The sequence below is a fragment of the Felis catus genome, chromosome C2 (assembly GCF_018350175.1).
Source record: "Felis catus isolate Fca126 chromosome C2, F.catus_Fca126_mat1.0, whole genome shotgun sequence".
Classification (NCBI taxonomy): domain Eukaryota; kingdom Metazoa; phylum Chordata; class Mammalia; order Carnivora; family Felidae; genus Felis; species Felis catus.
In genome coordinates, this window is record NC_058376.1 from 64,049,233 (window position 1) to 64,121,321 (window position 72,089).

Consider the following 72,089-nt stretch of genomic DNA (forward strand, 5'->3'; position numbering starts at 1 on the left):
CTCCAGTCGTGGTCTCCTTCCCTTGGCAGGGGAAAGCTAACCGAACGACATGATGCTTTGCCTTCCCACAGCTTCCCCTCATCCTCTCCCCCGCTTCAGCCACCACACTCTATTCTTGGGAGAATGCATAGCAGCTGAGCTGTGGCTTTCACCTTGGCTGGACATCTATAGAGATAAGGGAAAGAATATCAACTGTCTGCTAAGTGAACGCATCACTCTTTATTCCTGGAGACAAAGTAGGTGAGAGTCACCACCCACTGGTGGCCAGAGATGATCGTCTGGCCTCCTTTGGATTCATGAATCCCTACAACTTTCCTTCGACTCATAAGGTTATCACTTCACACAGACAGTGGAGAATGAGTCCTCAAGGGTCTGACTCAAAGTCCTCTCTCAAGAGCTCAGTCATTCTATGTTTAGGCTAGAAAGAAGCCTAGTGCAAGAATAGCAATGTTGAAGGTGATTATTTTTCCTCTGACAAACAAATTTATATTCCCTAGTGACTGGGAAAGAATGTGGTTGTATAATTTTCCTAGCAGTAACGTAAAACAAATACTCTATTCTTTGTCTCCCCAGTGAAAAACACCTGCAGAGATGGAGTTGAAATGGCTTGCTCAAGGTCATGGAAATGTGCCAAATGTTTACATAAATAACAACAAAACAAAATAGTTTCCAGATGCCCAGTGTGGCACTGGATCACTTGGCAACCCTGACCTCAAACACAGTGTCCTCTATCAAAGCCTTGGTAGGAAGCAAGTATCTAAGATAGAGTTGGTACAGTGGTAGACCTGAAGTCCCGGCATTATGAACTCAGAGCTCTCAGAGTCTCCATCTGCCCCTGATTTAATGCGGACGGCAGTATCTCTCCCACTGACAGGAACAGCATTTCTTGTCGCTTTGTGTACTAAGCTATTTCTGCCATGACATATATCAGCGGGATCGGGATCCTGAGAATTTATTGGGAGTGTTAATAACTGCATGTGAGTAAGGTCCCGTCTCCTCATCCGCAGCCAGGGGAGCCCTGCTAAATGGGGCCGGTGTATATTCTCCTTTGGACAGGGAGCTCATATTTAACGAACCGCTTTGTCTTCTCTGACTGCCCTCTGAAAAATTATGTTTTTAGTAAATAAATATTTAACAGATTTTTTAGTGTCTGCATTTTCTATTAGTTTGGTTGGATTCAATAACCAGTACTTTGAAAACGACATGTAAAAATTCTTTTGTAAAAAATAACATTTTTTAAAAAAAGGTCCTTTCTTCATTTTACATCCCAGTATTGTTTTATACTTATATTCACATCCCAGTGTTATTTTCAATGTATAGATACCCACATTTTCTTGTTTAAAAACATTTTAAACAGGTATGAAAAGATAGAAAGCACACAAATATTGTCTGTCAATATTAGGAAAGAATCCTAAGATCGCCAGAATTCTTCATGTCCACTTAGTATTCTCATCTTTTGCTTCTCTCTTTCCCCAAAGCTAGTTTTCCAAAGTGTTAAGAAGACACAGCAAAATTGGATTTGCTCCATCTTATCCAAAATAAAATTGACTACAACTAAATCTATTATGTATTAATTAAATATAAGTTGAGAGCATCCATCCACTTGGTCCCCAAACCATCAAATATATCAGATTTAAGTGCCTCTGGGTTTTGTTATAAGCATTTTCAGAAGAAGCCAACTGTGGTTAAAATTCACAACCTGTAGATACTCTTTACATCAGATATTGCAATTGCCTGGAGATATTATTTTTATGGGCATTCATTTATTTCCAATTTCCACAACATTCTGGGAAACTTCTCTATGAAAGGCAAAATGCAAAAATAAAAAACACAGTGCCAGGATATATTCTGATGTGTATAAATAGATCTCCATCGGTGACATTTATTTCCTGGCCCTTAACGTTTATAAATGATGTGTTCTCCTTTGTCCTCTCACTTTTTGTGGGTGTTTAATTACATTATTCCTGCAACACAGGTATATTTCTTCTTTTTGGTATACTCTGTTTATATGATTTCCTATTAACTAGGTGCAGCTAAGAAAAGTGAATCTATACCAAACATTACTAAACTGTCCTATTGTGGCTGAAAGGAAATGAGATAGGGAAAAAAAGAAAACATGAGTTAAAGAGAAGCAAAATACCAACACAATTATATTTAAAAAAAAAAAAAAACAGGTAGCAGGGGCGCCTGGGTGGCTTAGTCAGTTGAGTGTCCGACTTCAGCTCAGGTCATGATCTCGCAGTTAGTGAGTTTGAGCCCCATGATGGGCTCTGTGGAGACAGCTCAGAGCCTGGAGCCTGCTTCAGATTCTGTGTCTCCTCCCTCTCTCTGCCCCTTCCCAACTCACGCTCTTTCTCTGTCTCTTTCTCGAAAATAAACATTAAAAAAGTCAAAAAATAAATATAAAATAAAAATAAATAAAAACCAGGGAGCCTCATGTTAGCGTAGACTCAGAAGGGACTAATCTACAGATTTCCTTTTGCACGAGGAAATTGAGGGTTTGCCTCAGGACTCAGAAGGAGATGCACACCTGTACCTCAAACCAACAGGACAGTGTCATGTTCCTGCTGCCGACTCAGAGCACCCGCACCAGGAAGCAGCCACTGTTTTCAGAGAAGGTTCTTATAAGTTCTGATTGCATGCTCTTGTGTTACATTTAAAATCTAAATTCATCTTCTATTTTCTCCTCTTCCTATGCCTAAAAGGTACCTAGTGGACTTCCCAAGACCCTGTCCCCCTCCTCCTTCTACCCTTTCCGCCACCTTGTATCTTCTTGTCTAACATATATATGGCAAACATGAGTATGAGGTGACAATTTCTAGAGAACAGATAGCTCATGCCTAATACAGTAGGCAATCAAATAGGTTGTGAATTTTGAATAAATGTGAAAATTAAAAATTCAAGGGGACATGAGTCTAAAAATATAAAATTATTTATATCTTATCCAAACACAGTTTACTTAGACATAGAATCCAGAAGTCTCTGCTTCACAGACTAGGAGGACAATTAGAGATTCAGAGAACAGAAAACTGTCCACAGCACGCCAATCTCCCCTTGTCCAACACGTTTGTCTTATACTCTAAACACAATGTAGAAGCATAAAAAGGAGTGAATTTATATAAACCATTAGAAAGCAGTTTGAAACAGACCACACAGAGATCACAAAGCCATCATCTGCTGGTGTTGGAATGTCTGGGTGTGTGTGATGAATGAATTTGCAAATATTGCTGTGAAGTAATTTCCTTCCATTTCTGGAGTAGTCCAGATAAATTAGATTTCCCTCTAATCACATCTGCTGTCTGTGTAGGAGAAAAGATAGTTTGTCTGCATAAGACACATAATATGTACTTGGAGGGTAGAGGGCAAAGAGGCTTAGTGGAGAGTTACCACATATAATCATAATGGGGCAGAGTACAAACAAATAAAAAGTCATAGGACATTTCTCAAGCAGCTCCTATGCAAAATGACATCCTAAATTTTGCTGTGAGAATATTACAGGGTGTGTGCACAATTCACCTGTTGGATGTAAAGGAGACCTTCCTCAAATGCGGCACCATGTTGAAAACTGGCTAACTTAGGTTGAATACTTTAAAGGAACAAATCTGATTTACCATGGTATTAACCCAATATATCCACACTGAAACCAGAAAACAAATGAAGCATTAAGAAAGAAGAAAATTTAAACTGAAATGGGATTAATAAAGTAAGCACACATAGCCATAGCCTAAGAAACAGAGCTTGTCCGGACAGTTTAAAAAACTATCTAATCATAGAGAATGATAGAATTTAAAAAAGAGGTATTAAATACAATGGCCCCTCACGGAGTCAAAAGTTCCTTAATGCAATGTGCTGATAGCAGGTGCTGTTAGTGAACTGCCCAAATCCACTTTGACGTGTACCATTTCGGAAAATGTCCACCATGTCCTACTGCAAGCTTTTGTGACTTTCTAAGGGCTTTATGTGGCAGGCTAGAGTTACTGGGGAGTTAACATCAGGGAACAGCTCCCAGCTAATGACAGAACTTAGTTGGAAAACAAATACTCTCCTTGACTTTAGGGGGAATGACTCTGAGACTTGTTCCTCACAATGCCCCAACATTCCCAGTGGGGCTTAGCTACAATGACACATCAACACCCTTTATTGGCTTCCCTCCACCCTGGTCATATTTCCATACTCCATTACCCCTTTTTCCTGAAATGATCTACCAAACAAATTACCTGAACTCTAATCTTAAGTCTGCTTCAAGAGAAACCTAACTAAAAGCAGGACCTGTTCAGAACTCTGCCAAAAATAGATGATTAAACTACAGAAAGGTCTAAGAGTATCCAAAACAATGGTTATAAATCCCAAGCACCAAAGTTCATGCATTTAATTTACAATGAGAATGGCGAGAAATACTAGGGAAACTGAGGAAAATGACAGAAAAACTACCAAAATAGATATGATAATGTATGAGGCATTTAGAACAGAGAAGATCAGGCTTCAGGAACCTAGTAAGATCTGAAGGCATCAGCATAGCATCTCAGAGTACAGTTCCTATCTGTAATGATAGCCTAAGTCCCTGATCATTAAAAAGGTGAACAGCAATTTATGTGCTTGAATACACAGTACAGTTTCTAAAAACATACCTTAAAAATTATTAAAAATGAATAGGTTTATTTAAAAATCAAATTTCAATTGGAGCGCCTGAGTGGCTCAGTCGGTTAAGCATCTGACTTCAGCTCAGGTAACGACCTTGAGGTTCATGAAATCGAGCCCCATGTCAGGCTCTGTGCTGACAGCTTGGGAGTCTGGGGCCTGCTTTGGATTCTGTGTCTCCCTCTCTGCCCCTCCCTGCTTGTGTGCATGCTCTCTCTCTAAAATAAACATTTAAATAAAAATTTTAATTAAATTTCAATTACCTGCAAAACATATTAATGCAGAATACCACTTTCCTATGACCGGAAAAAAAACTAGACTACATTTAATACAAGTGTGGTATAACTTAGTTAACAGAGTTCAACTCATGCCAACGCTCCACCTATAGAGTTTTCACAGAGCTGGAAAGCTGAGGCATAAAATAAAAATGGGAAGCATATTCATCTAATGTTTGAATTCAGTACATATCGAACTTATTTTTCATATTTAAAGAATGATACCATCCACTTCAGCATAAATCTGTGCTTACATTTTTGTTATTGTTGTTTTGGGTTATTTTTAAGAAAAAAAATTTATTTGATTATAATTGACATACAATATTAGTTTCAGATGTACAACAGTGATTCAATATCCTGTATACATTACAAAATAATCACCTCAATAGGTCTAGTTACCATCTGTCACTATACAAAAGTTATTACAATATTATTGACTATATTCCCTATGTTGTACATCACAACCCATGACTTATTTAAAACAGGAAGTTTATACCTCTTAATCCCCTTCACCTATTTCTCTCGTCTCCCCTCATCTCTCCTCCTGGTAACCACCAGTTTATTCTATGGGTCTGTTTCAGTTTTGTTTTCTTTGGTTTTTTAGATTCCACATGTAAGTCAAATTATACAGTTCTGTTTTTCTCTGACTTATTTCACTTAGCATCATAGCCATTAGGTCCATCCATGTTGTCAGAAATGACAAGGTTTCTTTTTTAGGACTTAGTAATATTCCATTGTATCTGTATACTACATCACCTTTATCCATCCATCAATTGATGGATAGTTCAGTTGCTTCCATATCTTGAATACTGTAAATAATGCTGCAATGAATGTATATATCTTTAAAAATTAGTATTTTTGTTTTCCTTGAATTAAAAATTCAGAAATAGAATTGCTGGATCATATGGTAATTCTACTTTTAATTTTTTGAGGACCCTTCATACTGTTTTCCATAGTGCCTGCACCAATTTACATTCCTACCAATAGCGCATGATGGTTCCATTTTCTCCACATCCTTGCCAACACTTATTTCTTGTTTTTTTGATGTTAGTCATTCTGATAGATGTAAGATGATATTTCATTGTGGTTTTTATTTGCGTTTCCTAGATGATTAGTGATGTTCAACATCTTTTCATGTGCCTGTTGAGTATCTATCTGTTTCAACTGGAGAAAGGTCTACTCAGATACCCACATTTTTAATATGATTTTTTTTTGTTATTGAGTTGTAGAAATTCTTCATATATTTTGGCTATCAACCCCTGACTGGATCTACCATTTGAAAGTACCTTCTCCCATTCAGAAGGTTGCCTTTTCATTTTGTTGGTTTCCTTCACTGTCCAAAAGCTTCTTAGTTTGATGTAATCCATTTGTTTATTTTTGCTTTTGTTGCTATTTCCTGAAGAGATTGGTCCAAAGCAAACAAAGCAAACAAACAATAAACATTGCTAAGACCAATGTCAATGTGGTTACTGGCCAGGTTTTCTTCTAGGAGTTTCATGGTTTCAGATCCTACATTGAAACCTATAATCCATTTTGAGTTTATTTTTGTATGTGGTGTAATAAAGTGGTTCAGTTTCATTCTTTTGTGTGTATCTAGTTTTCCCAACACTGTTGAATAAAGAGACTGTCTTTTCCCCAATGAATGTTTTGCTTCCTTAATCAGATTAATTGAATTTGTAAGTGTATGTTTATTTCTGGAGTCTCTAGTCTGTTCCACTGATCTATGTATCTGTTTTTGTACAAATACCACACTGTTTTGATTACTACAGCTTTGCAGTATAGTTTGAAATTAGGGCATTTGCTACCTCCAGGTTTGTTCTTTCTCAAGATTTTGTTGGCTATTCAGGGTCTTTTTTGGTTGTATACAACTTAGAATTATTTGTTCTGGTTATGCTTGTACCTTTTGTTTTATGTATTATGTACAACTGAACTGTATTCATATGTTAGCAGAATAACCATAAGAGTTGAGTATTCTGAAAGGGCCCAAGATATCTCCACACTGATCAATAGTTGACACATTAACTTCTGCCACTAGCAGCCTAGATCTCCATTTTAATCACTGTTGCATTTCATCTTGCCAGATGAAAATACACCTAAGAGGAGTATCACTTCCGGAAACTTATGCCTTAATGTAAAACAAATAATACTGAATCCTTTGTTTAGTGTCAAAAGGAACCCAATTACAGAAATTAGGGCTCTAACAAAATGGTGATATGGTAATGGGAATTTTCATTAAAAAATTCTTGAAATTGGTTTCCTTATTAAACACAGCCTAAGATCATACTAGTGTATACAATTCTGGCTAAAAATCCGAAGTATAGATGCAGAGAAACTTTTCATTAAAATAAAACACCAGATACTTAACCATAGAGGCTGAAAGTGTCTAACAAAGTGTTATCTATTTCGATAACAAATGCTAGGATTCCTTTTTGATCTATGTATAGCTGTGTATCTTCATCTCCAATTCGCTCAACGTCTTTGCCCCATTTGCCACTCCTAGTACCTATATTCTAGAAAATATTCTACACTGATTGACTTCCCCCAGTTCCTCAGAGCTTGTCCTACAACAGTTGACCTTATTCATTCTGTGACTATGACACAGGGAAAATCTCTGATGCCACAATACATGACTGGCCTACTCAGACAGATGGCCTGGAATTTTACCAATAACCAAGCACAGGAGAAAGCAAGAAAAAAAGAAAAAGACCAAAAGGGAAACCAGTCCATTAAAATCAAACGGTATATAGCAGTACTGAAATCAAGACGGAAAGTAAATCTCAGGTGTCCATCTTATTTGCATTTTTGCAGTGTTAACTTAGGCATTCCTGATGTAATTTACATTTTTCTGGATTAAAAAAAATCCACGCACTTCAATCATTTTGAAGTATTTATCTGTAACAAACCCTATGTCAGGCAAAAAGGATAGAGTGATAAACAGGTCACAATCTCCACTTCTAAAATGCAGAGGATCTCCTCATATAATATTGTAGAACCAGAAGCAAGTGTCCTGTCCCCCATGCTGAGAGAGGCAGTGTCACCTGAGTAATGGCAGCTCCTTTAGAGTTCACCCTGTGGCTTTCTCACTGCCATAGTAGTGATCCGAACTGCCAGTCAGTCAGAGTGTTTTCTGACTTGTTTCCACAAACTCTGACCTAAAAGACTAGAAATCCTGCCAATAACTCACTAAGCAGGAAAAAAAAAAATGTAAGACCTGTCTGTGCTCCTTTTAATTAGCTTGGAAATCTGGCAACCAGAAACTCTGTGTTTGACACAGAAAAACAAAGTCTTACTTAAAATACTGTGGGATGCTATGAAACACTGACCAGTCCCTGGTTGGGATGAGGGAGAAAGCTGGGACAAACTATAGCAAAAAGAGGATGAGCCTGTGGGTCCTCTTTAAATTCCTGTGTGCATCTTCCATCAACCTGCACTGATTTGCATGGAGGCCAAAGGCCCAAGAATGGGCAGGCTGACAGGCGTCTGAACCACTAGTGCATCTTCTGGGAATCTCAGCAGTCCTTTCTTCTTCAGGTGTGACAAACATCACTCCTCAGAGGCTCTGATGGGCTTCTAGGTTATGTTCTGCATGTGTGTCAAAGAGAATGACACAAATTACAATAACACACCGTGTCAGCACACTTTCAGGACACTGGTTTCTATTTAATTTTTATTAATCCACATTTCTCTCACTTGTCAAAGAAATGAATGGGTTAAATATTGCATAATGTCCCCTCTACAGGTTCAAACTCTTTATTCCCCTTTTCAATCTATTGACCCACCACCAGCCCTAAGACTGAAAGCCTTCATTAAAATCTCACACATGGTTGCAGAAAGGGGGCTTTTTCTCATACCCAGAATTCAAAGACTCAGGAGGAAAGAGTATCAGGATTTCTTTCCTAACCTTCAAACCTAGCCTTAAAATTATACATGACCAGCTACTGTGCTAGATGTGAATGAGAATATAAATAAATACATAATACCTCAGAGACAATGTTTTAAGTAGCAAGACAAAATAGAAATATTTACAAGAATAGTGATGCAAGATTCCAATACCAACTTACATAGGTGCTACACACACACAGGGTATCAATAGTGTGGTTGTTCATTCATGGGGACAGTAAAGTAATTGAAGTTTTTAGGGCACTGACCTTTGTTTTCAGGAAGAGATACGCATAAATAGAGCAGTAATGAGGCAAAGGGCATTTTAGTTGGCTGATTTTACTGAAGAAAATCCAAACAGGTTAGAATCCATTCGCAAAATTAGCTAGTATTTTCAATCTGTGTGTTGTGTTGTTTTTTGTTTGTTTGTTTGTTTGTTTGTTTAATTTCTTAAAATCTCACCACTCTTCCCTAGAAGTTAGACTGATTACATAGTCCTCTCCACCAGAGCATCCAGGCAGAGCTGTCATGGATGCCTCCCTCCCACTCCACCTCCTCCACTTTGGAAAGAACTGCCTGTGTGTTCCCTGGGTGACAGAAAGGATGGCTGAGATGTCACCCATGACAGGCCTAAGTGGATAGTTTCGGACATCAGTCGCTAATACTGATTTCAGCGTCCCACAATTTGATTGCCTGGATGATTAATGGGATTCTCATGACAGTTTGTAGCACATTTCTTCTTTTTTTCTTTCACTTTAATAAAAATGGGATTACCCATTGTTAGCATGCTGGGTCTGAAGAGGTAGTCAAGTTGACGACCAAAAAAAAAAAAAAAAAAAAAAAACCCACAGGTGAAACATTTTGAAAACGGGGAAGGCAGAAAAGCCTGAATCAGCTTCATTTTTTTAAGGTGCCAAAGTATAGGGTTCTTCCACTGCTTTGTCTAAGGCCTTTAATTACCTGTCTGCATATGGATTCTGAATGGCTCTGTGCATCAGCCTTCTTTTCTATGAAATGAGGCTAATAATACAGATGTAGCCCAGAGCAAAGCTGTAAGGATTAATTAATAAACCATGATTGTTAAGCCCACTGCAAACACAAAGCATGGTATGAAGATACTTGGTTAGGAAGTAACAAAGTGAGGGCTCCGAAGTACTGGGCAGGGATGCTGCAAGCTTAGAGTCCTAACCACTTCTCCTTTAGAGCACTCAGGTCAATGCAGCCTTCTTTGTTCCTTCACCATGGGAATCTCTCCCTAAGCCCAGGCCAGGAGTGCCTCCCCTCAGAGGCTCAATATGCTCACACGCTTCTCTATTCTTCCACCTGCACCTGCTGTTTCTCTGTATTTTGGTTCATCTCAGTTGCTAGCTTTTATTCCACCTTTCTTATATTGATATTCCTCTCCCAACGGTTTCAGAAGAGAAAATCTGCTTTCTACAGTAGGAAGAATTCTCCAATCATGCTCCTCACCTAGTCAGGTGACAGGACTTGAGGGGGTTTCTCTCCTACCTCCCTTGTGGCCTGTGTATGTATGTGTGGTCTCTCGTTCACTCTCTCTCTCTCTCACACACACACACACACACACACGAGCCTGTGGTGAGATTACAAAGATTAACGGGGTAATCTGAGAGACGAGAGAATACCTTCCCTGGGAAGTCATTAATTTGACTCAATCACAAATTCAATCCAATTAAAACAAGTATTTATCATGCAGGTTTTTCCAAAAAGCAGCCACAGTGCAGTACAAGGCAATAAGCCAAGTCCCTTGTCCTCAAGAGAGATACGTACATAGTAACCCTAACAAAAACAGAGCCACGGTGCTTTAAACAAGATATAACCAAAAAGAATGAAAGATTTCAGGTTGATAAAAAGAAGGATGGGTAGATGGAAAGAACCGACAGGAGTGAAAAACATTAGGTCTATAGAGAAACTGGTCTGTTACCATCAGGATACTAAATGCTTCCATATTAAGTTATCCATTTTAAAATTTCTCCATGGGGTAATATTTTTCCAGGTGCTAAAACTGGCAATCAGGCAGGTAACTTTCCCAAGTTGTCACCGTCAGTGGTACAGCATGAAGTGAAGACCATAGTCACAATATAAAATCTGGGAGTTCTAAACACACTACTCCTTGCAATTATGTAAGAAATGCCACATTACATAAATAGCCATATACAGTATAAATCTTTGAGTGGATTGAGGTGAATACCTTTAGATTAAGTACATTAACTTCATATATGTAGTTGTGTGGTCACAATGGTTACTTGGAAACATGTTGTAAGAATAGTGCGACATGAATCAGAGTCATAATACGTATCAGAACAAGTAGTTTAGTATGGCAGCATCCACGAACCAACAATAAAGTCAAGTGGCAAAGTCTCAGTGAAAAACCTTGACCTGTCACTGAAAGCCATTGTCAACATCTAAATGTCAGAACACAACTTTTAAAAGGATTTGAAACTAGAATGCATTAGGAGAATCAGTACAACATAGACAATTTATAAGGTAGGACTCAAAGGTAAAGACAACCTGTTATAAGATATAAGGTCAAGATGTTTGTCTGTTTTTAAAGTATTGTTTAGTTAGCTTAATTTTCCATTAAATGTCAAATCAGCAGCCTACTATCTATTTTATAGCAGACAGGGCATCTGAGGTTCTTACCAGCTGTGATTTTCCCTAAGGGTTTAATGGGTTTGTATATTTGTACAAAGTAATATTATCATTATCATAAATGTTTTCTAATTATTTCTTGGTATTAATGAAAGCATGTTGTATTATTGATGGATTAAGTACAATATTTATAAAACAGTGATAGGATTAGAGGGAAATAAATATGTATATCTTTCTGCATGTGTAAACAATAAATATTAATTCCCATCATCAATTTTGTGCAAAGTGACTTAGTCCATACTAATAACTTACTAAATACTTTGGTTAACTATTGTGTATTTGGGGTATAGCTATAGTGTTTGCTTATCTGTAAGGCGAAGGACTAGGGTCAATCAGGTAGGGCCTGAGGCCTGCAGGAAGGACAAGGATCCAGAAAATGGGCCCAAGAACGCTGAATTTTCAGGAAATAAGCAAGATGTACCTAATAAGCTTTAAGATGAAAGGAACATAAACTTTTATCAAGAGCAAAAATAAAGACGGGTGCCTGGGTGACTCAGATGGTAAAGCGTCTGACTCAATCTTAGCTCTTGATCTCGGGTCATGAGTTCAAGCCACACACTGGGCTCCTCACTGGGCATGAAGCCTACTTTAAACAACAACAACAACAACAACAAACTTCTATCAAAAATAAAAGAAAAAAAAGACAAAAAGAAGCCTCATGGGGTGTCATAAATCCACACAGTAAACACTTGTGCACACACATATACGTAATTTATATTGCAGTGGCTCTCTAGCAACATTCTTTTGATTTGTGATGGGTGTAGGTTTTTTTCTCTGTCCCATTTGTTGTGTAAGCTCCCTGAAGACAGCAATAGAGCATCCACGTGACAAAGTGTAAAACAACCACGTTTTGAAGATAGAAGAATGTGGCTTGGAATTTGGACTCTCCAACTCTCTGCTGAGAGGTATTGGGAGACAGTAATGGTGTGTGTCATTAGCTCATTCTCTTGCCATCATTTTCAATAACTAGGTCAATCTTTTACTGCAACCCAGGACTTGGTTTTGATATAAATGCAAAGCAATTTCTCCTCCCAAACTGAAAAGTATAATACATTTTAAGGCTATGATATGAACCATTCAAGAAACATGTGTCTGCTGATGAGATTTTAAAGAAATTACATCAGTCAACTGATGGAAGTCACTTAAGCAAATAGATTCATAAGACACAACTGAAGTGATGATACAGTTTTAAATCGCAATACTATTTTCAGTCGGCATAGAAAGTTTTTTCTTTGGATTAATGTATTTTAAGTTAAGGGATAACAAGTTGTGAATTGAGAAAATAGGAAAGCTCTCATCTTTCCATTCTAGTCTATGAATAAATAGGAGTGTGAGTAGCATAAACTTCTGAATTTCTCATTTGATTAACTTCATCAATTTGATTTCTATTTTAAATAAGGCTGTTTCTAACATACTATCCCCTTTTCCTAAGGGCAAAATTATTGTCAATAACACTCATGGTTCATTATCCTAGTCCTAATAGATTTGTCAAGAACAGAATAACATCAGATAAGGAAAAATAATTTACAGAATTAAATTGGGGAAGTCTTAGCCTCAGTATCAAGGTTGATTTTTTACCAGAAAGTAATCCAAATAGTGTGGACTTTTCAGAAGTTTGCCAGGGTGACAGGTGGCTGTGTAATGAAATGCACAGATGTTATGAGTACAGGAGGCATCTCTGGGTCACCCCCACAAGTCTGAGCCTTCACCTCAGGCCTCCCTAATGTGCAAGCAGCCTTTTCAAACCATCACATATCCCAGAGGATCCAGAATGCCCGTGATCTCAAGTTTGCTAAAGCATCTGTTGTTACTATATTGCACCAGAGCTAGCTTAATGAAAACTGATATGTTGCCAGAACAACATGACAATAAATACTGTTTCTTAACGTAAATGATTTGTTAAAGCCTGTCCGAGCAAGAAATGACCACACAGTGTATTTTTGTAACCACTTATGCTTTTTGCTGTTTCTAGGAAATATAGTTCAGGTTAGTGTCCTATTTCTCTTAAGTAATTTTAGGCCCTGTACATGTTTCCAATCTAATTCAGTCCACAGAACTTATTTCTAATCAGCTTATTTGTGTTCCATAGTGCCTTTATTCTCCATTTGAGTGAGTAAGCACACAGAATTCCTGCTTAACAGGTACCCAGGCAACAGGAGTGATGAAAACAGGCACAAATCAAAGTCAAGAGGCAGAAAATAGAGCAATCTGGGCTGCAGAAGATAGTCAGATAACCTGTGTGCAAGTTGCTTTTGAAAACTTTACTCAACACCAGACTCAACCTATAAATTTAATCATGATTGGTCAAATTTAGAGAAAAATAGTTATACTTTACCATCTAGAGGCTGGGTCCTTTATTCCCCAAATTTAATGAAATCTTAGCCACCTGAGAGTCCATGTTAGCTTCACAGAGATCAATATTAGGAAAGGAATAGGATCATAAAAATAAATTACTATAAAGATCTCTAAATAGATCTGCAAATATATTATTGTATTAAAACAACACACTGAAAAAAATGCCCATACAGCTGCTGTAGAACAGTGGTTCTCTGAGTGTAGTCCTCTAACTGGTACCATCAGCATCACCTGGAACTTGTTAGAAGTGAAAATTCTTGGACTCCACCTCATGCTTATTTAATCTAAAGCACAAGGGATGGAGCCCAGAAAACCATGCTTGAGTGAGGAGCATCACAGAGGAAATCATGTCTCTAAATTCTATTCAGAGGCACATTTATCCCAGACTATTTTCACATAGTAATCAATCAAACCTAAGGTTAACTGGAAAATTAAACTATAATGTTCTCGTCCTTGATCATATTTGATAAAAATAATACAGTTATTTTCTCCACTACAATATTTAAACATTTTATTGACATTAATATTTAGAAAAGCAAAGATTTGGAGTCAGTGGTTTAATTGTGATTACAACGGTAGAAAAATATTTTTCTGAAGTTTATTTATCTATTTCGAGAGACAGAGAGAGAAAGAGAGCGTGAGCAAGCAAGCAGGAGCAAGGGAGGAGCAGAGAGGGAGGAAGCAGGCTCTGCACTGTCAGCACAGAGACAGATACAGGGCTCGAGCTCACAAACTGTGAGATCACGACCTGAGCTGAAATCAAAAGTTGGTCGTTTAACCAACTGAGCCACCCAGGCACACTGGTAGCAAAATATTTTAAATAGCAAGCATATAAGGCAGGAGCTTTAATGTTTCTATGTAGCTAAGCCAAAACCACCATATCTTTGTTTTTACATATATATCCAGTTTTATATCAAAGAACAGAACAAAAATTACAATGTCAAGATTTTGCAATAACAGATGAACTATCCAGGAATATTGAGGGTCTGGTGTGACTTGATAATAAAATAGGGTGTCATTGTTTTTATAAGTCTCCAGTGGAGTTGAGGTGGAAAGCTACAAGGCAGAATAATATTCTCACTTCTCTTGGGTGTTTTAATTCTTCAGAGCTGCTGAAAACTAGCGTAGAGGCCTCCTGACACTTGCACATTCCCTCCCATCTTTCTCTTCTAATTGCCCTTGGCCAAATGAATAACCACTGGGGCATAAAAAGGAGTCCCACCCTCTCCAAGAATGAATGATTTCCAAATCATAGATAACTGTATTCTGAATTTCACAGTGCTGGAGCAGAAAATTGCAGAAGGTGGAAAGTGCAGGATGAAAAGGGTTCATTCAGAAGCTGACAGCTGGTAAAGAGCAGAGATGAGACAATCAGGAACAAGCTAGTCAGATTTGGGAGTAAAGGATGTAGAGAAATAGGCAAGCAATATCAAGGTAGTCAGGGTTGGTGAGGTCAGGAGCCAAGGGAAATGAAAACTGGGAAGGACAAGCACTGATAAAGGAGGGAGAAACTAATGCCACTTCCTTTAAATTCCACTCTAAGTTTACTCTCAAGATTCTAAGTTTAGGTCACTTATAAGATTCCGGTAAGTTAATGAATTTATACTGTAATTCATGTATTAACCTTTATGATTCATGGTACTACCTGGTATGAAGCATTTGGCTACTTTATACCTTTTAGAACACTGGTGTTTACCTGGAACTCATTTTGGCTAGATCACTTGTCTTCCTCCTCCTATCCAGGATGCAAATGAAAGAGGTCAGCTCATAACTTTGGGCCTGAAGGGAAAGCCACACTGGTTTGCTGTGGACAAGATTATGAGTTGCCATACCGAAGAAGCTTAATGGTATGGTCTCTTCTTCCTTCCCCTACACATCCTGGATAACCTGGAAGGAGTCCAGTATAGTCTTGTGATAAGCAATAGATCAGCTATCCAATGGGCAATCTCATCTAGTTATCTTGATGACCAAAACAAGGACGCATTTAGTTCTTTTAGTTACTAAGATCACAAAGTCAGATTACTCATTCTAGAAGTGATAGATGGATTCCGTGATTCCCTAAATCAACTTAATAACAAATATGGGGGAAAGGACAACACAAAACTTACCATTTTAACTATTTTTAAGTTTAACATTCAATCAAATATGGTGTGTGTGTGTGTGTGTGTGTGTGTGTGTGTGTATCAGGGTATATATTATATGATATATTATATATATTAAGTGTATTTTAAGTGTATTATATATACATATATATTTTAAGTATACAACTCAATTAAATATGATGAGTGTGTGTATATACATATATATATATACACACACATATATACACATATATAAAAATATATGCATACCATATGTATTTTTATATATATGTATACCACATGTATTTTTTTATACACATAACGAAACCAAATATTTGCAGCAATGTAACCCTAATCCAGCCCTAGAATACAATCAGATTGAAGGCAGCCTCAGATATGACCCTTTGCAGGACCAGATCCAGAAAGAAAACGCCAGAGATGATAAACACTTTGCCCAAAGGTCTCACAAACACTAGACCCAAGACTCCTCAATCTCAGGCCAATCCTCCTTCATTTTTAACCAACCTGAGTCAGGATAACACAAAATGAAGCTATATGGCAATTATCTGATTAATTTGATGGATGTGTGAGAACAAACAGGGATAATTATGGCCAGAAAATCCAATTTAGGTCCTCAATTACCTAGACTGTCTACATTGACCAAATAAACTGGATAATGGCCAAAAATGCACTCTACATTGTGTTGTACACCCGGAGCCTAAGAAGCATTTCATTGTGCTTTTGTGATTAATAGGAAGACCCACACCACTGAGAGAACTATAAAGTACAAATCTAAATGGATGCCTCTTACATCAATGAAACATATTTGAAAGTTATCCCAAATCTTTTATTTATTGGTAAGTGGAGTGAAAATGCTATAGGAACTAAACATATACACATTATAGAATTTCTCTGAGGTAATCACACTGTCTCTGTCCAGGTCCTTTGTTTCATCAAACATATTATTCCTCCAAATGAGTCAACTATAATTAGGCCAAAGTTGTAAAATGAAAAGAGGACAAAGCCCTCATACTAAAAGCCTCATTCTTGACTTCATTCTAAAAATTATGTAGGTCTCAGTCGTAAACTTAAGATAAACATCAGACTTAGGATGTTTGGTAATGAATGGAAAGCATTAAAGGAAAGGGGCTTTCAGGCAATCCTTGCAAAAACTTTCCTACAAGATTTCATGTGTTGCTTTTTTTTTTTAATGTTTATTTATTTTTGAGAGAGAGACACACAGAGTGTGAGCAGGGGAGGGACAGAGAGAGAGAGGGAGACACAGAATCTGAAATGGGCTCCAGGCTCTGAGCTGTCAACACAGAGCCCAATGCAGGGCTCAGACTCACAAACCATGAGATCATGACCTGAGCCAAAGTCAACACTCAATTGATGGAGCCACCCAGGTGCCCAAGACTTCATGTTTTAAAGTAAAAATTATGCCACTCAAATTTAGAGTGGTTTTCCCATGCAGTTTCAACAAGAATAGTGTATTTCAAAATTAAGGTGTTTCTGTTTTTAAAAATAATTAGATTCAGAATGTCTTATGCCAGTACCAGGATCAGAAATGACTATGTGTCATGATTAAAGGCTGAGAAGATGGGCCCAGCGTAAAATTAATTAAAAAGCAAGACACAGCATGGTATAAAGGAGAGCCTATTGTAAGGGGAATCAAAAATTGGGTTCTAACTCCCTATCTAGCTATTTGATTCACCTTCTCTCTGGACTTCAGTTCCCTTATCTCTAAATGAGAAGGTTGACTGGATCAGTTTCCTGCTCCACCTCTGACTTTAAGCCAGGGATCAGCAAACTAAGGATGATAAGCAAAATGTATTCCCCCACTGGCTTTTGTAAATAGTTTAATTGGAACACAGCCACACTCAATCATTTACATATTGTCTGTGGCAGCTTTCATGCTTCAAAAGCAGAGCTGGATAATTGCAACAGAATCTGTATGGCCCACAAAGCCTAAAAGACTTACTCTCTAGCCCTTTACATAAAAAGTTGGCTGACCCTTGCTCTAAGCCATTGATGAGTTTCTGACAAAAGAGAACACCTTGGCATCACTGCTTAACCAAAGTCTAGCTTTTAATGGATTATAACAATTTCATAGGACACTCATAGATTTTCACTAATCCTGTGCCCAATGCCGTGCCAAGTAACAGTTCTTGAGGGATGATACTTCACTGTCCTTTTTCAGTCATTCTGGTCATTGGTGTTCTGGTCCTTCACTGTAACTTCAATAATAAGCGATGGCAATTAGTAGGGGCATCATCTGGAGGTTTTGCTGATCATTGATAGGGCTGGTGAAGATGGCTTCAGTTTATTCAAAATGGGCCAGTTCCCCAGTTTCAGGGTCAAGCAAAATCCCTTCTCTGTCTCAGAAAGGAGGGCGAGCCAAGAGATTGATACTAGATGAGGAAAAGAGGAAAAGCTGTTGAAAGTCTGTAAAACTGAAAAAGAGAATTGAAGACAGGAGCCGTGGAGCTCATGTATCTTTCATCTTTTTGAGAAGCACAATTGATGTTGAAGCTAAAAATCTATACCCAAATTAGTAGGTATGGGATTGCCTCAGACTGAAATTACATAAATGCCTTAAAACTCAAGTGATGCAAGGGAAGGAAACTCATATATGCTCCTTATTATCCAATATTCCTCCTCACCAAACCTCACTATTAATGTGAAGACCTCTCAGAGCGAGAGAGACCTCTAGGGCAACCTTATCTGTATGCTATACTTCTCTGTCATCCAAGGACTCTGCTAGCTATTCATGCACACAGCCATTTCAGAGTTTGCTTCCTCAATGATCTTTCTATTCGCCAAGATACTAAGACCCTGGGAATACTTCCCCTGCAAAACTCAAGCAGTTGGCATAGATATTCAAGAGTGAAATCTCCACTAAATTGTTACTTGTACAACTTTTTTTTTTTTTAATTTTTTTTTCAATGTTTATTTATTTTTGGGACAGAGAGAGACAGAGCATGAACGGGGGAGGGGCAGAGAGAGAGGGAGACACAGAATCGGAAGCAGGCTCCAAGCCATCAGCCCAGAGCCCGACGCGGGGCTCGAACACATGGACCGTGAGATCGTGACCTGGCTGAAGTCGGACGCTTAACCGACTGCACCACCCAGGCGCCCCAATTTTTTTTTTTTTTAAGAAAGTCAGTAGAAGCTGCATACCATCTTAAAACATACCCCCATTTCTGGTGCTCTCAAAGCCAACATAAAAAAAACAAATGGGGTCAAAAATGTCTCCCTTTAAATTAGTATTCAGCTCAGTTAGAACTGTATGCAGCTATATTAAAGAATATCTGTTGTTATCTTTTGAGTCATCACTAGTAACCTGGTGCAAATATATTATCTCATTTAATCCTCAAAATATCTTTGTCGAAGTCAGAATCATTAATTCCACTTGACGGAAAAGGAAACTAAAGGCTGAATGAGTTAAGGGACTTGTCAACTGTCACACAACTACTAAACAATATAATAGGTGGTTGAGTCTGAATCCAGTCTATATTCTTTCCTCAAATCCACACTGTCTTCCACTGATGATTTCTTCTGTCCAAAAAGGTTTACTCTAGTTCCTGAGCTGTAATGCTAACTGGGGACAAAGGTATGGAGCACCTCGGCCTCACCATTCAGCAATCATTCATACTCAGTAAGATCCAGAAGGCAATATCCCAAGGCCCTAACCCCAGTACTCTTTGCCCGCTGCTTGCTTTTGCCCAGGAGCTAGGTCTGGATGTCTGGCTCAGCTTTCTACTTAGTTCAGAGGTCTTCCATGCATCTCAGTTCATTCAGCTGAGTCTATATAATCTACTCAGCTCATGTTATTCATTATCTCCTCCATACTGAAAACAAGCCATGGGGCAAATATCAACGTCTCAGCCCTTAGGTGGAACCTGGCCATAACTAAGAAAGTGCTCGTAAGTGCAGAGATGACACCTACATGGATGAGATACTGGCAGGGCCTCCCCATCCATCAGGTTTCAAGCTGAGATGGCAGCATCTACATGAATCGTGTCCATGCTAAGGTTTAAATCTTGCATGTACCTTAAGGACTTAGGGAGCACAAGACTTAGCAAGCAGACACCCCCCTGCCTTTACTTCATCTCCCCCTGGCCAAGCTGCTCACTTTCCCAAGAAGTTTCTCTCTGGTATCTAATCAAGGTCTAGATTGATCTGTCAAAACTAGGTGTTCTGTTCTAGTTCACTAGAACTAGGCTTGTGAGCTCAGTAACCCAGGAGATGTGGATAACTATGCCTTGGTGAAGGGACTTCTGCACACTTGGTCAAGGCAGGCATCCACCCCAAACCCAGACTGCTGTGGGACTATAGGCCCAAGCTGCTGAATGCATCTGACTAGAAAGAGAATTGAGATTCAAGGGAAAGGAAGAACTGCTGAGTTTGGACCTTTAACAGATTGTGATTTTATATAAGCGCTCTGTTATTTGTCAAAGGGTCTGTTTTCTCTGGCTAAACTGAAATGGGATATGAAAAATCTTTGCTTAAAAAATTTGCATGTTTCCTCTACAAAGCGTATTTCAATCCTTCATTCTAGGATGTTTCTTTATAACTTGGCATAATTTGCTACAGCTCATCATAAATGCTTCTAACATCCCACAGGAAGGACGCAAAGGAGATGCTGGAAATTGTGGAAGAGCTGTGGGGTGATTCTCCTTTCCTTCCCACCAGACTAACTCTCTTTCCTAGGTCTTTAAAGTAGATACAGCAACAGTAAATAAAAAAAAATAATAATAATAGGAAAAGATCACCTATTGTTGGCTGTCAACTCTGCCTGCTCCTATTAGAAGACAGTTCTAAGTTTGGATCATAAATTGTAAATCCCTGTAGTATAAACTCTTAAATGAATTAAGAAACTTCCAAACATGTGGAAAGAATGAATCTATTCCCTTAAATATTAATAAAACTGAGTTTTTCAATCATGATCCTTCAAATATATTAATTTTCTTCTGAATATATTAATTCTTTCACTCTGCATTAGAGCCATTTGTAAACACAGTATCTCACTTATTAGACTGTTGGGTACTTGAGTATAGAATCCATGTCAGATATAGTACCTATATCTGCAGCGTTTGATACATAATAGGTTCTAAAGGGGGGGAGGAATTATGAGTGCTCATGATATTTGTATTTACCCTTTCATGGTAGAGATGTCATTTAGGGAATGGCTGTCCATCCAGGTACTACATTCTCAAATATATTCTGAATAAACTTTTATTGTGTTAAGCCATTGACATAGATGTGTCTATTTGCTATTTCATTTAGAGTAACACTAATACAGTGAACACACAATTAATTAACTGGTTAATACCTGAATATTAATATCAGATATTTAAAATTTCTGATTATTCAAATAAAAGAATGGTGACAGAATCAGATTTATCATGAAACCAATAAGGCTTAAGTTTCAGGGTCCTTCACTAGCACAGCACTGTTCCAAGATCCTGGGGAAATCCCTGCCAATATGTTCAGTTTTTATAAGTGTTTCAAAAGAAAGTTTTTGGTATTTTTTTTTAGGAAAAGACCCTGAAATTATAAAGGCCTCAGGGTCCACAAAAACAGACTTCAGCTCTGGCTCAAGATAAAAGAACATGGTGGTATACAATGCATAAAGTATGAAATTTGTACTTGTAATGCACAAAGTATGAAATTTGTACTTGTAATGCACAGAAAGTCGATCTCTTCCACTGAAGTTGACTCTTTTATTAATAACAATGTCACATAATTTAAAGTAGACTGCAATTTATTGTCACATTTTCTCTCATTAGTTTTTCTATGATGCCTTATGCAGAGAGAATTGCCTCATTAATAACTTTGACCAATTGCTTTTGCAAGATGTTGATTATTTTTTCCCTTTGCATTTGACAAAGCTTAGAAATAGGGCAAAATGTCTTTCTTATTATAGTGTTAAGTTAGTTTTAATAATTAGTCAACTATGGATGTTTTAAACATTTCCAATAAATTCATCTTTGGGCATAGATAGACACTGCATCATACCCAACTTAAAACACACACACACACACACGCACGCACGGTTATGAAATGCTCAAAAAAGGGAAAAAGTAATCAAACAATGTTTAATTTAATTCAGCTTTCACATATTTAATATTTTGTTGATTGAGATTATAATCAGAAGGGAGAAATGGTTTAGAAATGGAACAACTCATGCCTGTGGGTAGGAGTTTGAGTTTTGAAGGTGAGCACATACAATGGAATATTTTGCCTGAATCTTTGGTTCTAAACATTTGTGTTTGCTGTATTAAGAAAAGTTTTTCCTAGCAAATTTCTTGAATTTGTTATTATTCAATTTGATTTGCTTCTTCCTTTATCTCTGCCTAAGCTTCTTTCAGACAATCTATATGGAGAAAGAAAAAAACCATATTTTGCTTCTTTTTGACACAGGTTTTAGTCATTTGTTACCATATTATTGCATATTCACTTCTGATATCAGAATAAAAAATTAGATTACTATTTAGGAACAAAATTAAGCTTGGAATTTTTAAAAGCAGAATTCTTATTACAGGAAATTCAGGACAGCAAAACAAAAACAAATCAAGGAACTAAAGATTAATTCATGGTTGTTTCTAAGACAACATTCATGCAAGTATTTAAATGCACATAGTAAAAACTGAAGATAGCTCTATGGTTTCTGAAATGAAAGAGTTCCCATAAAAACCAGGAAGCATTCATAGATGTATTCAGAGTACACATTTTAAAGACGGTTTTTTTCAGGAATTGCACAGTAGTGTTGTACTATCCATACATAAGCAACATGGGCAGCAGCTGTAACTTGTTTTCATCCCAAAGAACTCGTTTTAACAGCTGAACATTAAAACATTGAACTTGGCACTGAGGAATCCACACTTACTTTTATTTCCAAGAAATTTCAAGTAAGCTATTACAAAATAAATAATTTGAATCTCTACATTGTGCATCTATGAGTGAAGGTTTTTAATGCTCATACCCATAAAGTACATTTTTATTATGAGTCCAGCACCATTATCTAAATAACAGAAAATATTTCCCCTATATCTAATTTTGACTCCCTTTCTTTTAGCATAGGCTGTTTGATCATTCAATAATTAACTTTCATCTCAAAGGTGTCTCTTCTTTAATTCTTTACAAGAATACTAAGATACCCTAATTTCACTGGCAGCTTTCAGTTACGTAAACCATTTGATTAAGACCTTAAATGCAATTTAATATTTTCCCTAACTACTTATGAACAGAAGCCAATTGGTGACCATGAACTGTAACATTTACAAGTGCCGCTTGCTTTTGACTGCCCATAGACTCCCCATATCCCTGTAGCCCAGAGATATATCAATTGAAACAGCCAGACAGCGGTCAAGATTGCTTCATAGGCCCCCTGTCTGTAGCACACATTTGTTCTGTGTTCATGAATTTGATGTATAGCTGTGGAATCAAAGACGCACATTCATCATAGAAGAAGCCAGTGTTTTATCTAGGAGCTCTAAGTTTGCTGATAAGTACAAAGAAAAGAACAGCACCCGAGAGAAGAAGGGAAAGAAGAAAGATGGCGAGCTAGCAGTGGGTAAAACTGAACAAAGGATTATGGACTACTACACAGGAGCAATTCATCCAGAATCTGGACTACAACTGTGTTATCTTTCATTATCAAACCTCTCTTTCCCCTCCTTAGAGGCCTACTGCATGACCTTACAGATAGTAGGTACTCAATCAATATTCACCACCACTAGGTCACACCAACCACCTGTGTCCTTCTCACTTGGGGAATGTGGTGAGAAGAAGGAATGGGTATAAGTGGTCCACATAGGAGAGGCTCTTCCTCTCCACACTGATCTGATTATCTTTCTTGGTGCCCTATCTTCCCTTTGTCCAGACTTTAGTATTTAGCTCAGGCCCATTGAAGTGTCTAGAAAAATTTATTTCCTTTACAGCCCCTGAACAAAACCAGTATTCATTTTCCAAGATGGAATCACAAGAGAAATATGAAAGCTAACTGCACATAGTATAAATAAACATGGTATGGGAACATGAGAGCAGAACACAACGGCCTGACACAGACGAGAGAGACAATCTAGCATAACAAATAGTAAGTTGTGCTTTGCCCGTGGCATTTTCTGGCTCCATCAATAATTATATAATACAACAGTCACTGATTTCTCAGCCCTGGATCAATAATGGGTTTCACATCCCCTCCAGAGCTGGTTGTTGACCAAGGTGCTTCCTCAGACCCCCACCCCATCCATGGCAAAAATCAATTCTTGCCTAACTGCTTGTGTGCTTGGAATGCGAGCGTCGGAGCAATGTTGAGTTTAATAGCAACTGCAGAATTCACAATGATTTCATATCTGGCTACATAAGCCCGTTCAACTCAACAAGTAGTTTCAAAGGAAAGTCCTCAGCCCAAAAGACAGAATACAGTAGAACCTCATAAACATAGCAGCAACCTCAAGTACGTAGCACACTCATAGGCCCAGAGCACACTGTGGCTAGACGCCAGTTTTATCTGTCTCATGATTAGCCTATCTCATATATTCTGTCAGATGAGCTTGTAATGTAGCATTCTACATACTTAGCACAACAGGATGGTAGTGCCACAGTAGTATCTGGGATGCATCCTCTGACTTCTGGTCCCAAAATATTCCACCACATCCCAAAGGACATCAAAAGTCAATTACACCACATGATAAAATTTATTTCTCAAAATGTAAAGAAGCTCCATTTCTTTATGCCTACTAATGTATTTTTAAGCACGGGTATACAAGAAGAGCAACACTAGTTGTGTATACTCAACATCAAAAAGAGAGATGTAGTAACCATTTTAATCTCATCAAGACAGATGGTCCAACTTGATAATAGAGATGCCAAAGTAGATTTTCAAAATTCAATTACTCGCTTTGGTTGTCTGCCTTGATTTGGTTAACTAGACAATAGCCCTAACTCGTCAAGTCCTAAAATGGTAGCTTATGAATGAGAGGAAAATTGTGAAATGGTTCATTTTAGCTCTTATTCACACTTCTCTGCAGGGCATCCTGGCATGAAGATGTTAGAGAAACGCATCATACACATTAAGAACCTTCATTTTTCAGTTAAAAAACAAATAAATAAAACCGAAAGAGAATGCGGGGGTAATCCAGGGTCATGAGCAGCCTCAGCATCTCAAGGCACAGGGTCTGTATGCTATTCGTGGTCCAAGACCTTCTGCTAAGCTGACAAATGTATTCGTGGGTTCTAGAACCATGCCACCAAATTACCCATTCCTTCCCCCTCCCTCCCATTTTTCAAAAGATTTCCCCTTTGTACTTATGAAAATAAAGAATAAGCCTGATAAATGTGTTCACAATACGGGGTTTTCAGGGCATTATCTTCTGATCTTTTCTCCCCTCTCCAACCTCCCTGTCCCCCAAACACTTTCTACCTATAGGTTTATCCTCAACCAGTTAATAGCAACTCCCTTCTTTGAATTCCTCAGACTAAAATCTTTGGACTTCTATTTGACTTCTTCCTTGCCTTAACGGCACATGTAACCCATCATGAAATACTGCCAGCTCTACCTTCAGCAGACATCTGGAACCTGACCATCTCTCACTACTTGCACTCTCGTCCAAGTTACCATCATAACCTACCCCTATCATTGCAACAGTTTCCTCACTATGATTACGGAGGGTGTCAGTGCCTCTACTTTTGCCACTCTCATCCTCCCCCCGTAGGTCATTCTCACCACCACAGCCAAAATTATTCTTTAAAGCCCCCAAAATGAATATGCCACTTTTCTGCTTAGAACTTTCCAACATCTCTGCCTTTCACTAGAAAAACTAAACCCTGAAAAGGTCTCTAAGACCCTACACAACCCACTTCTCTAACTTCATCTTCTCTTCACCCCCTTGCCCACTCTGCACCCACCACACTGGCTTCATATATGTCCCCTGAATACTCCAGGCATGCCCTGGCCTCAGCTTTTTTGTAATATCTTTCTCTTCTCTCTGGACCACTTTTTGCTCAGATATATCCATGGTTTTCCCTTATCTCCTTCAAGACTCTGCCTAAATGGGGGTGCCTGGGTGGCTCAGTCAGCTAGGAGTCCAACTCTTGACTTTGGCCCAGGTCACGAACTCATGATGCATGGGATGGAGACCTGTGCATTGGGTTCTATGTTGACAGTGCAGAGCCTGTTTGGGATTCTCTCTCTGCCCTCCCCAAATTAAATAAACTTAAGGAAAAAAAGACTCTGCCCAAATGTCACCTTCCCTAATCATTTGCATTTCTATACACCAATAATGAAATAGAAAGATATCAAGGAATTGATCCCATTTACAATTGCACCAAGAACCATTAAATACCTAGGAATAAACCTAACCAAAGAAGTAAAAGATCTGTACACTGAAAATTATACAAAAGTTATGAAAGAAATTGAAGAAGACACAAAGAAATAGAAAAAACATTTCATGCTCGTGGATTGGAACAAATATTGTTAAAATGTCAATAGTACCCAAAGCAATCTACACATTCAATGCAATCCCAATCAAAATAGCACCAGCATTCTTCTCAGAGGTAGAACAAACAATCCTAAAATTTGTAAGGAAGCACAAAAGACCCCGAATAGCCAAAGTAATGTTGAAAACGAAAACCAAAGTGGGAGGCATCACAATCCCAGTCTTTAGCCTGTATTACAAAGCTGTAATCATCAAGACAGTATGGTATTGACACAAAAACAGACACATAGACCAATGGGATAGAATAGAGAAACCAGAATTAGACCCTTAAATATTTGGCCAACTAATTTGCGACAAAACAGGGAGGAGTATAGAATGGAAAAAAATCTCTTTAGCAAATGGTGCTGGGAGAACTGGTGAAACATGCAGAAGAATGCACCTGGACCACTTTCTTACACCATACACCAAAAGAGACTCAACATGGAACAAAGACCTAAATGTGAGACAGGAAACCATCAAAATCCTCGAGGAGAAAGTAGGCAACAACCTCTTTGACCTTGGCAGCAGCAGTTTCTTACTTGACAGGTCTCCAAAGGCAAGGGAAACAAAAGCAAAAATGAACTACTGGGACCTCATCAAGATAAAAAGCTTCTGCACAGCAAAGAAAACAATCATCGGCAATACTAAAAGGCAACTGACAGAATGGGAAAAGATATTTGCAAATGACATATTGGATAAAGGGTTAGTATCCAAAATCTGTAAAGAAGTTACCAAACTCAACACCCCAAAGACAAATAATCTGGTGAAGAAATGGGCAGAAAACACGAATAGACACTTTTCCAAAGAAGACATCCAGATGGCTGACAGACACATGAAAAGGTGCTCAACATCACTCCTCACCAGGAAAATACAAATCAAAACCACATTGAGATACCACCTCACACTGGTCAGAGTGGCTACAATTAACAATTCAGGAAACAAGAGATGTTGACAAAGAGGTGGAGAAAGAGGAACCCTCTTGTACTATCGGTGGGAATACAAACTGGCACAGCCACTCTGGAAAGTGTGGAGGTTCCTCAAAAAATTAAAAATAGAATTACCCTACGACTCAGAAATAGCACTACTAGGAACTTATCCAAAGGATACAAGAATGCTGATTCATAGGGGCACATATACCCCAATGTTTATAGCAGCCCTATCAACATAGCCCATAGCCAAATTATGGAAAGAGTCCAAATGTCCATCAACTGATGAATGGATAAAGAAGATGTGGGGTGTGTGTGTGTGTGTGTGTGTGTGTGTGTGTGTGCGCGCGCGCGCGCGTTGGAATACTACTTGGTGATGAAAAAGAATGAAATCTTGCCATTTGCAACAACATGGATGGAACTGGAGGGTATTATGCTAAGTGAAATAAGTCAGAAAAAGATATCATATGTTTTCACTCATATGTGGAATTTGAGAAACATAACAGAAGACCATGGGGAAAGGGAAGGAAAAAAATAGTTACAGAGAGGGAGACAAACCTTAAGAGATTTTTAAATACAGAGAACAAACTGATGATGGTTGGGGGTGAGGAGCGGGGAAACTGGGTGATGGGCACTGAGGAGAGAACTTGTTGGGACAAGCACTGGGTGTTGTATGTAATGATGAATCACAGAAATCTACTCCAGAAGCCAAGAGTACACTGTATACAGTGTATGCTAGCTAGGTTGCCAATCAATTATATAAAACAATGAAAAATAGCCAGCTAGAGACAAGAGAGGAGAGGAGAGGAGAGGAGAGGAGAGGAGAGGAGAGGAGAGGAGAGGAGAGGAGAGGAGAGGAGAGGAGAGGAGAGGAGAGGAGAGGAGAGGAGAGGAGGGAGGAGAGGAGGGAGGAGAGGAGGGAGGAGAGGAGGGAGGAGAGGAGGGAGGAGAGGAGGGAGGGAGGAGAGGAGGGAGGAGAGGAGGGAGGAGAGGAGGGAGGAGAGGAGGGAGGGAGGAGAGGAGGGAGGGAGGAGAGGAGGGAGGGAGGAGAGGAGGGAGGGAGGAGAGGAGGGAGGGAGGAGAGGAGGGAGGGAGGAGAGGAGGGAGGGAGGAGAGGAGGGAGGAGAGGAGGGAGGGAGGAGAGGAGGGAGGAGAGGAGGGAGGAGAGGAGGGAGGAGAGGAGGGAGGAGAGGAGGGAGGAGAGGAGGGAGGAGAGGAGGGAGGAGAGGAGGGAGGAGAGGAGGGAGGAGAAGAGGGAGGAGAAGAGGGAGGAGAAGAGGGAGGAGAAGAGAGGGGAGAAGAGAGGGGAGAAGAGAGGGGAGAAGAGGGAGGAGAAGAGAGGGGAGAAGAGGGAGGAGAAGAGAGGGGAGAAGAGAGGAGAGAAAAAGAGAGAAGAGAGAGAAAAGAAAAAAAAGAAAACAAACTGAAACTTCCCGGGTGCCTGGGTGGCTCAGTCAGTTGAACGTCAGAATCTTGATTTCTGCTCAGGTCATGATCTCACAGTATATGAATTTGAGCACATATTGGGCTCTGTGCTGACAGTGCAGAGCCTGCTTGGGATTCTCACTCTCCCTCTCTCTGCCCAACCCATTCTCTCTTGAAATAAATAAATTGTTAAAAATTTTAAAAATATATATGAAACTTCCCCTCACCCCAGTCCAGCATTTCCTAGTTTTTTTCAACACAGTTAACTTCTAATGTACAGTATAACATATTTTTCTATGGTGTACATTCTGTTTTCTCTGATCAGGATGTGAGTTCTAAGAAGTAGTGAGCAGGGGTGTAAGAGAGGTTTGCTTTGTTCACTGCTACAAATCCAGTACCTAGTATAGTGGTACATAGCAAGCATTCAATTCATATTGGTTTGTTAAGTTAATGAATAAGATAAATATCAGGTTCCAGGGCAGGGAGAAGAAGGGGACAACTTGGGGAAAAATAAAGCCTTCTTTGTATCCTGTTCATCATCTTCAGAGGCACATTCTTTCTGACAGTGCAGAAGGTTGATTCAAGCTACACAAGTGTTCTAGATAATCTGGCTTCTGTCTTAAATAGATGTTGGAGATGACTGTACATTAAATAATGTTCATAGGCAGGAAAATTTTGAGGAATGGCCACACTGCTGTTTTCCCTGCACTTGTTAGAAATCTATCAATTGCTTTTTACTATGGTGCTGCCATCCAGAAAGCTTGAGTCAGGAGTCAAGTGGTTCCCTTCTGCTCTAGAGACAAGAGTTGGCAAAAGTCAGGGAATGAAAGACTGGTGAAATGAGGATAAAGTCTGAAAGCCTCACTGAGAGAGAGGATACCTAATACTGTGACTTCCTGCCTTCTCTTCATGAGTCCCTCCAAGTCTGAGGCTTCTACTTCCCTCCCTTCTCTCCTTGCTTGCTGTCCCTGTGATTAGGAGAGGGTGGGAAGTACATGATATGGATTCAACAGTACATTATACCAGGAATTAGGACAGGATGACACAACTTCAGGGCTTTACCAAAGGGTCCAGGCAAATCTAAAGTTTTTAAAAAATTCCCAGTCTGTGTATAAAATTCAAAGAATTCATGATACAAGTACAGCATCTGAGCCATAGTCTTCTACAGCTGGGCTGATAATACAGTCCAAAGAGCAAGGACCAATCACCATAGTTGGTCAACTGGGCAAAGAACAAATGATGAATGTGACCCTCATAACTACAAATGCCTGGCCAAGAGGGCTCCTTTTTGAAATATACTCTCAGCCTGTTTGCACAAAAGCAGACTGCTAAAACAACTCTAGCTTTTCATTTTCTACTTCAGGCATTTTTTCAGAACAACATCAACAAAAGGAGCCCCATTAGGAAGAAGCTATGTACAGTCAACAAAAGTGCTTAGATTTCCGTGTACTCTTTACTTGCTTCCTCAGAGAAAGAGAGTACATGCCATATCTGATCCAAGCAACTCCCTACAAACTTTAATGACAATGCCAAGAAAACCTCTCATGTGTTATAAAGGAACTGTGAGGATGCCTGGCTGGCTCAGTCAGTGGGGCAGGCAACTTTTGACGTTGGGGTTGTGAGTTTGAGCCACACATTGGGTGTAGAGATTATTTCAAAATAAAATCTTTATAAAATAAAAGTTTTTTTAAAAAAGGAACTGTTTCCTGGGGAGAGGCTGATGTGAACCGAGGACCTTTTATCCCAGAAAATCCACAAATGATGTCCTTGTCAAGGAACTTGACACATAATAAATAGGAATACTAATACACATCAATACACCTTCCTAATCAGTTGATATATGTAATTCAAAACAATTTTGGCCATTAGGGGATCTCTAGGCCACTGACAAGACAAAGAAAGCAGTTAGCTGAATAAAGTAATCAAGCATAGCAACTTTTGTCTCAATGTTAGTCATCCTCACAAGATAAAGAGACCATCTCAAAGTTAAATAGAAGGGCCATTATTTTATTTTAGTAGTTTCCCAGGCCACTAGCCATAACCTACAGTTCCAAAGTACTCCCTCTTTTAGAGACTACAGTGCTCAAGCAGATAGGCAAGTCTATCCTCATTCCTAGATTTACCCTGAGAGTGTCCATGAAAACTAGGGGGCTAGGCAATTTCTTTTCAGGGACTTTGGGAGGGCACTTCCTTGTGCACCTTCTGGGTTGAACAATGTGCTCTAAGTTCCAGAGACAACAATCCTGCCTTTGCCACTTGGTTTAAGCTTGGACAGGTTTTTCACCCCAAATGTTAGAAAATCTTGACTCTAGCTTGAACAGGACAGTATGGTGAAATCAATTTTCCACCTTTGAGATGAATGAAAGATTCATCTTGAGATGAATGAAAGATTCATCTTGAGATGAATGAAAGATTATCTGTCACTATCTAGAAGAGTCTAGAATTGCACAGTTATGTTCAAATCTACCCCCCACCCCGAAGGCCCAGAGAATGTCCCATGTTCAAGAAGTGGCTTTGGCAAACAATTAGAACTCGTCAATGGTTACCTGTTCTGACGTTCATCCAGTTTCCCTTTATACTTTGGTATTTGAAAATGTTCATCACATTTCCTTCATTTTATGTATCATAATTGTAATTACATTAACTCCATTTGTTCACAGCTTTATCCAAGGCACTTAGAAAATGCCTGACAAACAATACCCCTGATAAAAATAACCAATGGATAGATGAATGGAGAAATGGAACGCAGAGGCAGCTTCATTCATTCTCTTATTCCCAGTGATAACTGGTTTATCATTTTAGAAACTTTAATAAAATAAAAAGTTGCTGATCTCAGTTCTAAAGCAGGATTACTGTCACCTAAGTCCTTAAGTGTGGAGATATGTTTTTTTCCTCTGTCTGTGCTACTCCTTCTCTGGTTACACAGGTCACACCTAGATTTATGGGTGTAATTATAAAGGCATGTGTCACTATATGCTGGGAATGCTTAAAATAAGCCTCTGATGTTCACACACAGGAGATTCCAGTATTTTCTACTCAAATCATTTGGGTGGCATGATGGAATGCACTATGGTGTTCTTTTGAAACCATGGATTTAAATGCCAAGTTGGTCTTGGTGGGGGTTATAACTTAGTATTTATGAGCCCAGTTTCTAAGGCATCACTGCAGGGTAATGGGGCAGATCAACTGAGATTTTTAAGGAAAAGTTTATAAAATGTCCAGTAATTAAGCAAGTATCATCAGCAAGCCATAACAGGATCTTGCCCTCTGCATAAACACAGGGGAGATGGCAACAGCTAGGGTGTGGGTTTTATTTTCCCCATGTGTAACTGAGTACCTATGCTATCCCTTTTGAGTAGCCTCAAAATCAGATAATTTCTGGAGGCAAAAAGTCATTCAAGAAGAAGGCTCAAGAAAACCAATTAAACCTAGGAACTATGAATGTCTCAGGTTCATACTGCTGCAGGAAAGGATCAAAGAGGAGGAGAGATGGACTTAGGTTGCAGGCTGTTTGTAGCACCTACACATGGATCTAGACACTCCACCACCATGCACTCCTACCTTGATAATCTGGCCTCATAATCAGATAAATCACCACTTCACCACCAATAAGAGGAAGTAGGTCTTGGCAAAAAAAAAAAAAAAAAAAAAAAAAATTCAAAGCCCCACAAACCACACATGTACAAAATTTAAGCTAATGATACAATGTTATTTGAAATGCTTATGAGAGGAATCATTCAGGGACCACTGGCTTCAAAATGATACTGTTTTATACCAGTTTAGTTGGGGAAGAGCTGAATTATCTTCCCTTCCAAAGCAGAATAGTCTGTGAAGTAAGACAACAAAAATTGAATCCTGGCTCCACCACTTATTGATTGGGTAATGTTGGGCAAATCCCACAACTAATCTAAACTGAATTTCTTCATGTGAAGTAACACAGGAAACAATCATGCTTATTTTGCTGTGCCATGTGAGAAATAAACAGGAAAAGTCCCTACTACATCGAAGGCATTCAATACAGAAATGCAGTTACATTTATTTCTATTCTATATTGTGAAGCTTGACCTGACAGCATGCAGTCGAACAATTTATCAGTTTGTATTTACTGTTTAAATGATGTTCATTTAGGGAATCCTTTTTCTAATAGTGGAGGTTTGCCTTTGCACCCTGGGCTCTCAGAAACTGACCTAGGAGCCCAGCAAAAGCATGCTAACCTTGATGATCAGATGCCTCCATGAGAAGCCATGACGTTTGGTGCTTGGAAGATTTCAGAATCATTTATGGTACCCTTCATTCATAGAAAAGGTGCCCTATGCTACCTTTATTTTTTTTTAAGTCTATTTATTTTGAGCGAGCGAGAGAGCGAGAAAGCACGAGCGAGCGAGCGCGCGAGCGCGCGAGAGCAAGCACACATAGGCATGCATTCACCCACTAGTTGGGGAGGGGCAGAGAAGGAAACAGAGAAACCCAAGCAGGATCTGTGTTGTCAACATATAGCCTGATGTGGGGCTTGATCCCACAAACCATGGGATTATGACCTTAGCCGAAATCAATAATCAGACCCTTAACCAACTGAGCCACCCAGATGCCCCAACCTATGCTACCTTTAAAAAGGGACACCTGGGGGGTGCCTGAGTGACTCAGTTGGTTAAGGATCTGACTTTGGCTCAGGTCATGATATTACCACTTGTCAGTTCGAGCCCTGCATCAGGGCTTACAGCTCAAAATCTGGAGCCTGCTTCAGATATTCTCTCTCTCTCTCTCTTTCTCTCTCTGCCCTTCCCCTGCTCGCTTGCACGCGTGCGCGCGCGCTCTCTCTCTCAAAAATAAACAAACATTAAGCAAAAATTAAAAAGGGGCTCCTGGGTGACTCAGTCAGTTAAACTCAGACTCTTGGTTTTGGCTGGAGTTATGATCTCAAGGTTCATGGGATAGAGCCCTGTCCTTGAGCCAAGCACAGAGCCTGCGTGGGATTTTCTCTTTCTGCCCCTCCCCTGCTCAATAGTGCATGCACTCTCCTTCCCTCTCAAAATAAATAATTTTTTTTAAAAAATGCTTAGCAGCCTCTTTCCTGGAAGAGTTTTTGGGGGAGAGGGGTTAATGAATTATGTATATTTAACAGCTAAGAGAAAAGTGTTACTTTAACAGTTTAACACTGGTACAAAACTACAAAATCAAACATAAAATAATGTGTAATAACACAGTGTTTAGTTACCTCAATAAAGTTTGACCTAGAGTTCATATTTTTCTTCATACTTTTTTGTTTATATAAATATTAGCCCAAGATTAGACAAATGTGATTACCTTTTATAAAATCTGTAAAGGGAGAGGAGGTTCAAAGAAAATTTGACACAAAGGAAGAACCAAAATGGGGTGCCTAGGTGGCTCAGTGGGTTAAGCATCAAACTCTTGATTTCATCTCAAGTCATGATCTCACAGTCTGTGAGTTCAAGCCCTGCATAAGGATGCTTGGGATTCTGTCTGTCTCTCTCTCAAAAAAGAAATAAACAATAAATTTTAAAAACTAAGAAACAAAATACAGTAGTGAAAAAGCTGAGAGAGCAAAGCATTGGCACAGATAACCATTGTTATGTATCAGCTATACTTATGCTTACAAATACACATGTGTCCATATACTTATATCTAGTATTTTATATACAGAAGTCATAAATAGCCTAAATTATTTAGTATAATAATATACTAAAGTCATTAATACATTTAATAACAGTCATATTGAATATGTCCTATGTTAATATTACATTGTTAAACTATAATATTTTAAGTACAATTAACACCTTTTGAACTCACAATACTTCACTCAAATTAAAAAGGTGTGGTTGTCCTTTTTTGTCCCACTGTTCATCCCTTCTTTCTCCTTATTCTATTAATGTCTGAAGAATGCATTTCTCAGACATTTATAAAAGCCATCTGATAGCTGCACTTGTTTCTAAACATGCTGCTTCACACCTTCCACAGGACAGGTTACTGATTATTTTTGGTTTTAGATACCATCTGTTATAGCTTCTGCTGGGCCAAAGATCCTGTTTATGTCAACAAATTACTTAATTAAGCAAACGAGGTGACAATGATGAGTTTTTGAAAATGATGTGGATGTTCGTGAAAATGATGTAATTCAATATAACGTTTTATTTGAAACAAGAGCTGAGGTGGGGAGGAGTGTAGTGGGAGAAGGGATACAGATAAGAGGGTGTCGGCAAGGCCCCCCAGAGAATGGGGGAGTGATCTAGTTCATAGGATGAGGGACTGCCTTCAGGTCAAAGGACTTACACACACCCCTTCATCAGACCACAGAGGAAAGAAGGTCTTTCATAGAGTAAAGAGAAGGCTAATGCAGGTCTCCCTGTGCACTAAATACAGTATTGCCTATTGTGTGACAGACCACAGAGAAAAAAAATGTATCTCAAGGTCTCCGTGCAGCTGCAGAGTGGTTTCTAAAAGTCCGTGTTCACTTGACACTGAACTTGACTTCAGAAAACTCTGCCTCACTCCCAGGATACTGTCTTTCATTTAATTCATGGCTCCATGATGCCCTTGCATACTTAATAAGGACAAGATTCCAAATTAGAGCATTCCTCACATATCCCTTTAAACCACTTTTGTAAAATTATACCCAGAAAATATGATTTTGTCTCAACTGACAAAATTTGTTAATTCTGGAAGCTTTTAAAATAATGCTTCTTGTTTGTAAACTCACAGCTTTCTTGGATTTTCTATAATTCTAATAATATGCAGAGATAGACTTAAACCACTGGTATTATAAATACCACTGGATTTATTATAATTCTGATAATATTGAAGGGATAGATTTAAACCACTATTACTATCAGGTGGTAAGCCCAGCTATTCACAAAAATCATGCCTCCTGTATATGGCAAGACTACACTTGGTTCAAAACAGGCTTCTAAATATTACTTCTTCAAAAAGTCCACTGTGTCAAATAATGCTTCATTTAGCCAAATGATTCTGTTATAAACACATTTATGGCAATAACATTAATTATAATAATACTTGTAGCTCCATAAAAATCACCATTGCACCATTTGCCTGAGCAACCCTACGGAGGAATATCTCATGGGCATCAATACCAAGTAAACACAAAAACAAAGTGTTAATATCCTGACTTATGAAGAGTGAGACTTCCCTCATTGGAAAGTTTAATAAAACTGTGTTGGTTGTATATAAAGTTTATAATGAAAAAGAATGAAAAAGAATGAAATGGTTGGGCCATTAAAATTAGAAAGACTAATTTTAATACACTGGGGGAAAACATGGAATAAATACTTATGCTGCCATTCTACTGGGTTAAACTCCTAATGTCTGGAATTCCTAACAACCACCACGAAGCCAGTAGCCTTAGAAGACAGGAGGGAAAGGAATTCAGTGACCATAATGGACTCCACTCCACCCTAATCACCTTCCTTATTATTCCAGAAGCAAATTCTGAGACTCTAATACGTAGGATGATCACACATCTTAGTTTGTCTTGGACAGTTCCAGTTTTTATCTATGGCCCAGTGTGATTATTGATAAAGTTCCCTTTCGTTCTCAGAAGCGCCTCAGCTTGACCGATAAATGATATGGTCAACCCTACCAGGAAGCCATCAGACAAATGACTGAACTCCCTTCAGAGTATTCTGACACTAAAAAGAATGGATCACTTTGTTATCTGTTGCTGTCATTGCTATTATTTAATACCAAGAGAACAGCATTGGGTTGTTGCAGATGGGAATCAATAAAAAGCAATGCTATAAGCCTTCAGGAGGTGAACAGAATCTCATTGTGGGGAGAGGATTTCACAAGTGAGCAGCATTTTATGTTCACGAAGACACAGTTGATTGTCCAGACTCCATAGCAATACTGTGGCTCTGGCTTAGTATTTAACTAGTAAGTGCCTACAGAATCCATAGGGCAATGAGAGTCTCCTGCCTCTGCACTGACTCCTTGTACTTCCACAACATGTAGGAATTGTTATTCTTCAATTGTTCAATCGGCAAACTTTTATTAGAAATCGATTATGTTTTAGCCTCCTGTTTATCCCTATAGAATATACAAGAAGCTATGGTACTTGCCTTTCAACAGTTCATATTTTAAATGATGATTCAAGACCAAAACCACATAATAACTAAGAGTCAAACGAGGTGGCTCCAACTCTTACAAGTAAATTTAGAGTGACAGAATATTGAGAGAAGGGCTACTGAAGAATAAAGGTGTGAACATAGGCCAAAAGGATGCAGAGAGCTCCTGAAGACGAAGAAGACAAGTATAATTGTGGGAAAGAATATGTGTGCAGAGGGGCAGCGGCTGAGAGTAGGCTTGCTTTGAAAGTTGAATAGATATTGCGGAGCCATATTCTAGATCATTTAGAAAATTTGAGTAGGAGTGTTTAGACTTGATGTAATATATCATAGCAATGTTAAACTTATCTAATGTTCACCATCTCCATTTTCCTCAGGTTTTTCTACACTGAAATTCGAGACCATGCTGGCACAAGCAAAGGTACCAGATAGGAAAAATATCCAGCCTCTTGTTATTTTCAGTCCTAAAGAACAGCTACAGTTAACAAAATACATGTGGCCCAATAAAGTGTGCATTGATTTATAATTAAAATATTTCAGAAGATTGCTTTCACTTCTTTGAATACACCAAAGTAAGATGTGTCCTCAGTCTGGGCTCAAATCTCTCACTTCTTCTCTTACTTTCCAAGGTCAAGTATTAAGGAGACAACTTCAAGATCAGGTGCTTACACCCTTTCAAATATGCAAAGGCTATCATTCTATTCTATGTCTTAACCTTCATCGAGGTCGCTTTCATCAAGACTCACTTGTTCCATGAAGGTACTTCCAAGTAAACCTCCCTGCTTCCCCTCACCGAAATCACTCCACTAAGATATCTGTCAATCCTTCCTCCCCAGATCGTTGAATGCTTCGTGTTTTCTGGATCGCAGTAATTAATTGACGACAGGCATATTTTAGTCATGTGAATCTGTCTTCTCTTTCCTCTTTTAGACTGTGATCACTACAAGGGCAGAAAACCGTCTTCTATTTTCTTGCACTGCCATCATTATGTATTATTATTTAGCATTTAATGAGAAACAGTAGTTTATTGTAGAATATGAATCAGTTTCTCACAGCTGAAAGCAGATAATGGCCACAAAAAATAGAAGCATTAGTACTCGCCAAAGGGATTACAAATAATAAGAAAAACTAACTATATGTAAAATTTTGAAGCAAAAAGACAGTAAAAGAAAATACACTCTAAATAAATGGGGCAGACTTGAAATCAATGACTACTCAACAATGGCTAAAACAGTGAATTCATTTTTCTAGTAGTAAACCAAAGCACAGTGGACAATTAGGAAGTAACGAAGACAGTACTAAAATAGCTATTGATGAAAGGTTGGTATGAAAACCCTTGGAACGACTAAACATTTACAAATAAGGACCCCCCTGCTAGAATTACTGAACACAGCACAATGGGACAAACTAGGGGGAATTGGGTAGGTTTTTGAAAGTGAAATTTGAGGGCTAAGAGAAAGCATAATGTTACAACATTTTCCAAACATAATTACTGAGCTAGTCTACCAAAGAAATAGTGGTGAGTGCCAGCCCTGTGCAAAGTAAGTCATCTGAAATTGTTTCTCGGATGCCTAATAACATCTCTCCATGGTCACCCTTTGTCCACTGCCCCTTTGACCTGACCCAATACACGGACCACCGCTTTTTAGCTGTCCTAGCTGACAAGGCTACCAAAAGTGAGTATCCCTGCAGGCTCCCGCACCCCCACCAAGACTATCTTCTGCTAAGACAATAGCTAGCTAGGTATGCTGTTAAACTAATCTTTGAAGATTAATTCAGTTGATGACTACAACATGTCAGGCACTGGGGAGGATGCACAGCTACATACAATAGGAGCACAGCCCCTCAGCATTCAGCAGCTGGATAAAGACACATGTTCACACTTAGCACAGTCCCCTGAGAAACTGGTTTCAACTCCTCTGTCATATTCAAGGTATTTGCTCCAGATTACTGACCTTCCCCAAATGGCCACTTTTATATAGTCTCTACTAGGGAGACTTTTTTTTTTTTTTTTTTTTTTTTTTAAGCTAGATGGTTAGGCTCACATCTCAGGTTACACCTATGGTTTCTTCCCTGCTCTTTGCTTTTCACAAACCTCCCTAAGTGCTCCACTGCTTGTGTCCTTGCATTACACTTCACTGTTGTTATTTTTATCATCTGTATTGATATTATGATCCTGGGTAAAATAGTCATGACAGCTATAGAAGTTTCAGGGGTATACTTTGTTTTTTGTTTGTTGGTTGGTTTTCATTTTTTTTTTTTAACGTTTATTCATTTTTGAGAGACAAAGAGAGACAGAACATGAGCAGGAAAGGGGCAGAGAGAGAGGGAGACACAGAATCCGAAGCAGGCTCCAGGCTCTGAACTGGCAACACAGAGCCTGACACAGGGCTCGAACTCACAAACTCCGAGATAATGACCTGAGCCGAAGTTGGACGGACGCTCTACTGACTGAGCCACCCAGGCGCCCCTCAGGGGTATACTTTGTAAACAACACCAGGTTTTGTGACAACGGCTTGTCACGGCAGGATTTTTCTAGCAAAAAGTCCAAGCTTATTCACAAGTGACCCAAACAAGTCTGAATATGAGACATGCCAAATGGCAAAATGAATGCCTAAGAAGAAAGCTAGGCATGACAAAGTTAGAAAAACAGCTAAAATTGAAAGTTTTAAGTGGGAAAATTATTTCATTAGTGTAACAGGTATAGATCTCTTTTAGAATTGGAAACCACATCATCAGGGTGTTTGAAGCCTTTTTTTTTTTTGTGAGAGGTAACTGTCCTTTGAATTTGTGAAATTTCATTTGCAAAGAGAAGATTTTTTAGAAAAACAAAATGCATAGTTATTCCGTACTTCAAAGCGGATGATATATATGTGTTCTCTTTCAAATGACAACTTCAATCTAAGAGGCAATCAACCAACCAAAGGTTTTACTACATTTCAGCACTATGGACAAGATAGGTAGAGAAAATTAGAAATCACGGTCCCTTCCCTCCAGTAATTTATAATATATCAACAAACGTTTACCGTGGCAAACCAATGCACAAATAATCCACTGCAAAATTATATGAACTATACATACAATTAATAGACGTATAGAAATAGATAAGCACAATTACATCAACATATCAGTTTTTTTTCTAAAAAATGGTCAGTTGGACAAATGAACTAATGAATAAATGAACAGATTATGGTGACTGGGTTGTCTTGAGGGATGGGTAGACTCTAATGAACTAGAGCTAATGGAGGAGTATATTCACAGTGCATGAATTTATCAGAGCTGGGGCCACAGGCAGGAAAGGGAATGGGAGAGGAAGGTTGTACTTTTTTTTCTTTTAATTTTTTTTGACGTTTATTTTTGAGAGAGAGAGAGAGAGCGCGAGCAGCAGGGGGGCAGAGAGAGAGGGAGACATAGAATCTGAAGCAGGCTCCAAGCTCTGAGCTGTCATCACAGAGCCCAATGTGGGGCTTGAACCCACAAACCAGGAGATCATGACCTGAGCTGAAGTTGGACGTTTAACCGATTGAGTCACCCAGGCATATCATGGGAGGTTGTACTTTCAAGTGGCCAACATTAATAGAAACAAGCATAAATGGAGAAAAAGGTCAGAGGGCGTGAAGCACAGACATACATTTCTTATCATTATTTCTTTACTCCTTAGAAGAGAAACCCTGAGTACAAATTTATGTTATATAGTAAGAATTAAAGTATTCCAGGGTAACAGTTTGCTGAGCTTAAGAGCTTAAGGATAGGAGTACCCACTACAACACAGAAAAAATAATAGGACTATGATAGACAGTCTCAGTCCTATTTTTTTTTTGATGGATTTTTGTTTTTAATTTTTTTTAAGCGAGTGAATGAGTAAGGGGGGGCCAGAGCAGAGGGCAGAGACAGAGAATCCCAAGCAGGATCATTGCAGTCAGCGCAGAGCCCAACATGGAGCTTGAACCCAGGACCTGAGTTCATGACCTGAACCAAAACCAAAAGTCAGATGCGTAACTGACTAAGCCACCCAGTCTTTTGTTTTACACTAATTTTTACTCGTTTACCTTTATTTTTTAATTTATTTTTATATTTGAGAGAGAGAGAGTTCAAGCATGGGAGGGACAGAGGGAGACAATATTAATGTGAGGCTCAATCCAATGAACTCTGAGAAAAGGACCCAGGCTGAAATCAAGAGTCACTCAACCAAGTGAACCCCCTAGGTGCCCTCATTCACCTTTCTGATCCCCCAGTCTTTCCCTTCATTCTTTTTCCCTCCTTTTACTCTCTTTTAGTCTCATCAGCTTTTATCTCTTTGGGTTATTTCTTGGTTCACCTTCAAGTTTGTTTTTGAACTCCATATTCCTAACCACCATCTACTCTATCTGCTGAGATTTTCCATTCTCATTCTTTTCTGATCTACAGACCCTTCACCCATTTATGGCCAAAATGCATAACTTCAAGAGTTCTACTATGCAACAGTCATGCATAATGCTAACTAGGAAACAGGCAGATGTTCCACCATTTTGGGATGCCCAGAGTTGTAGGCTTCTTGTTTCTTTGCTTCTGCCAGTATAATGTAGTCCTAAAGTGGTATTTGACCTACACATTGTTGGTGACAGCCTAGAAGATACCCAGATACTCATGACTTTCCAAGGCCACATACTAGAGGAAGGAAGAAAGGAAGGGAGGGGAGGGAGGAAAAGGCAGTGAAAAGAGAGAAAGAGAAAAATAGAGAAAAGAGGGAAAAGAGAGAGAAAGAGAGAAAGACAGACAGACATGGAAAGAGATACTTTACTTCCTGGTATGTGTGTATCTGCATTACTCTCATCCATGGTTTATATAACAACCCATTATCCATCCATTCAGAACCTGTTTACATTTCCAATCTTTCTACTCTTGGATGTAACAAGTTTCTCCAATTCACGTATTGGTAAGTAAAGCCTTGTGGTGCTACAGAAAAGGAACAGAACTTGGAGTCAAAAAACCCATGCTTCAATCTTGACCTTCCATTATATTACCAACTCAGGAAAGCCATTCAAATTACCTTAGCCTCTGAGTCCTCATCTATAAAACAAGAAAAAAATGTATACACTTCTACCTCATACATAATTGCAATAGCAAATAAGTTAAAGGAAAATTCTTAGAACGTTCAAAAAATTGTATAAACGCATTTGCGCTTCTTTTAAGTTTTGATAGTTGCTACCTAATTTGTAGTCTATCGTCACTGGCTTTTTAAAGTATTTTAAAGACTTTTGTCTCTATTTGCGTTTTGAGATGCAATGGCCAGACTTCAATACCCAGAAGACAGTTTGATACATACTCAGAACACCATCAGAATTATTTGACAAATGAACTAAATATCCCATATTATGATACATCATTTAATTCAAGATTAATGTTTGTGTTTTTATTTTCAATTCCCTTCTTGATTAGTCAATATACTCAAGGGTTACTTCAAACAACGGTCTATAAAAATCTCTGTCTTTTATAGGACTAACAGATACCTAGATTTATTTTTCGATAGGCATGGCTTTAATTATTTTTTCCTAAGTGAATTACCTTTCATTGCCCACATTGAATATCATCTAGCACTTTTCTGCCCACTCATGCAGGCTGGCAAGTTTTCCCTGCAGTTTATCTCCATCTGCTTGGCATTTCACTACCTGGAAGAGCTTAGTGTCATCTGCAAACTTGGATAATTCACCATGCATTCCCTCTTCCAAATCATTTATGAAAATGTTAAATAAGACAGGTTCCAGGGCCAATCCCTAAGAAACCAAACTGTTTTTCACTTCTCCATTCGGAAGAACTCTCATTTATCTCTAGATTTTTTTCTTTCATCTTGTTAAAATAAGCTTTGTACAATCACTATATAATGATATATGTATATGTTTCTTATGGGTTCTAAAGCTACTTGAGGTTTGGGGATACAAAATTATCCAAAATGTGTTTTTTCCATAAAAATCTTAAGGGACAGCCAACTTGAATACCAATGAAGAAGCTGAGCAGATAGGACTCAGGACCCTTCGGACTCAACTTGCAAAAACAAAACAAAACAAAAAAATCTTTGTTTTTATGTACTTTATACGGCAAGACACCAATTTGTGAGCAAAAAGAAAAATCATTAAAAAGAAAAAATATATATACATATATATAGCTTTAAAAAACCACTAGTTCAGAGGAAAAGCTTTAGAGTCAGGATCCCAAGATTTGTCTTTTCCCTGTATTCCTCTATGTGACACCACTGTATTCTTAGATGAGTGACCTAACCTTACTGATATTCTTGTTCAGCTATAGAGCAGGAAAAATAGCCTCTAACTTGCCTCTCTTGCATACACTGTGGGGATGAAGTGCTATTGTGTATTTTGAAGTAGATTACAGCATTCATAAGGAAGGAAGGTTTTATAAATGGACACAGTATAAGGTGCAAGGATAACAGCACTATTAGAGGTAGTGTAGTTAAAATATTCAAAGGGTGTGAGCTGGAAAGGGAAAATAGAAACATCAGGAGGCAGCTAATATAATGAGGAAGTGAATATAGTGAGGTACTTTGTCTATAAGATGAAATGGAGAAAATGGGAGTGAAAGAGACAAAAGGAGAGTACAGTCAGAGTAGAATACTGGACATTAATATTTCTGAGCAAGGGACCTAGGAGTGGGTGGCTGTATTGAAGTTGAGGTCAAGGATGTAGGATTGAGGAAACCCAAGTCTTATAAACTAGTATATTGTAAATATTGTTCAAAAATACACATATCTCCTCAATGGAGGTGGAAAAGAAAACAGTGAGTTTGGTCCCAAGGTCTTCATGACAGCCATCATAACAGCCACGGATGGGGGACAGCCATCATGACAGCCACGGATGGGGGACAGCCATCATGACAGCCACGGATGGGGGGACAGCCATCATGACAGCCACGGATGGGGGGACAGCCATCATGACAGCCACGGATGGGGGACAGCCATCATGACAGCCACAGACGGGGGACAGCCATCATGACAGCCAAGGATGGGGGACAGCCACCATGACAGCCATGGATGGGGGACAGCCATCATAACAGCCATGGATGGCTGTGCCAAAGACAGTACAAAGTAATGGCAGTTGAACTTCAAAGGAAGACCTCAAACAGGATGGAGACAGAAGCCTGAGCCAGAAGATCACCCATCCTACCCTGCCCACGGCTCACAGACTCCTAGGGAAGGGGGTAGGGGTGAGTTCTGTACTCACAGGAGTGCCTAGATTCAAGCATAGAGATTCAGGTGTACAAATATTCTGTTCAAAGAATATTTGACCACACAGGAGATTCCATTTACAAGAGCATAAAGTTTCCAGAGGGCCTAAGCAAAAAAAAAAAAAAAAAAAAAGAAAGAAAAAAGAAAAAGAAAAGAAAAGAAAAAAGGAAAAAATCTCACCTCTAGTCACAGGGGGTTTGATTGTGGCCCAGAATGAGAACCCTAGATACCATGTCCCTTTGTCTCAGTACAGACAGCTGCTTCAAAGTTCACAAAGGGTCCTACTGTTCTAGAAAGAAGTGGTCTACATCTAACCCAGGTTTATTAAATGCTGTTAGACAATACTAGTGTCCAAGTCAGAGATACCTTCTGATATGGGCAATCCACACATTATAATTCAATTCAAAGAAGTCCAAACCACCCCCAATGTTTTGGCTATCCTATGTACATGAAGTACCAGGATCCCTATTAACTCATCAGCTTTATCTAGTCTAGCTTTGTTATATGGTTGTACTAAAATCTTTTGTTTTTTAATTTTTGAAGACAGAAGTTTGCATTTTAAGTTTTGATATTTTCAAATTGTCTTTTAAAGCCTCTGAAACTCTATCTCAATCCCTATTTCCCATCACTTCACAGATTTCACCCAGAACAAAGTGCTCTACAAATAAGAAATGCTATTTCCCACATTATTCTATAATAAAGTGTTGACACACCCTGAAAATATGTCCAGGACATTTTGCCTTCTTATAACAGGAAAAATAATTCAATTTAAATGTTATCTCTAAAATTCCATTTAAAGTGAATATTAAAGAAAAAATTCCACTCTCCTATTATATTTAGAAATAACCTAGCTTGGGGCACCTAGATGGCTCAGTCAGTTGAGCATCCGACTCTTGGTTCATGATCTCACGGTTCATGAGTTCAACTTCATTTAAAATAAAATAGGTATTTTCTGATTGCTTTGCAATTAATAACCATGTTTGTAGTATTTATTACTTATTTGGTGATATTTAGCAAAAGGTCATCAGAAAAAATCAGCAATGAATCCATTGAAATATTTGTTAAAGTGTGTTCTAAGAAACATTAGTCCCTTGGGACGCTTTGGAAAATTTTCTTATGGTTTAAGAAGTTTGGGAAATACTATATAATGCATGGTCCCATTGGGGATTTAAATAGATACATTAATATTATTCAAGGCTTTAAGAATCCTCACCTCTAAGAAGACTAACACTTGGCTTCACCCAAAGCCCAGAATTGTTCCAAATGTCTTTGACCATGAAAGCTATTCTCCTAGTAATACCTATTAACCTCCTACACAAAGAGTGTTGTTTGAAACACACTTCAGAAATTGCTGATCTCTGGTATACAGTGTGGTGGCCATATAATATAATTATAGTGATACCTATAAAAGCAAGAGTAATGGGAAACATATTCTGCTGTCCATTCAGTCTGTCCACGCACTCAGATGTATAATTAAGCTGAGCTAGAGGGCTCACATACAACCAGATAAAAAGGGAGAGAGACTGATATCGCAATGTTCTGTTCAGCCCCAGGTTTTTACACCCTATTGATTTAACTGTGTTACTTGGAGAAAAGTATCAGCATACATATATAGGTACATACATATACATAAACCATTTAGGGGTCTAGAAAACAGGCAACGCTAAATTACTTCAAATATCTTTGAGAACCTTCTCCCTGCTAGGAATTCCACTGATAAGAGAATAGAACATACATCGTTGGTGTTTCAGAGTCCAGTGTCCAAGAGACGCTTGGTAGAAAGAACTTCCCAAAAACACGCTTCTCCTGAAATCTAACAACCTCTCAAATAAATTACGAACACCAAGATGGAATCTTTAACATAATCAGAAGTGACTGGGTGTGATTTCAATTATTCTTTGAAGGCTACATTTCATCTGACATTTTGCAAAGAAGGGTATGGTAAAGGAAGAGAATACATATGGAGAGACTACTGAAATGGCTAAGTAAATTTTGGTGTGGAACACCAGCTATAACATTGTTCAACATAAAGATTTTGATTTTATTATTTTATGTGAAGTTATGCAAATAATTATATGTGGATTTTCTACTGTGGGTCAAAAAGCAAGTGAGATACTAGGAGATTTTTTTTTTAAGGAAAAGATTATCATTATTTCATGGGAGTTTGTAATCTAGTTAGAAAAACAAGATATATGTCCATAAAACAGGTAACAACACAAGGGAGATGTGATTAACTGCCATGATAAATGACAGGTGATAAAGATAGCAGGTGCTATAAGAGGATTAGAGAAAAAGAAATCAAGTTTCTCTATTTTCATGGATATAAAACATCCTAAATTATAAAATCAACCTGATTTAAGTGGATTTAACTTGTCATTTTGATTTTACATGTTTAAGGTTTTACAGAATTGGGACTTCTCACCAGGTAGCCAGATAGAGAACAGAAAATGCAGTTCTGTCCCTACCATCCGCCAGTGACTCTTGCTGAAAATCAGGTGACTGCATGTATGTGTATGTACGTGTATATATGCGTACACACACACACACACACACACACACACACACACACCACCTGATTTGAATTTCTGTAAATGCTACACAATTTGTATTTGCACTGGGGCTGAATATTTTGAGTCTCAAATGCAAGTAACTGTGAAAATACCTGGTCTCATTATCTAAACTTTCAGTCTGAGGTTTAGCCATCCCTGAACAATCATGGCCCAGCGCTGAAAGTAAAGATGTATCTACATAAGCACAAATTGTAACAATAACACTTTGCATTTCTGAAACATCTTCTATTGAAATAGCTCTTTCTCAGCACTGTTTACAAGCATTAATTTAACCTCACAAAAGAAAGATAATTTGCAAGGAATAGGTTAACTGTCTGGTTTGAGAAAGCACAGCTCCTAAAGTCTGTATTAAGCACAGCCTTTCTCACTGCCACCCAGGGACTTGGCACAAGCAAAAACTACTTGAATTCCTTTTAAAATTTCACTTTCAAATACTGCCACACCACCCTAATAAATTAGAACATGCGGTCAGTATAGACACAGAAAAATACTCCCAGAAATCCTTTCTTATGTGATTCTGTCTTTGTTGTTACTATCATTCACCATCTTCCCCAGGCCTAATAAAGTTTTTGTTTGTTTGCGTTTTTCTGTGTGTCTGGACCCACTGACAGGAAAAATCACTATATAGAATAATGTTCCAATGTGAAAAATTAGGTTCAATTACAGGATAAAAACAAAAATGAAGAAGGTCTGAAACCTCACAGGTAAACTTCTTCATTAGAATTTGTCTGCGAGCTTGTTAATGAAAGTAGTGATTATCAGCGTATGGTAGGTCAGAACAACGACAACAGTGGTGGGTCAGAAAAATTTGTTAACAGTGTCCCTATCACCAGTGTCCCTGCTGGAAGTCAAGGGAATTAAAAATCAGAATGTCCTGAAGCAGACAGAGAAGTATAGTTCTGTGGAAGAGAATAGCAAAGGAGACAATTCTCCTCAGCACTTGGAAAACTTCATCATTCACTTCTTTTGTTCAATTGATAAGTAGTTGAGCATTTTACATAATCAAGGTGCATTACTAGGTGTGGAGGCACAAGTCCTCAAAAACAGATAATACAGCAAAAACAAACAAAAAGATCCAAAACATAAAAACCAATAACAATGAGAATATGAATATATTCATTCATGCAATATATTTATCCAGGATAGGCATGGCCAGAAATTCTTATAAGTGGTGATGCTTTGGAGGTACCCTGGGGAACTTCAGAATTTAGCTGGGGTGGCTTCTGGCTGTCACAATAATTGGTGGATCTCCTAGTATTAACTGTTCAGTATCCAGAGACACCTGACATACGTCAATATTCAGGACAGTTGGATTAAAGAGTAACTGTCCCAATCCTGCATGACTTTCAAATATCTCATTGTAAGTTCACATGGGTAAGAAGTTGTTTCATAATGCTTTGAGGTTAGAACCTATCTCCATATTGTACCATTGTACAAAGAAGGATGTACAGTTTTAATAGAAATGGAATTCTGAGTGCAAATATCCTATTAATCAAAGAAATATTTCATACTACTTGGTTGAAAACTTCCCAACAGCTCAACTCAGTTTTGGAAAATCACATCAATGGCTATGCCATGGCACTTGAGCCAACTAAACAATGTGCTATGTGTGCTACGGCCATGGCCAAGTGATGCCATGAATGCATGTATGCATCTGCTGATGCAGTCAGAAAGTCATACCTGAGCATTTACATATTGAAAAACATGGTGCTTGATGCGATTAATTTTCCTTTATATCTTCTATTATAGCTAACCATCACGTGAATTTTCAAATATTATGTGTATAGGTAGGTTACATTTTAGATTAATTTCAGCTCAGGATAATAAAAGTATATTACATATTAGCTGTTATAAATAATACCCCAGAGTATTTATAATAAACAGTATTGTACATTTTTGTATAAAAAATAGTGAATATTATTAAAAAGGAGGTGAGCCTATGGTACACACTGGTGACAGGGGCAGAGGGAGGATCTTTGCAATCACAATGCCAACAGTCTGGTTCAAAAAACAGGCGTGAGGCCAATAAGCACACAGGTAAATCTAAAATTGCAAACAGTTCTAAGTGTTAAAAAGGAAAATATGGCCACGAATTGAAAGGGAATAGCAGATAACATAATTTGAATGGTACAGGGCCAGCAAAGGCTTAACCAAAAAGAAAGACCTACAAGATGTCTAGGAGTTATCAAATGGAGAGGGGGTACACAGGAAGCAGAGGGCAGAGCACGTACAAATACACACAACCACAATGTAGACAAGAAAGGAGTTAAGCCAGGGTGAAAAATCAGGACAAACACATAGGAAGAAACAGCTTTTCCACATCCCCCATTTTTCCGTGTATTATTCTCCCACACTGCTAAGTGCATTTTCCTTTAAAAGGGATTCAGATCTCTGTTCAGAATCTGTTTAATGGACCCCAAATTTCTTCTGAGGAGGAAAAAATATAAAGTGTCACTAGAGTGTATGTATCCTGCTTAAATGCCTTGAGATAGATTAAAGTATTCCAATATTTTCTCTGGGTGAATGCCATCTGAATTGACAAATTGGGATTTCCACTCTGTTCTCCACATTTAGCATGGTATTGCCTAAATGTTGAAGCAAATGGCTTCTTGCCTAAGGGTCTGAAAATAACAAAGCCAGGAATACGCACCCAGGGCTCCCTTTAGATCACTCAATCAAAGAAAATATTAAGTAGCACTGTTTTCATAACTACCATTGTGGGGAAACTTTGGTGTTGAGAATGAGGCTAATTCCCATTCTCATAATGCAATGCAGGGGAGAAAATGCACTGAAGAGGATTTGTCTGATAAACTACAAATATACAGTAGGTGAGTCCAATCAAACATCACAAGGCTTCTTTACAAGAAGTGTTTACATAAAAGAAAACCATTGACTTTTTGAGGACAGTTATCTCCTCCTTTTTCAATCTCTCACCCACTTGGGATAGAGGCGTGGGGAAAGTACAGTCAAATGCGAACTTGACTATGAATCTCCTTTCTGACTGTACAGTACTGCAGAAAAGCTGGGAAGAGGGAAAATTCTCAAGGTGTCCTCTGATATTCCCCCCTTTTTTATTTTCTATTTTTATTATAATAGAACCAGAAGGAAATGCATCCTTATCTGAGTAAGGGTTGGAAAGAATCTTTAGAAAAAAGACTTGATTATGGGGCACCTGGGTGGCTCTGTTGGTTAAGCCTCCAACTTCAGCTCAGGTCATGATCTCAAAGATTGTGAGCTGGAGCCCTGCATCAGGCTCTGTGCTGACAGCTCAGAGCCTGGAACCTGCTTCAGATTCTGTGTCTCCCTCTCTCTCTCTCTGCCCCTCCCCCCACTCATGTGCTCTCTGTCTCTCAAAAATAAATAAATGTAAAAAAAGATTTTTTAAATAAAAAGACTTGATTAGTTATGGCATATCTGACACATAGGCTAATGGGGACATGGATGGGTAGGTATTTCCTATGCACATACGCCCAACAGCCTTTGCTGCCACTCTCCTCCCTTGTAGGTCAGTTTCTCTGCCCCATTCAGTTTGTCAGTCACATTCCTGTTCTAACAGGTCAGGAAAACAAGAAGTAGGACCTTCACCTATTTCTTTGGAAAGGCTAAAACTCTTTGTTTCCAAAATTAATCCTATGAGACATGGAACTGCTATCATACTTTTCAACTTGGAGAGAGGCTTCATGGTTAACATTTTTTAAAAAATGGTTTTGAGCTGTATATGATATAGGTCTTGGAAAATCTTTAAGGTGACTGGAATTTCAGGTCATGAATGTGTTTTTGGGTTTTTTGTTTCTTTGTTGTTTGTTTTTAAAGTTTTATTTATTTTTGAGAGAGAGTCAAGATGGCCATGAGTGGGGAAGGGGCAGAGGGAGAGGGAGGGAGAGAAAATCCTAAGTAGGCTCCACCCTCAGCATGGAGCCCAGTGTGGGGCTGGGTCTCATGAACTATGAGATCATGATCTGAGCTGAAATCAAGAATAGGACACTTAACAGACTGAGCCACCCAGGCAATGTGTTTTTGAAAACAAGAACAAAAACTTAAATCCTTGTGTTTCAACAGAACCTCCATAATATAGGTAGATACAGATATTTTCAGAAGCATCATTGCTTTGTATTTAATATTTGTGAAATAAGAAGTACAAATTCCAAAGTTCTAGTCGATAATCTCAACATGGGATCCAGTCATATCAATAAAATAGCATACATCTACAGATGAGGAGGGAGGGATTAATTATACTAAACTTAAAGAGGTTCTATGATCTTCTTGAAAATAAAAACGGGTGTACAAATCTATGTGTGATATGCCAGGGTCAGCCTACAGCTGCCTGGAAAGCCTTTGGGCTGGGAAGCTTCTGTTCTCCAGGTAGAACCTTAATACTATTTTTTAAGTCCTGGGTTGCAACGTGCTTAGAGTCTGAGGTGGAAATTCTACATTCAGATTCCAGATATATCTGATGACATGGATGTTAGGATGCCCATTTTGAGGATTAAGATGAAGATTATGTGGTCCACAGGTTGATAATGAATAAAAGCCAAGATGAAGAGAATTCATGTTTCATGTTAACAGGACTTCCCACCCATGCTTCCTAACTGCTGACTTACAGCACTTCTTTGGGAGTAGTTCAATGGAAATTGAGGTATCTGTCTCTGTGCCTCCTGATGTTTCCTATGCCACTTATGATTCCGTTACAAGTAAAACCTAACACCATGACCACCAGTCCAAATGGTTCTTATCTGCTGTCCCATGAACCTATTAGAAGTCTAGGTTTCTCACATCACGAATGCACATTATTCCAGAGTCCTAATACTAGTCACATTATTGGGGGAGGGGCATCACCCTAAGAGAGGTTAAAATAAAATGCTCTATAAAATGTAGCTTCACTTGGCCATTCTATTTCGTATTAGAAATCCCCTCATTAACACTGGCAAAGTAAGTATAGACCTCTGTTTCCATGTACGTTCATTCATGTTCTACCATATAATCATCATCATGCACTCATACAAACACCTGGTCAATCTAAAAATTCTAAGTGGAAGCCCACATCCAAGGCCCATCAACACAACTGACCATATTCTTTGAGAGGCTCTGTTAATGCATTTTTCTGTACCTTGTTCTTCTTTTGATGATCCTAGGAACTTTCTGCACTAGCTCCAGGCAGTTATATCTGAGTTGCCTACAGTGCAAGCATATCCTTAAGGCTAACTAAAACTGAAAACCAGCAACTTAAAATTTTCCAAAATGTCACAAAAATGCCTATAGAATTCATTTCTGAAAATAAGTACGTTAAAACCCGTTGTTAATGTTTACCAAAGAAATCCATCAAAGCACCATCTCTTTGGTCACATTACACTCTGAATTTCAATACAAAGCCCATATATTTGCTTTAGATGGACATATTTTTATAATCTTCCGATTGATCTGATACTTAGGAGAGACATTAATAATGCTTAAAGACCCCTCCCACAAGGATTAACTTTATGACATCTGGACAATGATGATATATGGCTTTAAAGTAAAAATCTTGCCCAGTGCTTCAAATTTGCACAAATCACTATCGAGAGCACAGTCAAAAAGGTGAAATTGCTTTATCTGCTGGGATACTTGGACAAGAAAATGGAACACCGACTAGTATTAGCATTACAACACGTTTCTTCTTCACTTCAGTATTTAATGATTTCTAAAGGGAAGGAGAGAAAAATTTCTGAGTTCCTTAGTAAAACTGACATATATGCAGTTGTGGCTAATATATTTTTAATAAGATAATGTAAAAAATAATCAGTTAACCCCTTCTGTAACAACAAAGCACAGTTGGTTACTTTATGATAGAAACAATTAAGAAAAATATCCTAAGACCCATGTCTTCATATTAAAATCAGATTTGTCAATTCCTAAATAAGTACCATAGAGTTCTACAGAATGTCCGTTTCTAGTTTCTAAGAATAACATGGCTTGTTGTCATGGAATTGATGGAGCCCTATCTAGGGACCAATTTTATTCAATATTTTCAGTGATCATCCTGGGAAATCAAGAAAGAACCTTGAAGAAGTTATTAAATACATTCTGATGTCCTGAAATACTATCCCTGTTCAACAGATGGTAAATGTGTTCGAAGGTCCTAGATGCAGCCATTCAGGAATTGCTGTATGCCAATCATTCTGCTCCAGGAGCAACTATACTGTTAAGATATGCAGGAGATCATGGGCCTCAGTTCAGCCTGCACAATCATCTAGACTGACAGTCAGCCTAGAGGCACTTAGGTCTGTAGGAAATCTAGCGAAAGAGAAACTGCGAGGGGCACATATTGAAAGCTATCTTGAATTCAGCTACAGTCTAAAAGGACAGTTAGCAGCATTATATTAAAAGAACAAAGTATGCACACTTTTGAAAAGGATGCAACTGGGCACTATGCACTATTATTTTATACATATGCAGTACAGCAACAGTGTACAAGTTGCCTCACAGTGATGCGACTCTAACTCTACAACAAGTAGAACACATCCTGCTTCGAGAACATATTTGTCAGCATTGTTTCTCAAAGAATTAAGATCAATATTAATGAGTTCCCAGCATAGAAATTCCAAAGGCATCAAAGCTCTTATTCCTGAACTTCAGCTTAGCATCTGAACAAAGACAGAGGGAAACCTACAGGCAATTGTTCCAAGTTTTTTGTGTATGTGTGGCAGGAAGAGCAAACATTAGCCAGAAGGGGGAGAATATGCAAAGCAAGAATGAAACTGAGTAACAGGGCTCTTAGGGGGCAGGGGGAGTAACAAAGATTCACTCCTTTAAAAACAATGAATTCTGATGGACTTTTTTGCTTATTTGTTGTTTGTTTAGCAAAGGCAGCATATAGGACATGAAAGAAAAATGAAGCAAGGACGAATGAAGATATATCCATCTAGTCTTTGCTGCTTTTACATGCCTTCATCCACCCTGCAACACTGGAGGAAGGAGCTGTGGGGAAGGGCCTGCTTATAAAAGAAAGAATTTTAGGATTTAAGTAAATTGGCGAAAGACCACACCTGGAGAACAGTTTATCAAAGGATGTGGTTCTTTGAAGTCAACTCTTACACATGACCCCCTCCTCCCACCCTGCCATGCTTCCTCTCCATAGCACTGGTGAAAGCAACAATTCTTGTGGGAATTCATCATCACTGGTAAATAAACCAAGTGTTGAAGTCTGGAACACCTCTTTCAGGCCTCTTCCTTGACCCCAGTCCTACCCTCTTAAAGCAGTCACCAAGCCATCATCAACTAATGCCTTGGATCTTTAGAAAGGTGCTTGAAAATCACTGATCTAGGGACACCTGGAAGGCTCAATTGGTAAAGTGTCCTGTCTCGAGGTTTGTGGGTTCAAGCTCCACATCCTGCTCTGTGCTGATGGCTGAGAGCCTATAGCCTGCTTTGGATTCTGTGTCTTCCTCTCTTTCTGCTCCTCCCCCACCCGCTGTCTCTCTCCCTCTCTCAACAATAAACAAACATGAAAAAAAAATTAAAAAAAAAAAACAAAAAAACCCAGAACATCACTGATCTAATCTAATCCAATCAGATGCAAGACAATCTAATCCAGAGTTGAGGTGTGGATGTACTCAGCCAGTACTCAGCCAGTAACAGAGCGCTAACATTTATGGCCAGGTCTCCCAGTTACTGTTTTTTTTTTTTTCTACACCTCAAATTAAAGAGGATTAGATGCTGTGTCTGGATAGGGGTGTGTGGCAGCACTAAGAAACGGAGCAGAGCCATAGATTTGATTTGTTATGGTTCACATTAGGAGGACAATGAAATAAAGTTCAAGGACAAGTTGGTGGCAGCTGACTCCAAAGCCCATGCTTGAAAGGTCATACTACCACATCACACTAGGAGCCCTAAATTAAACAGTAACTTTAATCCTTACCAGTTTGGTGAGTTCATTTATTTTTCTTTACTAGCCAAATTTAAATTTTTTAAGCCTGCTATTATTGGTCTACATTTCTTGTTTTTTTAAATCTATTCGTCTTTTGCATTTTTTTATTACAGGATTTAAATACATGTGTGTAATATTCACATAGTTTGTTTTTTAATTCTGAATGGTTGCTTATTTTATGATAATAAATTTTTTTCTTCTCAACTTTAATCTTTCTTTTTCCTATTTTTAATGCTTTGGAAATCTTTCCAAATCATGAAAGCCTATATTTTTTTCTCGTGATCTTTTTTTTTTTAATGTTTAAATCCCTGCTTTATTTGAAATATATTTGCTATAAAATGGGGGGCTAACTTCATTTTTTTTCTAACAGTTACCTGAGAACTGAATGATCTTTCCTTTCCCCATTGATTTGTAATGCCTGTTACATACTCTTGGGCAAATCACAGAATGCTCAGTTTCCTCAGCTATAAATGGGAATTAACAAAAGTCTCTCTCATAGTTTCTGGGAGGAGTAAATGCATTAATACACATAAAGTTTAGAAAATATTTTAACTAATATATGAGTGTTAGCTATCATTAATTATTCTCAAATTATTCTCACCTATTTAATTAACTTAAGAATAACTGGAAAGTTTGAGCTATTACTTATAAATTTGGTAGGAAAAGGCATACGGGTTGCCAAGTAAGTAGGAAAGAACATTTATAATAGGGGATAATGGACATGTCTCCAGTTATGAAAAGAGAAACTTATGTCTTACAATTTGTAATTCTTCATGTAAATAATGCTAATCCTCATTAAAGTCTGTTACCATAGGCAAAAATATATTTTGTTTTTCTTTATACTTTTTGTTTTGTTACCTGTTTTTTGTTATGTAGAAAAAGTATTCATTTTTGTAAGTAGCCAAATAACAACAACAACAACAAAACTTTTGTTACTAGTTCTAATGATATATTTATTTTTTTGTAACTGTTGACTCTCTCAGGTTTTCCATGTACCATCTTTTATGTAAAAAGAGATCATTTTGTCTCTCCCATCCAGCAGCTGTTTCATAGCTCATTAGCTTAAATTTTCTGGAATACATCAAACAATATTTCTCACAGCAAACGTCTTTACCTTCTCATTTAATAAAAATGCTTCTAGGTTTGTACTGAGTGACACTATTCATTGATTTCCCTTAACTTGCAAGAAAATTTAAAGTTTAACAAGATATTTTAAATGTCATCAAGTATCATTTTGAGATCTGGTTAAGTGAACATAAAGTTTTTTCCTTTAGCTAACAGTGGATTCAAGAAAAAAAATCTGTATTAAATTATGTATTCCTAGAATAAACTCCTCTTTATATATTTATTCGATTTAGTATTGTTTTATTCAGAATTGTTGTATCTTTACAGAGCTTTCTTGATGTTGTTTTGTCAAGTTTTGGTATCGTGATTATGTAGCTCTATAAAAGTAGACAGACATTTGTTTTACCCATAATTTTACTTTTCTGTGCTTTTAAAAAATTAATAGATTTAACTTTACCTTAGCATTTTCAAATAAACTGTCTATAAAACCATGCAGAACAAAGACCTCTTAAGAAATAATTCTTTGGTATTTCAGTTTTTATTTTTAATATTCATAAATTTAATCTTTGACAATTACAATTTCCTAAGAAACTCACCCCATGGGATTTAAGATATATTCTACATTGTCTGTTATTTCATTCATCAATAATATTCAAAGGATCTCATTATTTTGACATTTATTATGCAGACTTCTAAGTAACAAAGTTTACATAATACTAAAAACACTATTTCATTTTTCAAAAAAAATGGCAGCTAAAAGGCATTAAAAGACGTTATTTTCTGAAATTTTACTGGGTTACTTCCTTAGATTCACTGGTGGAGCCTACAGTCTTTTGAAACCTATTTATGAAACATTTTGAATGTTCTATGGCTGTTTTTTTTTTTCAAATACTAAATGAACTAGAAATTACAATTCATATATAATGGCAATACTGGAATTTTAACATATTTTAAATTAAAATGATTTATATTCATTTTAAAACCAAATTCAATTAAAATGAAATAGCTGGGTAATGTTACTTTCATAAAAATGCATTAAATCATATTCTTTCATTAAAATATTTTATACATTTTGAATACAAAGTGAAAAACAGAAGGAAAGAGATAATAAAATGACAGCAGAAATTAATTAACTAAAAACAAATACTAAGGAAAATCTTTGGATAAAAATCAACATAATAGACAAATGTCTAAAATTTTCAATTAAAAACAGCAAACAAAATATTTAACATTATGAACTATAAGGGGGCTACAATTATTGATAAGGAGATTAAAAACTTTGTAAAGTCCCTTTGGATACATTTTAAATCTTAAATTGGATGAGTTTCTTAGGAAATTATAATTATCAAAATTCACATAAATTGATAAATATTGAAAAAAAATTGAAATTAAAATAAAGAATTAGGGGCACCTGGCTGGCTTGGTCAGGCAAGTGTCCAACTCTTGATTTTGGCTCAGGTCATGATCTCAGGGTTCATGGGTTCAAGCCCAGTGTGGGGCTCTGCACTGACAGCAGAGCCTGCTTGGGATTCTCTCTCTCTCTCTCTCTCTCTCTCTCTCTCTCTCTCTGTCCCTCTCCCACTCACTCACTCACGTAGTACTCTCTCTCAAATGAACTTTAAAATTTTTTTAATTTTTTTAAGTTTATTTATTTTGAGAGAGACAGAGACACAATGCAAGTAGGGGAGGGGCAGAGAGAAAAGGAGAGAGAGAATCCCATGCAGGCCCCATGCTGTCAGCACAAAGCCCAACCTGGGGCTCAAACCCATAAACCAAAAGATCATGACCTGAGATGAAACCAAGAGTCAGACATTTAACCTACTGAGCCACCCAGGCTCCCCAAATAAATAAATAAATAAATAAATAAATAAATAAATAATTAATATATATATATTTTTACATATCAAAGAATTAGCTCTTAAAATAGTCTTGCTCTACATGGTTGTATAGGTGGCTTATTTGAAAATGTTCAAGTTGTAAGGCCTTAGTACTCATTTCTTCAATCTCTTCATTATTTAGATGAAGAAGTTGTAGCATAATTAATTAAAGGTCTTAACCATTCATCCAGATATATTTGGTGTGGCCAATGTGTTGGACGCCATGTTAATATTAGGACAGGGAGGATGTAAAGGCTAAGATGAATAGTACATGGCGATTATATTCCAAGTAAGTGCATTATGGTGAATCTAGCAGAGCTACAGGCAGAGTCCTGTGAGAACACTTATCACTCTTGTTAGAAATAGACACAATGAAGAAAACCTATCTGAAATTGTTACTCATTTGCTCATCTGTGCATTGTCATCTATCTCCCAACATTTTATGGTGAGCTGCACAAAAAAACCCAGAGCCTCTTTCACTACCAAATGCCCATGAAAAGAACATTTCCTGGCATATAGCAACAGCTCAATGAATGTTTGCTGAATTAATGCATGAGGTGATTGGTTGCCCTTAAAGGCTACATGGAGGCCAGTTGTACTACTGAGGTAGACCTTGAAGATTAAATATTTCATCCAAAGAGGATGGGGCCATATAGACTTCAAGACTGAAAAATGATGGAGCAAGGGGTGTCATTGGAATGGGAGATCTTCATTACTGCTGTAGTTTAAATGGTGTAAGAGCAGAAATAACGAGGCTGAAAGAGAAGGGGTCTTCTTGACAAACCTCAGAGTGTTGACTTTACCCTCCCATCTATTCAGGAAAGGGTGAAACAGATGTATGGGAGTTTTAGAAAACTCACTTGGGTAGCTGTTGAGGGAATGAACTGTGGAGACCTTATAAGGTCACACTGATGGTTACCAGTAGAACTGCCATTGGAATAGCTTTTCCTGGTGCATTGTCTCATTTCAGAGAGGCACACTTTTCAATTAAGACCGAAAAAGGGAGAAAGTCATTCATTTGGTCAACTGAGGGCCCAATTTTGTAAGATTCCTGGAGGTTTATCTATCATTTTGTTTAGAAAGGTGAAAAGAAATCACTGCAAATAATCAGTGTCAATGCTCAGGTCCCAGATGTTTAGGGTCTTCAAAAATAAAAGGCTTGAGAGGTGCCTGGGTGGCCCAGGTGGTTGAGCATCCGACTTTGGCTCAGGTCATTATCTTAAGTTGCAGTTTTTAAGTTTTAGTCCCGCATGGGGCTTGCTGCTGTCAGCTCAGAGCCTGCTTGGGATCCTCTGTCTCACTCTATATATCTGCCCCTCCCCCTGCACTTGTAGGCATGCGCTTACATGTGCGCTCTCTATCTCGAAAATGAACATTTTAAAAAAAAGAAAAAGATAAAAGGCTTTTTAACAGGAAGGTATGGGGATTCCAGATAGCAGACTGATCAGTCCTATTGTCTCTGCATGAGACTTTATTTTACTCTTACTTTGTGATAATTGGACTTACTTTTGAAAAAAAGAAAAAAAGACAACATAAACTGGTTTTTAGAAGTTGAAGTAATTTTTATGTCTAGAGTTTGTTTGGCAGGAGTTTGGGTGGAAAGACAAAGGGATATCTTCTAATACACCACAACAATGTATAACCCACTGAATTGGAGATGGTGTCTTTATAAGCCTCTGTTTTAATTAGTTTTTAATTTATACCCACCCTCATCTGAAAGAATTTACAAAGCTTTAGATGTCAATTAGTTTTGGTACCTAAAAAATAATCAATATTCATTCAGTTTTCTATTGCAGTTATAAATTGCTTCTGAGAACTTATCAGCATCCATATAAAGCAGAAAAATCTTACAATATGAATCTCTATAAATCCTATTTGGGTGTCTTCTAAACTTTCTTTTCTGCTGTAGCCAGTTAAAATTAACCCAAATGCAGTAGCTGGGCTTCACTGCAGTTAACTTAGGGTTGATTTTTTTTTTAATGGTATTATGGAATTTCTTCAAGAATTATTGTTCAGTATACTGGAGTTTTGAGAAAAAATATATTGGATTATGTTCTCATATATACTAGGAACTTATGTCAGTGAATCACTTTACTAAGAAAAGGGGATTTGAAATATGGACAAGAAAAAAATTAACTCCAAGATTTTCATTAATGGACATCATCAATTTCTTCCACATCCTGAATTTTATTTTACTGAATCAGTGTATTAAAATGTACAAATCAACTTAGGTATTGCATTGCTTGATAATTATCTAATATATCTGTCTCCTTCACCAATAGAGCATGAGTTCCTTGAGGGCACAAGTTTCAAACAGTGTTTTGTCAAGCACTCAGTGCAATATCTTGGATAGAGTTGGCACTCAGTAATTTCAGTAAATAATTTCAGGCAGAGAAAATACATATGCCCTCATTTTAATATTTTAGCACTGGAAGAGACTATCAGAATCATGCAGTCTAATTCCATTCCACCATTTTAATGAGAAAGAAATTCCTGCTCGGAGAAGACAGGTACTTTCTGATGAGCACAAAGCTCCGCAGGTCTTCTGACTCCTATTCCAATTGTTATGGTTTAAAAATTTTGAGGTTTCTGAGTATTTTGACCCTGATATCTAGAAATAAGTTTCAATATGTGATATATATCAATTCAATGTAAGTTCGGGAATCGAGGTACCAGGAATCCAAATGACAGACATATAGAGAAATGACCACCAAGTCAGTGACACATGTGCTGCTCTTGATCACCACCATGGTGTTTCGCCACAAGAAGACCATACCCTCTAAGTCACCTTCAAAACTATGGAGATAACACAATGAAAACACTATTTTTCACAGACTTCTTATATAGTATTGTAACTTGAGAATAAACTTTCCCTTTGAATGAAAACATGAAAGATACATGAAAAATAGATGTGTGCTGTGGCAGAAACTGTTATTTACCAAAATGTGTTTCCTCCTCTTCCTAGAACACAGCTGGGCCACATTTCCCAGTGTTCTCTGCACTGAGATGTAACCATATGATTAGGTCTACTGGATGGAATGTGTTCAAGGGACATGAAGCACTTCCAAGATTCTCCCTCAAATAACTCTTTGCCGACTATTCTTATTTTTTATGGACAGATACAACCCCGAGGACAAACTTCTAAGTCAAGTGTTGAGGCTGTCAGAAATACCAGCAAACTGAGTCCTGAATAACTGAGGATCAGAGGCTGCCTGTTGACCTGAAATTCCCTTGGGCTATGACAGACATACTAGTCTTGTACTCAACCTCCAGGTATCGTGGGGGGAGGGAGACTACTTGTTACAGCAGCTAGTGTTACTTTATTTTTCATTCTTTTGTCATTGTGTTATTTTTATCTCAAATTTCTGTGATGGAGGAAAACACATCATTCCAATTATCTAGGAAACTTCCTAATCTGGACTATGCAGTGAAAAAAGGAAGACTGATACATACTTTCCCATTTTCAGCACATATATAAAATCGAACATAGTACAGTCTTCATTGAGTATTTTCATGATGAGCTAATTAAGGTCTGATTGTGCCTTCTCCCATGAGGCAGTCGTTCTCAAACGTTAGTCTTCAGCAAAGTTACCTTGAGAGCCTATCAAATCAAGTAAGTGGGACTACTGGGCCTTTCATCTAGAGTTTGATTTTATTAGGACTTGGATAGAGGCCAGTAATTTGCAACAGGTTCCCAGATGATGCCTTTGCATCTGGTGTAAACACTACACTTTGAGAACCATAGCCATAAGGCTTCTAAATTAGTCCAAGACCTATTTTACCCTTTATTTTCACACTCTTGTCATAAATAACCAATGAGTGCCCTCTAAAAGTTGTACACCTGCTTAGCAATACACCTGATGCAACACTACAATGCAAACAACAGCATCTCAAAGCAGCTGCTTAGCTAACAGGAGGGTATTTCTCATTGTTAAAATTATTGAAAATAGCACTCTTCTTCCCATAATCTGTCTTGGGGTAGAAAAATTAGCTTACGTGTATATGAAGTCCTCTTTATGGAACAAAAGGTAAGGTGAAAACTCATTTGAAGATGAGAGGAGTTATTAAGAGGAAAAAAATATTTGTAAGCCATAGTCCTATGTGCTGTCTGAAGAATAAGGCATCATTGTTAAAGATTTACTGGAGGGATAAATAGAATCTCACCCTAGCATGAGAGGAAGCGGCCAGCCAATTCCCCAGCAGAAAATCCATCAAAAGTTGTTACAAAAAAAAAAAAAAAAAAAAAAAAAAAAAAAAAAAAATGAACTTCAGCCAAAAGTGAAAGGCATCTTTCTACTGTCAAGCACAACTTTGCCTTCCAAAATCACCGAGCTTACTTTACTCCACTTTGGCAGCAACTTTCAGAGCACTCCCATTTGTTGATACTTTGTCTGCAAGGCAGTGGTACCAGCCCTGAAGTGATGCTCCCAGCCACACAGCTGTGCAGGGCAGGGCATGCACAGAGAATGACAGCAAGATGCCAGAGCAGTAGCTATGCTAGGAGGTGGAGTGGGACCTACACAAGCCAGCAGGATGAAGTCAGCCTTCAAAGATCCACTGAAGCCAAACTTCAAACACAGTGGCAGAGCTGAGGGTTGCTAGGGAAAATACACCGACAGACAGGGAAGTCTTGTTTACAAGGATCTGGGAAAGGGAAGCCTTTTAAAGCAGAAGCTTGGGGAGACATGGATTCTAAGAAGCAGAGCTGAATCAACACTGACAGGGCTCTAAACAAGCAAGCACATCTTTATTTGGGAAGGCAAGGGAAGGTGACACGTCAGTCTCTTTAGCTGAATTAATGGAGAGGAATTCTTGTCCGCAACAATGCTCCAAGAATCACAAATTGTAAATTTAAAAACGAAGATACTGTTAAATGGATGTTGTACCAAAAATGATGGGGATGTCCAATAAGGGCCTAAATGTATATGGTGCTTGATGGCTTTTCAAATGATACGTTATCGTATTAAATATTCCTAACAACGCTGTGCCATAGGCAGAATTTGCCCTCTTTTGCATATGATAAAACTGATATTCATATCCAAAATTTCCAACTTCACTCACTTCTTTCCACTTCTGAAATCTTTACATCCTAATCCAAATTCTGTATCTAATTTAATCTCAACCACACATTGTCCAAGGAAAGTGAATTTTGCTACAACACATAAAAGGGGGCAGGGCTTTATTCCCCACAGTATCATCTGAAATCTTCTCACTTTAGATGGAAAACTTTGGACAATGTCTTGGCTCTAGCAGAAAAATAGTATCTGTTGGGCTGAATGCTGCCTGGAAGACTGACCCTATTCTCTCTCTCTCTCTCTCTCTCTCTCTCTCTCTCTCTATATATATATATATATATATATATATATGTGTGTGTGTGTGTGTGTGTGTGTGTGTGTGTGTTTCCTTTCTCTCACACACAATGTCAAATACTCGCTGCTATAGCAGGTGGTATGAAAAGCTGAGCCCTTCAATTAAAAAGCTACCTTTCCAGAGCTTTGCTCTATAAATGTTGCATACCTTGCCTCACAGGGTCTAAACTACCACACTGCACTAGCCTCTCCAGCATCAGCACCTCTGTCATTATCACCACCATTCTCTCCCATACGTCTCTGCAAACAGCTTAACATCTACCAGAGTTCATTTAAGCCAGAGCCGCCCCCCAGCACAGGTGTGTTGGTTAACCTAGCACACAAAAACCACTTAGAACCATAAACGAAGATCTAGAACGTCTGAAAGTCTTCTGAAACCCTCATTAGTAAATAATGATTACGTGTGGGGATTCTTAGAAAGATGGACAGGTAATCATTATCTCTTTACAAAATCATTCCCTTATGAACAACATTCTTTATCCCAAAGCAGTGTAGAAGAGTTAAGTGTGTTGACTCTGGAGCCAAACTACCTAAGTTTAAAACCCGGCTCTGCTACCTTTGACCTGTGTGACATTAGGCAACTTACACTTCACTTTACCTCATGTTCTTTATCTATAATATGCAAATGATGATAATAGTATTACTATTAGAATTAAATGAGTTAGGTTTAAACCACTATTACTATTATAAGCCATTATTATTATCATAAAATAACGCAACCCCACTTTGCAGAAACTTTCAGATATCATGAAGCCTCTGCCCGCAATCTGTTATTCCATTTCCAGCAACTGTAGTCCAAGTAGACTGGTCTTGTGCTATTAGAATTCTGTTCTGATTTTAAGAGTCCACTGCAGTGAGACCATTCCAAACCCTTTTCTCACATGGGGATGAAGAGTGAATTTCTAACTAGAAATCAAAGACAGTATTTAAAAAAAAAAATGTCACTATCTCCTTTGATCTATGAAAAGACAAATTCTGAGCTCTCATTTTGTGTCAGACATCATTTTTGAAATTCCCCACTGTATTAATGTCTTCTAGAAGGGAGGCCTGATGCTTGGTAATGGGACATCTGGAGGGGCCTATTTGCAGGAGCAACTGAAAAGTTATAAGAAATTTAACCATTAAGAGAGGATTCAGATCATAAACCTGAGTTAACCTAAATATAATAGTGAGGATTTGGGGGGTAGCACTTGAGGGGGAAAGCTAGGATTCTGATGACAGATGATGAAATCTTTTTCAACCCAGTTCCTCAAATTCATATTTGAGTCTTTGGAGTTCTGAGATGTTGATGGAAGTTTGGAGAGGGGGTATTTTTGTTTTGTAATTTTTAAGCCACATTATTGAAGTATATAACTGATGTGCAAAGACACTGCACATGTTTAATGTATACAGTGTGGGGAGTTTGAACACATGCATTACACCTCTGCATCAGCATGATCAAGACAACAAACCATCACCTCCAAAACTTTGCTTGTGTTTCTTTGGGTCTTTTTGTTTTGTGGGAAGACACTTATCATGACATCTACACTCTCAATCCTATTTTAGAAGCACAATGAGAGTATTGTTAACTACAGGCACTATGTTGTATAGATCTGTAGAACATACGTATCTTGCCTAGCTGAAACTTTATACTTACTGAACAACTACTCATTTGCAAAGGGGGCACTTCAATAGAGGAATGAGTTTTGAAAAATTGAACACAGAATATTGAAAGGCCACTACAGCATCTGGTCTAATCCCAAACACGGCTCAAATAGAAGCTACTCTGCCTAATTCAACAATGTGACAAATTATTGGAACACGTATGGGTCGAACATGAATCAGAAGGAACTGTAGAGGTAACAACAGGAGTGACCTGGAGACCATGGACAGGAACAAGCAGAGTAGAACCAATGATAGTGAGAAGGACTGCAGTAGGGAACATGCACAGAACAGGCTATCTAACTTCTTCTACCATGCTCATGAACCAATCACCCAACTCTGTCTGAGTCCAAAGCAAGCCACAAAATCCTTAAGATATAGTTCTCCTTGAGTTGCATTGACCACTCTGGAATATTATGTAAGACGAAATCTATAAAGCCATATCTTCTCTGGGGATCTCCTATAATATAGGAGAGGGATTTGAAGATTAGAGGTATCCTAAATCTGAAGACAGAACCAGAACAAACATTGTTTACTACTATTATAACTTGAAAAGTCATAAAGGGTTGCAGATTTTATAAGACATTCCTATTCTCACCTTCTCACTCCTTTTGTGGACAGCCATAAACACTGAAGAATGCTTCAATCAAATCACCATAGGAATCAGTGGCAACTGGACTAGGTTTTCCTGTAGATAATTATATTGCCCTCATAGGACTTAGATGCCATTGTTTAATGTTATCATTAAGTCCACCTTACCAATTAGTGGGTTCTGTGAAGTTCCTATATATTATAATTTAAAATTTACCTGGATTTCAATGTATATAAGCATTATAGAAAAAAATACAGACAAAAACTTAGCTGTCTTTGAAAAGCACTAAAACAAACAAACAAACAAACAAACAAACAAACAAACCCAGCATTGGAAAAAACTGGTTAAAGTCTCCTCCAATTCCTTCTCACAGGTAAAACTGAGTCTCAGTGATGCTAATTAACTTTCCTAAATAACACGTGTGGCAGAGCAGAAGCTGGAAGCTTGATAACTCAGTTTTTCCTTAATACCATATGGACCTAGGAGTTAGTGACAGGACCTTAAGGGTCACTCTGACTAAAGGTAGGGAATCAATTGCTAGGAGCCCATGTAGGATTCTGGAGCAATCCCTTAGAACAGGAGACAGTAGTAGCTGCAGTAGGAGTAGTGATAATGAGAATATAGAGAATTAGACATTCTAAAAATATTCATGGGTGCTCGAGGAAGGAGAACTCATGAACAGAAGATACAGCATGTGAAATAAGAAGATAAAGTATCCTAGGGTTAAAAACATGAACATACTGACTTTATTAGAGGTTTGTAGCTGAGAATTCTAAACCTAAATAATTAAGATGTTGCAACTAGCAGATACAAAAATCTGCCTTATGACAATGAAATTTATTTGGAAATGAAAACCAAAGCAGATATTAATAAGAGGTTTTTTTTATTGTTTAATGTAGACTATAAGAAAACCACAGGATTTTAAAAATGTGTGAGGGTGGGTGTGTTTAATAGGCCATATACCTGCTCCCTAGGACAGGTAATTCTAGAACGAATAGGAAGAAAGGGGGTGGAGAGCAGGACTATACAAAGCAGCTTCAGGAATCAGCTGAAGCTAAGCTACCTATAACAAAACTCAACCCCACATCCTAGTGGTAGTGGGAAACCCCAAGAAAAATCACAATATTTAATTTTAGAAAAGAAAACAGGGACAAAATGACATCAGCACAGAAAAACTACAAGTAAAAATGACCTCACAAGAGGTCATAAAAGCTGTTTAGAAACGTTATAACACATAGAGTAAACGTAGGTCCAGGGGAGTAAAAAAGAAAAAAAAGAGCTTGGAAAAGTCCTTTATTACCAACTGGCTAAGTACCAGAGATATTAAAAGGCAGAGAGAAAACATAAAAATAAATATATAGAAAATATAAATAGATTTAAGAAAAACAAGGAAGGCAGAAGAAGTGTGGTAGTTCAAGTACAACTTGGGAATTATGGGAGTCCAAAAAAAAAAAAAAAAAAAAACTAAGGAATAGCACAGAACACTGTCTATAGAACCTATTCTAAGTTTTCAAGTGCAGCAAATGGAGGAGATGGGGTGGAGAATTACACAAACCACCTGACCACAGGAATGAGAAAGCAGACCCAGAGTAATCAGGCAAAGGCCAGGAAACCAGATATTCTGCCTCAGACTGTCTCAAAAGTGTTACCTGTTTCAAATTTTAAAAGGACAATCAGATCAAAGGATGCGGATATGTGACCTTTGAAAACAATTTGACAAAGCAGATGTAGATGAGTCATCCTTGCTGGATGGCATCCATGTATAAATTCTAAAAGGAACTCAAAGGTGGGACCTTGAGATTGTAGATCAATGTAGATAGGCTTTTAAACTGCAACATTTTAGATAATTTGAGATTTGCCAAGAGACATCCCCACAACCAGTCATCAAAGAGGAGCCAGGGGGAACTCCCTTTCAGGATCAAGTGATATCCCAGTGAAAAGTATCGAACAACTGATTCTCTGTCCCTGCCAGAGAAGTCACAGAGAAGAGCACAGGGCCAGGAGAGAGATGATCATGGCTTGCTATACTGTTGACTAGCATTTTATTTCACTTAAATTCCTGAACCTTCTAAGGTCTCAGTCTCTTCATCCTTAAAAGGAATATAATAAACCCTACCAAAAAAATTAACATAAAATAAAATACAAGTTATTTTCAAGGAGATAACATGAGCACAACTGTCAAAATACAGCAGCAACTAGTATTTTTAGAGCTTTCACTACAGTGCCAGGCACTGGACTAGATGTTACATATGCCATCTTCCTACTGCAGGTGCTCAGTACTCTGAACTTGCTTTCTTCCCCACAGAGTACCCTTGGGGCCCAGGTAAATTAATGTACGTGAAGAAAAAAAAACTGCATACAGTTTAATCATTGTGAGCATACAGGTACCTATGAAGAAATCATGAGATTAACAAGCATGTATCCATGAACGAGCAACCCAAGATAAAATACTGGAGGAAAACCAACAAGGTTTCTGAAAATGCACTAACACTGGATTAATACGCTAGTCCATGTCCTAGGGTTGCTAAAATACGCTATGTTCATGAAGCAAGAAAAAGTTAATTGTGGATGGCATCATATAGTATCTTATTTTAAAAATAAAACCACTCACCAAAAAAGTATATTCAATAGGGCACTGATGAATAAGTAATGGTATGGGACACTATGCAACCATTAACGAAGATGTTGTAGGTGAATATTTAATAGAGAATAACATTTCATGATAGGCTATTAAAAGAAAAGAGTAAATCACAAGGTATATATAAAACCATGATCCTAATTTTCTAACTTGAATATAGATGCCTGGGGTGGGAGCGAGTCTGTAATGGTATACAAAAAGGAAAGCTAATAGAGGTTCTCTAGCATTGAGCATATGATTGATCTTTCATTTCCTTCCTGTGCTTTTCTAGGTTTTCTCAGTTTTCTACAATGAGCCCATTTATTTGTAAGGAAAAACTTTTAAAAACACAAATGATTCTTTAAGCCGTATCAGAGAAAACTGTAGTTTCACTCATTCTAAGAATATAAAAAAAAGCAAGCTTTGCTTTGGAATGCAATGGGAAGTACTTCAAAGTTCCTTCAGTGTTGCCAAGGTTTATTTAACAATATTTTCTCACCATATATTATACAAGAACAGAACTAAACAGATGGTCTACATCGGAAACCCAGCAATCTAGGAAAAGCTACCCTCACTACCTACTCATCATATATTATACACTATATATTATACACACAAGCCCTTATTGCCTTATCAATAACATACATGCTTAAGTCTTACATAGACCCCATATGTCTAAGTCATCCTACAGGACACACACACATATATCTATGTGGAGGTCTACAAAATGTGACGGGAGAGATATTTACACTCAGAGGACCCTACGGACTTTAAAAATTAAATCCCTGCCTCACATATTTGTACATTTAACACAAGAAAAAACAAATAGCTTGGAATTTGCAGCAAACAAAAGCAAGGCTTGAATTTGACTCTGTATTATGTATGCAAATGGCATCTTGGCATCAATTTAGTCTTCCAGAAGCAACATTTCCCTTATGTCACTTCCTTCCTGGACCAATCAATGGCCCTTTATTTCTCTCAGGATCAAATACAAATGGCTCAGCCTGGCATCCAAGGTTCACCCTGAGTCTTCAGGCTTCTTTGTCAATACTTTCCAACATGAACCCCTTAACTCCACTCAGGCTGAAGTCCATACTATAACCCAAACACAGTACAAACACCCCTTCCTCAGTTGCTTTGTTTGTATTCTTTTCCTCAGAGGAAGCATCCTTCATCTTTTCCTTTACCCCTATAAATCCTCCTATCCTTCAGTATTGTCTTAAGGCCACATCAGTGATACATTCTCATCCTCTGCTTTCAGTGATTTTTTGAGTCTGTTTTCCACCTTATCATATTTCATGTATTACTATTTAGCAAAGTATTTAAGAATACTAGATTCCCATTAAATACATACTGAATTACGCTCAAATGTCCAGTGTTCTGAAGTTTCATAGAAATATGGAATAAAATGAACCCCCCAAAGAGCTAGGATTAGGACTTTAGTCATGACCTCTATGTAAACAAATGGTGCTACCACCAATTATAGAAAAGTTTGGTTCTTTTTTTAATATGGCCATACAATTAGGTCAGCAAGACCCTCTCCTTGAAAAGACTATTGGGAACTATTTTTTTGTATGTGTTCAAATGAAATAAAGCTGCATTCTTTAAAAGACACATTTAATTCATCTATCTTGCTAATTAAGACTATACTTCTCCCCAATCAGAATAAAATCATAGACTTGTCTAATTCTTTGAGTTCAGAGAGACCTTAGATACTATTTCCAGAATCAGAGAGTAACTTCCCCAAGGCCACAAAGATGGTCAGTCAACAATTTTTTTTTAATTCTATAAGTTATTCCCATTTATACCACTACTTAGGGTAAGAACCTGGATTTGGAGACAAAAGCCAGGCTTAGAAGACAAGCCCAGCTGTACTTGGTTTAAGCCTCTTTCCTCAGTTGTAGAGTGGAAATAAGAGCATATGACCTCCCAAGGCTGTCAGTAAAAAGCGATAGGTAATACACACACACGGCCATTTAAAAATGTCCACTTTGTATCCTCAGCATAACTGCCATGATTTGTTTGCACACTTGTGTGCCAGAGAACCTCACTCCATCAAGCCCTGAGGATTCTGCCCTGAATCTCCCAATGTATTCACTCTCAAAGCCACCACCTTAGGTAAACCATTATCTCTATTCCCATCTACTAGAAGCCTCTGAACTGGCATCTCCCCACCACCCATTCTTTTCCTTTTATCATACTACAGCCAGAGTCCTACTTTAAAAACTCACACCTTTTGTGGCACATTCCTCCTTTATTTTTTTTTTTAATTTTTTTTTCAACGTTTATTTATTTTTGGGACAGAGAGAGACAGAGCATGAACGGGGGAGGGGCAGAGAGAGAGGGAGACACAGAATCGGAAACAGGCTCCAGGCTCTGAGCCATCAGCCCAGAGCCCGACGCGGGGCTCAAACTCATGGACCGCGAGATCGTGACCTGGCTGAAGTCGGACGCCTAACCGACTGCGCCACCCAGGCGCCCCAGCACATTCCTCCTTTAAAACACTTCATTACCTTCCCTAAGTTTTACACCTTAGACTAAAGCCCACATTCTTGCGACTCTCCTTCGGCTCCACAGTGTTAGGCTTAGTTCACCTATCCAGGTTTACCCTCTGGCATTTTCCTCTTTGGTCTTTGCACCCCTTCCATTCCTTCAGTTCCTGGAATATGTTCTCCTTCATACCTCAAACCAGGCAAGATTCCTCTTTGCTGTGAAAGCACGCTCTACCCCTCACTCCCATAGCTAATTCCTACTGGTCATTCAAATTCAATTACATATCAATTCCTCAAGAAAGCCCTTCCTAGCTCCCCCAGAGTAAGGCAAGTCTCCCATATAGTCCCATAGTACCCTAAACTCTCCTTTATTGTATATTACAATGGTAATTAATTTGTTATCCTTTAAGTGTCTACCTCCTTTGCTATAAGGTTCATAAGAGTGTTTGCTTAGGCTTAATAAATATTTATGGAAGGAACAAAGAGAGAGGGGGAGGACTATTAGTAGTTTCCTGCATATCCACTCACTTTCTTACACACTGTACCTTGTATAAGCCCAACCCAGCGGACATGCCTACCCATTCTTCATACTGCACACATCATACAAACAAAAATAACTTTAAACCCACAGAATGCCCACTCTTCTCCTTCCTCCTCAGCCTGAACCACATTATTACCTAATGGGAAAGATAGGAAATTAAAATTTCAGTAACAAAACCATAGTTATTACCAGGAGCAGTTTCAAGCTTGCATCTGATACGCTAGCACAGGTTTGGATCAGGTCAGTGGAATTTATCTTATCTCCGCTGTAAGAGGCAGAAATCAGTTTCTCTCCGTTCCTGTTTAGATGGAGGGTCCCCAGTGGAAAGCCAGCCTGGTCACTGGCTGCCTGGACCCACCTGACCCAGCCAGAATTCCTCTGATAATTGCTTAGGGACAGCAAATCTGGGTTTCCTCCCAGCATCTTGCTGCCTCTCCTCAGGAGACAGAAACACGTATCTCCTCTCCTGGGATGAGGATACAGCTTCTGGGGCTGCAGGGTAGGAGGAAGGAGAGATGACAGCAGGGGAAGAGGTAAACGCTCTTCCTGCCACCCCTGGGAGTACACAGCTGCCTTCTCAAGGAGAGAAAAGGGGGCAGGTCCCTGAATCAGGGAAGACATTTGTATAAATTCTTCTTGCTCCCTCAATACTCAGCATTCACTCCATGTAAAAACTAAGTTGTATTGTTGATTTAAATGTACCTAACCCTGCACTTGAAATAAGGCTATAAAAACAGCCCTATAAATGGTGCCCATAGATAATCTCTTAATATCATTGATATTTCAGTGAAAGACAAACAGTAAAATACACACCAACAATGCCAGTATATTTCCCTGTATAACTTCCTTTTTTCCTGGCTTTTTTCACACTGAAATAGGAAAGGAGGAACACAGGAAAAGAGAAGGGATGGAGGTTATTTGAGCAGCAGAGTTCTGGTCTGCTGACACCCCCAGCAAGATCATTAATCTTGGAGATTCTCACTCTCATTTACTAAACAACAGTGATTCACACAGAGTTACACAGCCACAGTAGCAAAGTTAATTGGAATCTAGATCCCCTAACATTTCTTCCTTCCTTCAGCAATTCCTCAGTACTGCAAGCTAAAATATTAAGTGGGATTGTTGTAGGCTTATGAAAATGGGAAACAAACAAAGGGTGGTTAGCATGGAATTAAAAGTGGACACATGTTTTCCCTCAATTTTTGTTTTGCTTTGTTTCGTGTTTTGGCTTAAGCCCTTCGAGCAAAGTGAGAAGAAGGCAGAAGCAGCTTATGCAACCCTATATCAATACTGGTATCTCTCCTCAGCATTAAATTAGCACTGGGAGCTCAATATGGCTCTCACCCAAGTCCAGAGAAAGAAAGGATGGAGGCAGGG

The 72,089-nt window shown here is 38.3% G+C and overlaps 1 long non-coding RNA gene across 1 annotated transcript; it reads left to right on the top strand.

Annotated features, from left to right (window-relative positions):
• Nucleotides 1-11,113: 11,113 nt before the first annotated feature.
• Nucleotides 11,114-37,363, top strand: LOC109503459. Its single transcript, XR_006585080.1, has 2 exons — nt 11,114-11,297; nt 37,207-37,363. It is a non-coding gene; the product is annotated as an uncharacterized LOC109503459 (long non-coding RNA).
• The last annotated feature ends 34,726 nt before the right edge of the window (nt 37,364-72,089 follow it).